This window comes from Triticum aestivum, chromosome 2A, assembly GCF_018294505.1.
Source record: "Triticum aestivum cultivar Chinese Spring chromosome 2A, IWGSC CS RefSeq v2.1, whole genome shotgun sequence".
Classification (NCBI taxonomy): Eukaryota; Viridiplantae; Streptophyta; class Magnoliopsida; order Poales; family Poaceae; genus Triticum; species Triticum aestivum.
Genome location: NC_057797.1, coordinates 739,369,013 through 739,441,101, shown reverse-complemented (window position 1 = coordinate 739,441,101; position 72,089 = coordinate 739,369,013). Strand labels below are relative to the sequence as shown.

The 72,089-nt window shown below is 43.8% G+C and overlaps 2 protein-coding genes, 1 long non-coding RNA gene, 1 other non-coding gene and 1 pseudogene across 13 annotated transcripts in view; 4 read left to right on the top strand and 1 right to left on the bottom strand.

The window, feature by feature from the left end:
• Positions 1 to 27,704: 27,704 nt before the first annotated feature.
• LOC123190754 (peroxidase 2) lies at positions 27,705 to 28,229 on the top strand. The gene has a single exon (XM_044603464.1). The coding sequence runs from the start codon at positions 27,705 to 27,707 to the stop codon at positions 28,227 to 28,229; it is 525 nt and encodes a 174-aa protein (XP_044459399.1).
• Positions 28,230 to 33,394: 5,165 nt separating this feature from the next.
• Positions 33,395 to 33,589, top strand: LOC123038354 (U2 spliceosomal RNA). Its single transcript, XR_006417815.1, has one exon. It is a non-coding gene; the product is annotated as a U2 spliceosomal RNA (small nuclear RNA).
• A 994-nt stretch (positions 33,590 to 34,583) lies between these two features.
• Positions 34,584 to 48,423, bottom strand: LOC123191958 (wall-associated receptor kinase-like 8). Its single transcript, XM_044604482.1, has 3 exons — positions 47,484 to 48,423; positions 36,221 to 36,328; positions 34,584 to 35,785 (listed from the first exon to the last, which is right to left on the bottom strand). The coding sequence occupies exons 1-3, from the start codon at positions 48,421 to 48,423 to the stop codon at positions 34,584 to 34,586; spliced, it is 2,250 nt and encodes a 749-aa protein (XP_044460417.1).
• A 21,389-nt stretch (positions 48,424 to 69,812) lies between these two features.
• LOC123038356 (uncharacterized) lies at positions 69,813 to 69,932 on the top strand (annotated as a pseudogene).
• An 889-nt stretch (positions 69,933 to 70,821) lies between these two features.
• LOC123190753 (uncharacterized) overlaps positions 70,822 to 72,089 on the top strand; it is a 5,126-nt gene continuing 3,858 nt past the window's right edge. For 9 of the 10 annotated variants that reach the window (XR_006496552.1, XR_006496557.1, XR_006496555.1 and 6 more), the window contains exons 1-3: positions 70,822 to 71,251; positions 71,374 to 71,511; positions 72,076 to 72,089. The exon at positions 72,076 to 72,089 is cut by the window's right edge. This is a non-coding gene — a long non-coding RNA (uncharacterized lncRNA). Of the gene's footprint in view, positions 71,252 to 71,330; positions 71,512 to 72,075 lie in introns of all 10 variants that reach the window. The other variant, XR_006496550.1, reaches the window with a different exon arrangement.

Genomic DNA, 72,089 nt, shown 5'->3' with positions numbered 1-72,089 from the left:
ATATTGACATTTTTACGATGGATGGAGCATACTTTTAAAAAAGTTCACATGGACGACATTTTATCTATTTAAATAATTTACAGACGATACGTGAACATTACATATGACATACTTGAACATATTCATAACTATGGAACCTATTTAAAAACAATTGTACACAACACTTTTTAAAAATTCTACCTTTGATACAAGTATTCTTATTCTAAAATCAAATAAAAAACTACACATTGCAATATAACTGATTATTATTGTAAATGTACCTTACAAAATATTATTGTTATTTGCGGGGGACCTTAAAAATATTAGTTAGGCTCATCCAGAGCTTGGGCCAGCCTGTACCTGGTCCACAATGTTTTTGAAAAGGAAACACAAAAAGAAGAGGAAAAGGGCAAAATAGAAGAAATTTAATAAAAATATTGAAACCGGATACAAAACCGGGTCAACAAAAAGACCACACTAGAAAGGATATTGAGAAACTCACACGAAACTAGCAAAAAAAATGTTGTATTCGTCTGGGCCACGTGGGAACGACTGCTGCAGGCAAGCGCTCCTTATCGCTCGAAAAAGGCGAGATATATCCTTTGCGTGCTAGCCGCACCCAAAAAATAAAGTTCAGGCCTTCTTTGGTTCATAGGATAGGAATTTTATAGGAATAGGAAAATTATAGGAAGTGAGATGACATGTATGTCAATTTCTATAGAGAAAGAGATGTCATTTGGTGCATAAGATAAGAATTTTTTCATTGAGTCTAGGCTAATGTTTTTTTTCCTCCAAAACGTGAAGGATTGATTCCTATCCTACATAGGAATAAGAATCCATTCCTACAAATCAAAGGGCTTCAAAGGAATTTTTCCTTTGCAAATCCTATCCTATAGAATTCCTACAAAAATCCTACAAACCAAAGGAGGCCTCAATGGGTAGGTTGAATGTTTGTGTCGAATATTGTGTACAAGGTAGGTTACAGTTGGACTCTGAGTTGTATTGTGTTTAGATAGGATATGGAGTCGTGTCCTAATAGGATACTGTATCCTAGGCCTCTCATATATAGCGGGGTTAGACACACGATGTAACATATGCCAACATAATAGCACAGGCGCACAAGGGGGAGCCGGCGGCGTGTGCTGGCGCCCGGGTGGCCGGTGTGCGGTATTGTGACGGTGTCACAGGGAGGAGCGCCCGTAGTCAAGCCTCGGGGATGTAGCCATATCGGTGAACCTCGTTAACAAATCTCGGTGTCGTGCTCGTGTGATTGCTTGGTCCTCGGATGATCAACGGTATGCCTCGGATTTATTCTAACAAGTGGTATCATGAGCAAGGTTTGAAGAGGCCTTTTATGTTGATATAGAGGAGATGAAGCTGGTTCTCTGTTTATTTCGTCACGGCAGCGAACGGATCAGCGAACGGAAGCCTCCGTTGATAAGCAATCAGAATCATCTGGATGTCGGCGAGATCGAAGTGAATCGGATTCGGCGGCATATGGCGCAAGCAGCGGGATTGTCTATTGACGCGGCGGCTGGAAGCGGCCTGTTAGGTGTGCGTGGCGCAGTGATCATGAAGCCCAGCTGAGCAGCGGCGCGGCTAAGGCCTTGTACAATGGGAGGTGCTTAGGGGAGGTGCTTACAGAAATAAATCAGACTTTTCTTAACCACCGGTGCCTATTTCTACAGGAGAGACCACTAGTAGAAAAAGGGTCAAACGTGAAGCACATTAGTGCCGGTTTGAATTTGAGCCGGCAGTAATGGTACCATTAGTGCCGGTTCAAACGGCTATGCATTAATGACGGTTCATGTTGAACCTTTAGTACCGGTTCATGCCACGAACCGGTACTAAAGGGGTGATGGCAGGCTGGCGTCAGGCCGGGGCCCCACGATCACCTTTAGTACCGGTTCGTGGCACAAACCGGTACTAAAGGGCTAACCTTTAGTACCAGTTTGTGCCACGAACCGGTACTAAAGGGGTCTGACCTATAGTACCGGTTTGTGACACAAACCGGCACTATAGGGCAATTTTCAAACTCTACCCCCCCCCCCCCCCCGGTGTGTCGCCATTTCAGTTCTGAAAAAATCAAAAGAAAATGATAAAAACTTCAAAAAATAAAATCCTTCGAGAGGTATTTATATTACTACATCTACTAGTTAGGAAAATTTGAAAACTTAGATTTGGACATGTTTTGCAAAAAGTGTAGGGAAAATGTAAAACGGCTATAACTTTTGCATATGATGTCGGAAAAAAACGTATAATATATCAAAAAATTCAGCACGAAAATCCGCATCCGATGGAGACCGCCTACGGCTTGTTTGCAATTTTTTAGAATCCTCAAATTCCAAAAGGAAAAAAAGATATGGTCAAATTTAAGTTTTTTAATTTTTTTTTGTTAAATCTGGTCAAACTACTTATTCAAGAAGTATTAATGTTACTACATAATTATTCAAGAATATTAGTGTTACTAAATAATTATTTCAATTTTTTGAATTTTGGTCAAATCTGGTCAAACTATGGTCAAACTGTGGTCAAACTATGGTCAAACTTATTCAAGAAATATTAGTGTTACTAAATAATTACTGTTTTTTAGAATAATAGTTTCAAACTCAAATAGTGAAATGTGTGACTTCATGCTCAAGCTAAACTCCTGAGGGTTAATAGGATTGGCATCTTACTATTGTCAGAAAAACAACAAGTACAGACTTGAAAACGAAGGAGAATAGAACCCGAAAGTTAAGCGTGCTCGGGCTGGAATAGTGAGAGGGATGGGTGACCAGTCGGGAAGTTAGATGATTTGGAATGAGTGATCCACACTTGAGCAGTTAAGAGAGGTGATTAGAGAGGTGATTAGAGACTAAATCACCAAATAATTCAAAAAAATTAAAAATCGAAAAAAATTTAAAAAAATTCAAAAAAAACCCATACCAGGGCGCGAGCTCACGCCACGTGGTGGCACTTTAGCGTCGGTTCATGCCGAACCGGTACTAAAGGGGGGCTTTAGTGCCCACCAATTAGTGCCGGTTATGGAACCGGCACTAAAGGCCCTTACGAACCGGTTTTAAAGCTCCGTTTTCTACTAGTGGACGCTTAGTTAAACGTCTCTCCTGTAGAAATAGGCACCGGTGCTTCAGAAAATCTCGGTTTATTTTTTTAAGCATCCCTTTAAGCATCTCCCATTGTACAAGGCCTAAGGCCCATGTGTGCGCATGCTTGGTAGGCATGGCCGCAAGGTTGCCCGAGCTGGCTTCTGGTGGTGCACGGACAATGGACAAGGCGGAGGTGCTGCGCGGAAGTGTTGCTGTGCAGATTCGATGGAGACTCCAGAGGCAAGGTACATGCACGTGATTTGTTTGGAGAAAAAAATATGACACGACGGCTTAGTCAAATCGTGATGCTTTCATGGAAAAAGAAAAGAAAAAGAAAGGCCAGCTACAGACGTGTGATGAATCAGGAGTTCGAGCTAGCTTAGCTTTGTTGATCTGATTTGGTATGTTCACACAGGAAGGCTGTGGGACTTTGCTTTGGTTTCTTTGTTGGTACGCATTTGTGTATGGATGGCGATTGTCACGATGATGACTTGAGGAGTCTGGAGCGTGTCATGCAGTCGGGCAAGTTCGGCTGGGTCGGACTAGATAGTCTGACGGATCGATGCGAGTCGGTTGGTACAGAAGATGATGGTGGGATCGGCGACGATGACATTAGGAGCGTGATGCTGATGATGACCGACTTCTGGGCGTGGAAACACGTGGCGCAGGCCCCGAGGGCTTGTGTGGCTTCGACAAGACTATGGCGCGAGATTGATTCAAGGTGGTGTATACACGGAGCTTGAAGTCGATGAGGCGCGAGGGTGGATTGATCATCTACCATGGAGTTATGTTGAAGATGGAGCTGGATTGAGGGGCTACGACATAAGTGCACAACGAGTTGAAGCCTATTCAGCGGTGGGAAAAAGCGAGGGGCACGTAGTTCAAACTGGAGCCCAGTGGTCTGATGGAAGCGTGAAATTCGTCATCGGTCGGTGATGATCGGTGGTACTCTGCAATGGGGGTTGAATGGTGTGGTTTCACGACCCTTGAGACTCGACCAGGACAGTGGAGGCTCGGTGTGGTAATAGCGGTGAGGCGTGCGGTATGCACGGTGCATGGAGACGGACCAGGGCTCTGGTGGTCATACATGTGGTGAGACAACTGCGAATTTGACTCGGGATGATTACAAGCAACAGTGAAATTCATTCAAGTTTCAGACAGGCGGTCAAGAAAGGAGCGGTGATGTTGAGTTCAGGTAACTCTTGTGTGTGACACCTAATATGTGAGTTGTTCACTTTCACACAGGTCAGTGATCAGTGTGTGATGGTGTTGGACTGATACTCTGGAAGTTGGGAGCACAAACTAGAGTAACGAGGAACTTAATTTTGCTCGAGCGTTGACTGTGGTCAAGAAAAGAAGGGACTACAAGTTGCAGGTGGAGTCATATGGAGTCTTTGGAGTAGCAGCGGTACTCATGGGATAAACTCAAGTCCAATATACATGAAAGTTTGACGCATTGACGATTCGCCAAGGTGGAGTTTGTTAGAGTTGTGTCGAATATTGTGTACAAGGTAGGTTACAGTTGGACTCTGAGTTGTATTGTGTTTAGATAGGATATGTAGTCGTGTCCTAATAGGACACTTGTATCCTAGGCCTTTCATATATAGCAGGGCTAGACACACGATGTAACCTATGCCAACATAATAGCACAGGCGCGCAAGGGGGAGCCGGCGGCGTGTGCCGACGCACGGGTGGCCGGTGTGCGGTATTGTGACGGTGTCATAGGGAGGAGCGCCCGTAGTCAAGCCCCGGGGATGTAGCCATATCGGTGAACCTCGTTAACAAATTTCGGTGTCGTGCTCGTATGATTGCTTGGTTCTCGGATGATTAACGGTATGCCTCGGATTTATTCTAACAATGCGACTGTCATGTTCCATTTTCTTAGAACAACGACTTACCTTGATTGACTTGGTAGAGAAAATTTATATATTCAAGTGGCCAAAAGAACTACCAGAGTTCCCTAGTATAATCAATCTTTTCATGGGACATGGATTTTTCCTAACCCGTTGTGCGCGCAACTTATATTCTTGCCGTTCATCCAGCATGTTGTCTAATCGATGTGGCCCACCCTGGTGTCAGCCATGCATGTATTCCACGGGGAGATGATATTCTAGTGCATGTATATGAAGTCCTATAGAACTAGATTCCCTTGGCCCACCAAAGCATGTCCAACCGTGCTGCACCTCTTCAAACACAAAATTACACAACAAACAAATATATCACCGTAACTTATAAATAAATTATGCAAATTTAAATTCGTTTATGTATTTGAGTTTCTCATGGCCAGCTCTACAAAACAAGTCCAATATCCATATATTTCAAATTGTGGACTTGGTTATTATTGCAAACCCAAGATAAAACTAAATTGTGAATGGCTAAAAAAAAGTTCCATAAACTCTTTATCAAAGTTCAGACAAGCTTTTTATATAGTTTTTGGGTTCCAAATAGCAAAGTTCTTTACTATTTCTAACAAAGTGCAGATCCACTATTCAGAAAGTTCTTCAACTCCTGATTCTTTTAATTTAATATTTTAGAATAAAAATGAAAAGTTCTTAACTGTTTTTAGCAAAGTTTACCAATTTTCTGAAAGTTCTTTAGAGTTTGAAGTTAAAGTTCAAGTAGGGAAAACATAAAATTCTTCGGTAATTCAACTTCAAAGGCCCCAACTTTATGGTAAAATTCGGATATATCTCGTACATACTAGTTCACCGTGTGTAGAACAAATATATCTCGTACATACAGCCGCACATAGATCTTTTTTATCCATAAAAGAGAGGCCCGCAATACCATATCTTTCAGCACATCTTCCCTCATATATTTACCGAATAAAAAAAAAATCTCTTCTTCAGTCCCTCATATAGATCAAATCTTCACACGGTGAATAAAGGCAAGCAAGAAAAAATGCATCACACTTTCTGCAGCTTAAGAAGCATCGACACATGGCATAAACAATTATCCAGGAAAATGCATCGGAGTGAGGATTCAAAATCAAGATAGAGGAAGAACCCACAACCACAAAATCCACTGCATAAAATCTACAGATTTAATCTACGAATCCATGGAAAGAGCTGCTCTAACCCAATGCATGCGCATGCACAGCCGCAAATGTACTTGTCTCATGTATGCACGCACATCGGAGCTCATCTGGTCTTGTGGCCTTGAAGCTGAGGACGGGGGGCAAAAGAGGCGGCCACGCTGGTGGAGGAGCAGGTCGGAGAAGTAGACCACCGGAGCAGTGAGGGGCGGTGGAGGAGCAGGTCTGAGAAGTAGACCACCGGAGCAGTGAGCGGTGGAGCCGTGCCGGTGGCCTGATCCAGATCTGAACAGTGAGGAGGAGAGAAGAGGCGAGAGGGGGGATTCACGGGGTGGGGACTGTGTAGGTCCGTAGGAGTGGGGGTACTGTATTTGCAAGGTATAGGAGAGGAAAAAGGATTTCCGGCATGGTCCTGCGTGGGCCAGGCGGCGTGGATCCAGAGGAGCGCGTGCGGAGAGGATTGCGGTTGCGCGTACAACGGGTTAGGAATCGCCATATTTGCTTTTCATGTTGTTGTCGCCAAAACTACAGAAGAATCGCCCTCCCGAAAAAGTGAGAATCTCAAATCGTTGGACTCACCATAATCGGAAACACACTTCTTGCAAGGCCGGACGTCGTTAGACTGATACTTTGTAGATGGACTGACAACAAAGAAGACCGAAAGTATGAGAGACAAACACTACGAACCAATAGTTCCATGGAGTGGATCATGATGGGCACACCATGAAGGGGATGATGGGTCCATGTACTTCTATTCCCTATGATGGCGCTTGCCACAATAGGACACAAATCTCACAAAAGAGGGACTTAACTATATGTCACACATTGATATGTGGCTCCCCTCACCTCCCGGAGCCGAAAATGGCTAACGGTGGCTATAGGAATAATCGGTGTAGATTGGAACACTATCGCCTGATTTGAACATGACAGGTCCATTTACACCCTGCCAAAAAGAAATCAAATATATGGGCATGGCCAAACTAGGTCGGCGCAGTGGCCGGATGGGGAGGCATTGTAAAAGAGGGTAATGAATAGCGTCTTCAAATGGTACAATGAGAAGGTGGTCGATAACGGTGCCAATATCATGGAGGAGGAGACAGTACGGTACTAGAGCCGAGAGGAAAGGAGAGCGCATGAGAACAACAGCAAGGGGAGCACGAGAAGGGAAAGTGTTGTTTGTACATTGTGTGATACATGTGCGTGCATGCATGCATGGTGCTCGGGTGTGCATATATATCATGCGTGATAAATTATCACACATTAGTGGTGACATGCATTGCGCGCACTCGACTATTAGAAATAAACTAATAGTTGTATTTTCAAAATTCTAATATATATTCTCTAGGTTCCATGCTATATTGCACACATTTTTTTTCAAAAAGTGAAACTTCCTAAACTCTGATCAAATTTATGGAAAATATCCAAACATCCCTATAAGAAGATGTCTCGTGGTATATATAATGGTATTTATTTACTCTAGTAGTTGAAGTTTCTTTTCTCTTTGTATAAACCTAGTCAGTTTAGGACCGTTTCTGATTTCAAAATTAAGTTTCTTTCTTCTTGAACAATTGTCAAAAGTTAGTGGAAATGCACTGCGGACCTTAACCAAGAAATCTCAAATTGTCATTAGCGTTAGGTGGCTGGCTTGCGTCGTGAGCCCAACGGCGGCTCGCGAGAGATTTCCGCAGGAGGAGGTAGTTTATAATTTCAATAGGCGTAATTTACTTAAGAATACAGTGCGGATGTAAGCTCTTATATATACACGCATACGCTTATCACTATGAACACACACGTAAACCCTACCCCTATGAGCACCTCCGAGAAACCGAAAATGCGAGCACTGAGACTTGAACCCTGATGGGTCGGGGATACCCCTGTCCTCCTAACCATCCAATCACAAGTTAGTTCACATCAGCACAATAATATTAGTAGTACTACGATTTATACTACCTTTTAACCGTCATTATTTTCAAAGATTTCAACTATCGTTTGTAAATATATTCCATTTTTGCGAAAAAACACTCCTATCATTCAAGTTCATTAGAAATACCTTGCATCATAAACATAATAAAAATTACATAGATGTTTCTGAACCAACGAAGGACCACCGCCGCCGTCAGAATGAGTTGTCGATGCACCGATGTCGCCGGTCCTCTATCAGAGCCGGCCTCACCTAGTCGATGGCACTCAGGAAAGCCTTTCATGCAAATGCCCTAAGGACCAACACCCTGGAGAGTCGATGCCATCGAACCCTTGAATTGATTCGAAGCACCTAACAACAAATCTCCCCATCACGCATGCATGATGTGAAACACTAACCTCGCCACCACAAGGAGATGGCAGGAATGTTCGCTAGAACTCCACCGACTCTATTCGAACCAATGAACATGAAGAGGATCAGATGGAAGATCAAGTCGAAGAAGAAGTGTCTCCATCAATCCGAGTGCCGCCGTAGGTACGACAACCATAGGGAAGGCGAATCTATGGGCCTGCCAACAAAGCCTCAAGGAGATGAGTTTCCCTAGTGTCATCCATTTTATATAAAATCTATGGCAGCTCACTATCCTCACTTCATATAAACCTCTTGTTGTTGTAGTGAAAAACATATAAGTAGAGGACGGGTATTCACTGTTGATCGAGTAGACATGTTACGCTGCTAGCAAGCTTCTCTATCAATAATTTTTAAAATGGGAATATGTGTCGGGCGTGCAATAGGTCGATGATGACGACATCCCTATCACTGTTACACCACAACCTCTGCTTCTACACAAATTGGTCCAATTATTGCACCGCTATGTAGAACTGCTAGGTGAGCGATCTTTGGACCGCTATGCTCTCTTATGGTAGCTATAGTATTGGTAATAGCCCCGAGGTTGGGTGTGATGTCTGTTGGGCCGGCGTGGATATTTCTGTATTTGCCATATATTTTCTAGCAAAAATATAAAGAATACTATTAATTCCTAAAATCATGGCCAGTTTAAACCATATTTCCTAAAATCATCCGATGCCAAAATATAAAGAATATTATTAATTCTAAAAAATGTTCATGAATTTAAAACATATATAAAAATATTATAATATTTAATGAATTTTTAGAATGTTCAGAACTTTACGGAAATTTCATGAATTAAACTTTTTCTAGCAAAAAATATTTTCAAGATGCAAAATATTTCCTGAATTTAAGAAAAATCTAAATTTTAAAAAATGTTCATGAGTTCAAAAAATTACTTAAATTTTTAAAACTAATAAAAGGATTTTTTTTGAAAAATGATAGAATACCTGATAAAACGGGTAAAAAGTAAAGAAAGAAAAATAAAATCAAAAGGCAATTCCAAAATCAGCTGGGAAAGAAAAATCAGCATGAGTAGCTGACCCATTAAGCTCAATGGGTCTGCTTTTGGTCGCTAACCCTCGACCTTCGCGTGGACTAGTGATTGTTCTTTGCAGTGTCATAGTACTCCCTATTGACGAATTGGTTAGCAAAAAGTAGATCCCGCTGAAGTTCGTTGGGCTTAGAGTGGGGAAGTTAGAGGCTCAAGACTACTTTTTTGAGAGATAACCAAGACTACATTTTATGCCAATTCCTTCTATTCGGCGCTTAAGGCACCCATTGAAGGCCTGATCATACACAGTGCTCACCCCTTCCCATTCGATAGAATATATATAGGCCAGCCCATCTAAGCCACGAGCTAAGAAGCTCCCTCCCGGGTGTGCAAAGCTTCCGGAAGCTTCTTGGACCGGTTTTGGGAAGCTTCCTGTTGATTATTTTTCATTCATATTTCCTGGACAGGGTTATGTTTGATTTTTTTTTCCTTTTTCGTTTTTCGTGTTTTTTCAAATGCATGAACCTTTTGATATTTAATTATTTTCAAATCCATGAACATTTTTTAAATTTTATTCTTTTCAAACTTGTGACATTTTTTTCAAAATGATGAACTCTTTCCCAAATTTGTGAACCTTTTTTCAAGTTCTTATTTTTTGGGGAATTTATGAAGTTTCTTCAATTTAAAATAATAATTCAAATTGATGAAGTTTTTCAAAATTCATGATTTTTTGTTCACGTCTAGTAAACTTTTGATTTCGGTCGCTCCTTAGCAACCTAGTTTTTTTTGTTCCTTTTTTTGTTGCTGATCTAGTAGGGAAAAACCGCCCAGTTTTTCTATTTCGTACGAAATAAAAATGTGAAATAAAAAAAGATTTACAGATTTTAAGAAAAAGGTTCATCCATTTGAAAAAAGTTCATATATTTAAAAAAGGTTCATCAATTTTTGGAAAAACTTCATCGATTTTGGATTCATTGATTTTTTTTAAAAAGTTCATTGATTTAAAAAAATCATCAAATTTGAAAAAATGCCATCGAATTTGAAAAAAAGTTCATAAGATTTGAAAATAGTTCATTGATTTTGAAAGATGTTCGTCTCTTTTGAAAAAAGTTCATCGATTTGGAAAATAGTTCACATATTTGAAAAATTCATCAATTTTGAAAAACGTTCATCAAAATGGAAAAAAATCATCGAATTTTCAAAAATTTAATTGATTTTGAAAAAAATCCTCAAAATTCAAAAGAGTTCATGGATTTTGGAAAGAAAAGTTCATCGATATGAAAAAAGTTCATCGAAATAAAAAAAGTTTATCATTTTTTTAAAAGTTCTCATATTTGCCGAAAATTCATCGTGCAAGGAAAAAGAAGAAAAACAAAAAACAAAAAAAGGAAAACGAAAAAAGAGAAAAAGTAAAAAAGAAAAGGTAAAAGACAAATACAGGTTAAAAAGGTAGCACTGGTTGGCAGGGTGGTTACACCAGCCAACGTTCAAGGAGGAGGTCGCAGGTTCAAATCCTTCAAGGCGTGCTCCTTTACTCCTTTCTAACAGAAGGAGGAAAGCAAAACTAGTCGCGCATGTTTGTGTTACACCAGCCAACGTTCAAGGAGGAGGTCGCAGGTTCGAATCCTTCAAGGCGTGCTCCTTTACTCCTTTCTAACAGAAGGAGGAGGAAAGCAAAACTAGTCGCGCATGTTTGTGTTACCACTTACTGTGTGGTTTATTGGTCTCCATCATATTTTATGCCATATTGTGACTGTAGATTTGACTAACAAAATATAGTAAGTTGTACCCTCCGTTTAAAAATACTTGTCGAAGAACTATCCATTAATGCGTCAAGTATTTCCGAGGACCTCTGCTTCTCACTACAACAGTGCTGCCGCCGTCGCTCCCCTTCGGTTTCGCCAGAGAGGGACGGGCAAAAGGGACCACGATTGTGAACAAATTAGTGTTCAAGGTTTTTTTTCAAATATGCATGGTTGTTCGTTACTCCTCAGGGCCCTCCTGTCCACGTGGCCACGCTCAAAGCGCCATGCAGGCAGGTCAGCGCAGGACAGACAGATTTAGGATCTCGGATGAACAACTTAAAATGATTTAGGACCTAGATGTGCATTTGAAAGAATTAGGACCGAGTCGACACCTTGGTCAAAGAATTAGGACCGCCCATGCATTTTATTCATCACAAAACTTGTATTGTTGGATTCATATTCAAAAGAGAGGTTCTCAATGATAATTATGGTATATAACTTATTTTTTGGTAGTTAAATCAAACGTCAAAATTTGATTCTACAAAGGGACTATGAGGGGCCAAATTTGATGTTTTGACCCTTTTGCAAAAGTTTAGCTAGATTTGACCTTGGTTTAACTTTTTTCGAAATCTGACCATTTTTCCACCGCCAGAGTCGATGGCAGTAGAGTATAATAGCCTACCGTCGTGGCCCTTGGCGGTAGGCTTTTATATACCCTACTGCCATCGATCGGATCTAGTTAAACTTTTACAAAAGGAACAAAACACACAAATTTACCCACTAGGAGGTACTTCCTCCGTTCCAAATTACTCATCGTGGTTTTAGTTCAAAAGTAGTACAAATGCAATATAATCGAGAAACTTGTGTACTGCACCAAGCCACTCACAACCCAAGTCTCCCACGAGTCCACCACACACTAGTACTCCCTCCGTTCCAAATTACTTGTTGTGGTTTTAGTTCAAATAATTTGAACTAAAACGACGATAACAATAAGTAATTTGGAACGGGGGAGTAGGTACTACGTGCATACTGGAGTGGCCCAGCATGCGGTCACTTGTCGCCGGTCCAGATTTCAAAAGTGCAGGCGTCGCTCCCCTTCGGTTTCGCCAGAGAGGGACGGGCAAAAGGGACCACGACTGTGAACAAATTAGTGTTCAAGGTTTTTTTTTAAATATGCATGGTTGTTCGTTACTCCTCAGGGCCCTCCTGTCCACGTGGCCACGCTCAAAGCGCCATGCAGGCAGGTCAGCGCAGGACAGACAGATTTAGGATCTCGGATGAACAACTTAAAATGATTTAGGACCTAGATGTGCATTTGAAAGAATTAGGACCGAGTCGACACTTTGGTCAAAGAATTACGACCGCCCATGCATTTTATTCATCACAAAACTTGTATTGTTGGATTCATATTCAAAAGAGAGGTTCTCAATGATAATTATGGTATATAACTTATTTTTTGGTAGTTAAATCAAACGTCAAAATTTGATTCTACAAAGGGGCTATGAGGGGCCAAATTTGATGTTTTGACCCTTTTGCAAAAGTTTAGCTAGATTTGACCTTGGTTTAACTTTTTTCGAAATCTGACCATTTTTCCACCGCCAGAGTCGATGGCAGTAGAGTATAATAGCCTACCGTCGTGGCCCTTGGCGGTAGGCTGTTATATACCCTACTGCCATCGATCGGATCTAGTTAAACTTTTACAAAAGGAACAAAACACACAAATTTACCCACTAGGAGGTACTTCCTCCGTTTCAAATTACTCATCGTGGTTTTAGTTCAAAAGTAGTACAAATGCAATATAATCGAGAAACTTGTGTACTGCACCAAGCCACTCACAACCCAAGTCTCCCACGAGTCCACCACACACTAGTACTCCCTCCGTTCCAAATTACTTGTTGTGGTTTTAGTTCAAATAATTTGAACTAAAACGACGATAACAATAAGTAATTTGGAACGGGGGAGTAGGTACTACGTGCATACTGGAGTGGCCCAGCATGCGGTCACTTGTCGCCGGTCCAGATTTCAAAAGTGCAGGCGTCGCTCCCCTTCGGTTTCGCCAGAGAGGGACGGGCAAAAGGGACCACGACTGTGAACAAATTAGTGTTCAAGGTTTTTTTTCAAATATGCATGGTTGTTCGTTACTCCTCAGGGCCCTCCTGTCCACGTGGCCACGCTCAAAGCGCCATGCAGGCAGGTCAGCGCAGGACAGACAAATTTAGGATCTCGGATGAACAACTTAAAATGATTTAGGACCTAGATGTGCATTTGAAAGAATTAGGACCGAGTCGACACTTTGGTCAAAGAATTAGGACCGCCCATGCATTTTATTCATCACAAAACTTGTATTGTTGGATTCATATTCAAAAGAGAGGTTCTCAATGATAATTATGGTATATAACTTATTTTTTGGTAGTTAAATCAAACGTCAAAATTTGATTCTACAAAGGGACTATTTTTTTTTGGAACGAAGACGCTAGAAGCGTCCGGCTTTAAATTAATAAAGCCCGAAAGGCATCCAGGTTTAGCGGTTACACAGTAACAGGTTCAGCATCACACCCCTCAGGGCAGCAAAAGCAAGGTTCATCGCTACATAATCACCATGACGGATCAGCAAGAGCAAATGACCTAAACTACTAAACACCGCAGGAGGTTCCAAAAGCATCATCAACTCGCCATGTTTTGTCTTGCCCTCGTCTGAATTGACTTGATACGCTCCATGGCTTCTGACATGCGCTCAGCATCGCGCTCCTTCCCCAGCGGTGTCCACATCTGCAAAAATAGGTGGCATTTGAAGATCATGTCTGCAGGGTGGTTAGGAAATTTCTTTTCAATCGAAATTTTGTTTCGCGTCGTCCAAAGTGCCCATAGTAACGCCCCTACGCAACGCCAGGCGATTCTGCTAGAGGTCCCTTTAGTGGATTTTAGAACCGATACCAATTGTGTCCCCGAAACGGGGTTCCAGTCTATGTGGAAGGCCTCCCGAACTGCACTCCACATAAACCTGGCCAGGTGGCACCGGAAGAAAACATGATTCGCGTCTTCCCCTTGCCCACAGATCACGCATGTGCCGTCGGTCGGACCGTTCCGTTTGGCTATGTTATCCGAAGTAGGCAGCCTATTCCTGAGCATTTGCCACATAAAGATCTTGATCTTCAGGGGCAGGCCTGCCTTCCACAGACCCTTTGCTATGTCAAGCACTGGCCCTCCAGTTAGCTTATCATATAAGGACTTCACTGTAAATTTCCCGGATGCTGTCAAACTCCACTTGACAGTGTCAGCCCCCGCCCGAAGGCGATGGGCGCCTAATTGCTGGGACAGCCCGTCCCAAGAGATGCGCTCTTCGTTTGTTAGGGCCCTCATAAAGTGGATCGCCGGCGGGTCTACATGTAACACCTCCCCAACTAGGATGTTAGTATCTGTGGCGATCCTGAATAAGGAGGGATGGCTTTGCCAAAGGGGGGAATCGCCCAGCCAGTGATCAAGCCAAAACCTAGTGGATAGTCCGTTGTTGGTATGGAAATTGGCCCCTAAATCGAAAGCAGGCCGCACTGCTTGAATCCCTCTCCAAAACACGGATCCATTGGCCGAGGCTGTGAATGGGTTCCCATTCGGGAAGTACTTGGCTTTAAGCAGCTTTGCCCAGAGCCCCGACTCATCTTGGGTCAACCGCCACCACCATTTGGCTAGAAGGGCAACATTCATAAGTTTGGAATTTAGGATTCCCAATCCCCCAAATTTCTTAGGCCTACAAACCGCCGCCCACTTGACGAGGTGGTACTTCCTTTTGATGCCAGTTCCTTCCCAGAAGAACCTGGATCTAGGCGTGTCTAGCTTGGCATGTACCCCATCGGCAAGCAAAAACATCCCCATAGTGAATAGGGGAAGGGAAGAGAGGCTCGAGTTTGTGAGAATGAGCCTTGCAGCGGAGGACATGAAGCACCCTCGCCACGGGCTTACCCTATTGGCAACTTTCCCGTACAAGGGCTCCCATTCTAGTATCGAAAGTTTGCGGTTGGAGATTGGAAGCCCTAGGTACTTAATTGGAAAGCTCCCTAGCTTGCAATTAAGGAGGTTTCCGGTACGTAAGCTTTGCTGGTCGTCCATCCCCATGGTTATGACCTCGCTCTTTGTAAAGTTGATTTTGAGTCCGGAGAGGAGCTCGAAGGCTAGTAGCAAAAGTTTAATCGAAGCGATACTGTGATCATCTGGCTTAAACAACAACAGGGTGTCGTCTGCGTATTGTAAGTGAGTCACTCCACCCGGGATGAGGTGTGAGACTAACCCCTTGATGTGACCGGCCTCCCTGGCCTTGGTCAACATGGCTGCCATTGCATCTGCCACAAAATTAAAGACAAGTGGGGATATGGGATCGCCCTGTCTAAGCCCTTTCCTGTTACGGAAATATTTCCCCATCTCGCCATTAACAATGACCGAGGTGTTGCCACTCGAGATCAGGCTCATGATCCGGTGAACAAACCCTGCCTCAAAACCCTTTTTGAGGAAGACCTCGCGAATAAACTCCCAATTTACGCGGTCATAAGCTTTTTCGAAATCTAACTTAATGATGACACCCTGCTCCTGTGTTCGTTTTAACTCGTGGACAATCTCCGTAAGAGCAATGGGCCCTTCCAGGATGTTCCTACCCTTCAGGAAAGCAGTTTGGCTCGAACTAATGACTTGTTGGGCGACCGACACTAGCCTAGAAGCATAAGCTTTGGCGCACAATTTAAAGGGAACATTGATGAGCGTAATCGGCCGAAACTGTGTAATAGCTTCTGCCCCTTTGACCTTGGGGATTAGGCAGATGGCCCCGTAATTCAGACGAGACAGGTCAACCGTACCTAGGGCGAAGCCGTTTATGATCGCTTGGAATAAGTCCCTAAGCAGCGGCCAGAAGCGCTTGAAAAACTCCACCAGCCAGCCGTCAGGCCCTGGGGCCGTGTCGTTCTTCATACCCGCAAGCGCGCAATTAATCTCCTGGGCCGAAAAGGACACCATAAGGGCGTCGTTTTCCTGCTGCGAGACTCGTTCGTGCATGCCCCAAAAGTCTGCCCTAAGACTTAGGTTTTTCACCTCAGCTGTTCCCAACAGCTCAACGAAGAAGCTATAGATGTACTTCGCTATATCGTTCTGAGATATCAGCGTCCCACGTTCTGATTGGAGCCTAAGGATAGTGCTCTTCCGTTTGCGACCGTTAGCGTAAGCGTGAAAGTATCCTGTATTTGAATCGCCTTTCGCTACCCACTTGACACCACCCCTACGGCGCCAGTATTCCTCCTCCGCCCTGAGAATAGCCAGGACCTGATGTTCAAGGGAGTATCTAAGCTCCCATTCGTCACCAGAGAAGGTTCTAATATCGGCCTGCGAGTCGAGGAGGGCTATATCTGCCGTAATGCGCTCCCTCTCCCTTTTGGACTCGCTACCATGGTTAGCTCCCCAGCCCCTAAGGAAAGCACGCAAAGCCGCAGCCGCTGAGGACCAGAGCTCAACTGGTCCTCGTTGACGCCCCAACTGGTTGCCGATCTGGGACCAGCGATTTGTGACTAGCTGGCTGAAACCCTCATGTTCGAACCAAGCTGTCTCAAAGAAGAATCTATGGCTACGGCGCACGTTGTCCTCCCCTGAGGACAAAATCAGCGGGACGTGATCGGATCCTATGCGCGTTTCCGCCACTAAAGTACAGAGAGGAAACAGCGCCTCCCAGTCACTAGTGCAAAAGACACGGTCCAGGACACATCTGATTGGCTCACGTTGCTTGTTAGTCCAAGTGTATCTAGCCCCAGTACGCGCGATCTCCCGAAGGGCAGCGTACGCAATGGCATTATTGAACATGGACACCCTAGCCCAGTCAATATTGTTGTTGCTTTTGTCCGCCCCCGAGCGGATCAAGTTGAAATCACCTCCTACCACCACTGGTAGGTTGGACGATTGTTTGGCCCCCACCATAGCTGTGATTTCATCTAAGAAAATAGCGGACCTCACGTGATCCGCCGGCCCATAAACACTCGCGATCACCCAAGAAGCTTGGGAGACCCGGTGGCGGATAGTGGCAGCTATATAGAACGTGCCGCCCTCCCACGATATAACCTCACACACATCCTTGTTGCAACCCATCAGTTGACCCCCAGAGAGGCCGACAGACGGAATCCAGAACCAATCAAAACGCTGGAGCGGATCATACGCCAAAAGGTCTCTAAAGGAGAAATCGGCTTTAATAGTCTCCTGGAGCGCCACAAAGTCAATGAGTTCTTTGGACATGTACTCGCGGAGCTGCGTGCGACGCCCCACGTGCCCGCATCCGCGGATATTCCAGAAGAAATAACGCATTAGATAATCCTGTTACGCAAGCGGACTCCACGGGAGGAGACCGCCTTGGCCACACGCTTCCTAGCCGGCTTTCGACTGGAAGAAGGCAAGACCGAGGCCGCCTCGGCCTCAGCTCCCTCCATGGGCATGTCGACAACATCAGCCCCTACTGATGCTGCGTCCGTGGCTTCGACCGCCTGAGCAGCCGCACACCTGGCAGCTGCTTCTGCGAGGGCAGCCTGAGCCTCTTCGCGCGCACGCAATAAAGAAATCAAATCCCGAGACGAGGAGTCTAGCGCTACGCCACTATCATGCAGAATCTCGGCGAGATGCTCATCAGAGAAAGCATTCAAAATCTTAAAGGAGGGGAGGAGGTTACCTGTCGTGTCCATGTTCTTGTCAGCAGCACGAAGCTTTGCACTTTCCAGAGAGGTCATGTCTCCGAGCTTGGCCTTGGCGCGAGCGCTAGGAGCCCGAGACGACACCGGAGTTGCCCTAGTATGCTTGGCCTTGACTGCCGGCCCTGGCGCCACCAGAGCCGCGCCCAAATCGCCTCCCAGCGCCGAAACCGACCCCGCAACCTCCGAGACCACCGTCTTGCTCCCCGCCTTCCTCCCTGCAGTCTTCTTGGCCTGTCGGCCAGAGCCACTCGACAGGCGCCTGTCAGAGGCCGGAGTTGGGTCCGAGTCCATGAGGACGCATTCCAGCCCCGAGCCCTCCCCCCCCCTTGGGGTGGGGAGCCCGGCATGGCCCCGTACCCCCTTGCCACAAGAGGGAGAGGCGCACATGGAGCTGTCAGGCTGGAGCCCAGGACCTCGAAAGACGGATCCAGAGAGCGGGCGAGGGGGGGAAGGCTGACAGCCGTGTCTTGAGTCGCGATCACACCCAGTTTTTCCCATGTCTCGGTGTCGATAGAAGTGTCTTGGATGCTGTCTTCGGGGTCGTCCGCCATCTCGCCCATCACCACATCTTGGCCCCCCACCTTCGCGCCGAAGCCGGCTGCCTCCTTCTGAGACGCCCCCGTCCCAGGTATGGGCGCCCCAATGGCAGCTGCCTTGGGGGCTTTGCCCGCGGAAGGCCCTTGCTTGCTAGGGTCGCCCTTTCCCTGCTGGCTGTCTGGCAGGGGAGCGGATGGGCCCGCCCCCAAGGCTCCACCGCCCTCACCCAACCTTCTGGGCATCCGTTCTAGCTCCACCTTGATCTGATATCCTTCGTGATTAAACCAGACCTCCACCGTGCCATTCAGCTTTGCCGGCGACTTGCAAGCCAATTTCATCCTCACCGGACCCAACTTAATGAGAGAAAGTTCATCAACCAGAATAGGTCGGCCCAGCATCTTAAAGGCCTCCTTGATGCGCTCAATCTTGCGATGCTTCTCAGGAATCCCATGGAGCCGCACCCAAGCTTCTGGCATCACCATTGGTGGAAGCACCTCATGGACCACATCCCGCACCCTAGCAGTGATGTCGTTAATGGAGAGGAAGAGTTTGCCACTGGTCCGGGCCATGTGAAGAAGGTCCGCGGAGGGAAACACCACCATGAAATCGTCTTCGCCTACTTGCGTGACTTGCCAGTCCCAGTCCCCCGTGACCATGTGTTTGAGCTCCTGAATGAGAACCCGCAGGTTGAGGCTGCCTGGCTCCGCGGAAAGTATTGCCGCGTTTCCAAACGAGGGGAGCCGAGGGCCCTCCAGCTCTTCCTCCTCTTCAAACTGCAGGCAGAAAAAGCCCTCCCCTGAAATTGCACTGCCCATAATCTGTAGGCTAGGCTGCCGACCCCTCGTCGGGCAATGAGCGGAAGCATGTCCCTCCTCCTTACAGAGCACACACAAAGGCTGGAATTTGCATTTGGACTGGAAATGACCAAGCCTCCCGCATTTGAAACATTCCACTTCCATAACCTCCGACTCGTCCTCCACCGGAATGGGCTCGCCCACGGTGCCCTTCGCGCCCGGGGGGAGGGACACAGCCAAGGGATCGGACGATGCCCGGGCCTTCTTGCCCAGCGGATCTCCGTGGCCACCACCATATCTGGGGAGATCCGCGGGCTTTCGTTCCAGCTCCCGACGCCGAGCCATCTCCTTCTTCTTCTTCCTTCTTTCCTGCTGCTGGATCCACCATGGCGGAGGGGGACCCCACTCCCCCTCGCGCCCCTCCGGCTCATAGCTCCTCTCAGATCTGCCACCATTCCTAGCTCGCTGCTCCTTCTTCGCCTTTTCCCGCAGCTCGCGCTCCCGGCGCCGCTCCCCATCTGAGATCGGGGGCTCCATAGGCCTCTTCTCCGCGCGCCGCCCGTTCATCACCACCGCCGCAAAAGAAATGGAAAGAGGGGGGGGGGGTGGGGAAATGAGTTGGATGGATCTGGCACTGCGAGCCCAGCGCCGCACCTCCGATCTAGATGCAGGAAACCCTAGCGAGGGGTCAAGGCAGCCGCGGCGCACCCATATATAGGAGCCGGGTTTGGGCCAAGGCCGAGGCAGGCCCGCCATGGGCTGGACGGAACCCACCGGCCCACTGATCGCTAGGCCTCCCTTCCCCCGGGACTCGCTGTCTCCTTCAGAGCGCGGCCCTGCACCGCCTGCCGAACCTGATTCCTGGGCCGGCCCGCGACCCCGCTGGCCCACCTCGGCCCCGGGCCCGACGCTGCCAACCCTAGGCCTCGGAGACGCCGCGCCACCCTCCGCAGCCTGCGGCGCCACCACCTCCTCCTCCGCCGCCCGTCCGGCCCCCGCCGGCGACGTAAGGCACGGCCACTCCACCTCCGAGTCCACCGGAGCGAGAAGCGTCGCCGCCGTCCTAACACGGATGTCCCTCGCGGCACCCCCAGAGGACGGCGAGCCCCTGCCCGCCGACGTGAAGGGTCGCCAGGCTCTGATCTCGACTGCGCGCGAGCCCCGGCCTCCCGGAGCGAAGTGGCGACGCGCTCTCACGACTCCGGGCCCCGGCGTAAGCGCACAGGCCACAAAGTCGCCGAGTGACGGCCTCGTTGGCGCCAGGAACCCCTCCCTAGTCGCCGGATTCAAGTCCTCCTCGACCTCCGACTCGTCCGCAGCCAGCGCCCAAAACCGACCGCCTACCGGAGCCAGCACCGCGCCACAAAGGGACTATGAGGGGCCAAATTTGATGTTTTGACCCTTCTGCAAAAGTTTAGCTAGATTTGACCTTGGTTTAACTTTTTTCGAAATCTGACCATTTTTCCACCGCCAGAGTCGATGGCAGTAGAGTATAATAGCCTACCGTCGTGGCCCTTGGCGGTAGGCTGTTATATACCCTACTGCCATCGATCGGATCTAGTTAAACTTTTACAAAAGGAACAAAACACACAAATTTACCCACTAGGAGGTACTTCCTCCGTTCCAAATTACTTATCGTGGTTTTAGTTCAAAAGTAGTACAAATGCAATATAATCGAGAAACTTGTGTACTGCACCAAGCCACTCACAACCCAAGTCTCCCACGAGTCCACCACACACTAGTACTCCCTCCGTTCCAAATTACTTGCTGTGGTTTTAGTTCAAATAATTTGAACTAAAATGACGATAACAATAAGTAATTTGGAACGGGGGAGTAGGTACTACGTGCATACTGGAGTGGCCCGGCATGCGGTCACTTGTCGCCGGTCCAGATTTCAAAAGTGCAGGCGCAGAAGTGCATGCACTGCTGACCTGACCACTCCAAACCTGCAGCAACCCACCCAATATTGTGGCAACCGAAAGCTCAGTTCTCTAGCTCATACTATGCCGCAATTGTCCAATTATAGGATATACCGGATACATCTGTGCGCACTGTCATCTTGATTTGCCGGCGCACTTGGGCACGTTTTGTCTACAACAATGGTACTCAACTATTTCGAGGACAAGTATTTCCGGACGGAGGGAGTAGTTATCTAGATCACTAGGTAGTGCACAACTTTGCTTCGGTAAATTCCAGCGTCAACACGAAGCAAACCTGCACCACTGCACTAGTCAATTAGTTCTTGACATTGGTAAGTTCCAGTATATTATTATGCTAGTTTATATATACTCCCGTGGAAGTACTGCACTTTGAACTGCTTTTTACCGCCCATTGATACTCCGCTCGACACCTTGATCGATCTCGTGCCATCCGACAACTAGCTCTGAGCTAGTGAACTGTATACACCGCTAGTTTCTGTACCCAAAGCCACAAAACAGACTGATATATCTTATAGAGTACTCTTATCCAAAGTTTACCATCACTGATCAAGAGACTGGTACATCAAAGAGTCCAGAGTTGTGTGAGTGTGTGACCATGAGAGTTAAAGGGAGAAAATAGCAAGACTAATCCCAAGTGGTTTGACTAATCCGGCAATCTGGCCGGCTCTTTTTGCTACTCATACCATACGATAATCCACCTCTGGAGTACTATATAATAGCATAACATATACCGGAGCTTTTCGTGATCATGCGCGCGCCACTAGCGATGATGGCATGCACGACGACGTCCATAGCTGTGGTGGAGCTAACCCTCGTGCTGTTTAACTCTTGGAGCAGTATACTAAAAGAGCCAAAAAGTTTGGCGAGCAGAGCATGTGTGCCACGGCAGACACCGCCGCTCTAGGTCAAGACTTTTCAACCGCCCAATCCTTCTTTGAAACTGCCCAATCCAATAGTATATTTTTTTTTCAAAAAGGGGTGCCTAAGCCAAAATTTGATCACACAAGCTTTACTATTCAACTTGGTATGATTCCACCGATTGACAATGCAAATAATCAAATCACAAAATGTGGGGTGGAAGTGGAACAAACTAATAATATGGAAAACTAATAATTCCGGCGCATGGTGGAGAAGTGAAGACTGAAGAATCGAATATAAAGAAACAGCATTGACGAATGACGACCAGCAGGCCAGATAAAGCCACGAAGTTTGGGAGATCCGCAACCATATATATGCATCCATTCATGGTTTCCAAAAGCCAAATTAAGTACATGCTTTTCTTTGCTTAGAGCGAAAGTTCCACATCACTACATAGAGTAGTAGTGCTGCTTAAGACACACATGCCGCCGGCCAAAAATTTTGACCTTGGTCAGGCTAGCTGTAGCTGGGTATGAAGAGCTGTGGCGCTATTCACACCTGAAGTCGAGACAAAAGGGAGGTTCAGGTCCCTAAAAATTGTATCATAATCTCCCTGCAATTTTTTTTGTACCATAATCTACCTAGTGGCAAACACAACATGAATGTTGCATAAATAAATGCTAAAAGACAAAATAAAATGTAACAGGGCGAAATCCGTATATACACCTCCTCCCTCTCTTCCTCCGCATTTCAAGTGCAGAATAGTGGATAAAATTGCAACTAAACTGGACACCTGGCTGGTCATAGTGGGAAATAACTTAGACTAGTGACATATGTTACTACCTTCATAATCGATAGTAACATATGTGTGGTAACATGCAAGCCTTCATTTATTTAGATGCAGACTCATTTTGTCACAGGGTGTGTTTTGTTACAGTAACATATTATGTTACCACAAGCATCTCTCTCCTCATTAACTATATGTAACATAAGCAAATTTATCTTGAGATGCATAATGGAACATACAAATACAAACTCATGCACTATAGAACCTTAACTTAAAATAGATATTCAGGGGTACTTAAAATAGTCAAAGGTGGGTGCTATATTTTGCGCTAGGGGGTGTGACTTCAGTTTATGGGGGTTAAAATTCAAATTGATGGGGAAAAATTAAGATATAATGACCTAGCTAGATACTAGTGCACTCTAGGTATTTCACTAAAATATTTATTTGAGGGGTTGAAAAATATATATACAACAGAAAATAATCATGTCATAATTATACATTGCTTACATAGAATGGGAAACTGGTAATACTCTTTCAATAGATCAATGTGAGCCTCCCCACTAAACTTGCCATAAATATAGGCATGCGAGGTCATGGTGTTGTCTCATTGAGATTTTTCTTTATACTTTGATTTCCACCTAACATAAGAAAAAATACAAAAAAGTGTGAAAATATACACTACAAAATTGGTAATTCAAACTCTGAACCCTACAATATGTTGATAATATTCAGTAGTACTACAATTCGGTAACAAATACATTTTTTTTAGTTTTAAGATTTTCAACCGAGTGGCTTAAGAATTAAGCTGCTCGATCTCAAACTTACTAAATTAAGATTGGTCGTTTGGTAGTTCAAAGACATCAGCGAGAGGGGGGATCTACATATGTAGCTTGCTACTTGGACCTTGTGCATCGTCCTAGCGTTGCACTACTGCTAGGGCCTGATGCACCCCAACCAAACAAAAGCTAAATTGTAGATATTTACTGAAACATCAAACATATTTTTATAAATAAACATAATCAAATTTATCACAAATTATAAATTAATCTTACATTTCCAATCTTGAGTAATTTAGTTTTCTATAATGACTAATGATAATAACCATTTTAAATTAATTTTATACTAAAATATACTACTAATTTATTCAAGAGTTTTATAATAAAAAACATGGACCTATTGAGGTCTTGACTCATAGTTATTGGGTTAGGGTCATGTGATATATTCTTATCTCCTTGTAACGCATGGACTCTTTTGCTAGTTTTTAGTAAAATATACTAATTTATGCAAGAGTTTTCACGTTGCTCAACATCCTAACCGGCATCTCGCAGCCGACTCCAAGAACGATCGGTGCTGCAGGAGGGGTGGGCGCAGCAATGCCAGTGTTGCAGGTTGCCTACAGTCAGTGCTGCAACTACAGGTATCTCGTCAGGTTCTTTTAGCATACGGTCGGTGCTGCGCCACAAAATCTCGTTGGCGGCTGTAACCTGTGGCGGATGGGTGTTGCAAAAACGATCACTTCGCTGGACACGCTGCAATATTGCTCGGTGAAATTGCTGGACACGCTGCACTGAAGTGCCCTAGCATTGCACGTACTAGTCGCCGGTCCGGATGTCAAAAGTGCATTGCCTGCGCAGAAAATGGATGGATGCAGTGCCGACCTGGCCACTCTAAACCCACACCAACCAACCTAATATTGCTCAATCGATCAAAAGCTCAGTTCTCTAGCTCATATTATGCCACAATTGTCTAACTAGGATACCGGATCACTGGTAGTGCGCAACTTTGCCTCAGTAAGTTCAGCCTCAAGACGAAGCAACATTAGTGCTTAGTTCTTCGTTGTTCTCTCTAATGTTGAACTGATTTTTTACCGCCTTTTATACTCCGCTTGGCATCTTGATCCGGCGCCATCCGATAGCTAGCTATGAGCTAGTGAGCCGATGTGCTTCTCCCTAAAGTGAGTCTATATGACATATTGATATGTTAATCTTCTAGACCCTTGTCGAAAGTTTACCATCACTGATCAAGAAACTTCTACACTAGAGAGTCCAAAGCCATGACGTTGTGTGGATGAGTGTTGAACGGAGACGATTCATTAGCTAATTTCCAAGTGGTTTGACTACTCCGGCAAACTGGCTTGCTCTTTACAATCATTCACCACTGGAGTATAAACTAGTAGAGCTTCTCATGATCATGCGCGAGCCACTGGCGATGGCATGCGCGACAACCTTCCCTTGTGTTGTTTAACTCTTGGAGCAGTCGCGAAAACAACACTAAGTGATCTAAATGCTCTTATATTAATTTATAGAGGTAGTACAATAGAGGCATAAGTTTGGCAAGCACTGTGGGTGTGCCACGCCAGACACCGCCGTGGTCAGTGCTAGGACAGCTCTAAGTCAAGACTTTTCACCCGCCTAATCCTTTCTTGGAACTGCCTAATCCAATATTTAATCACACAAGCTTTAGCATTAGTACTGGTTTTATTTCACATATGGACGATGCAAGTTGTTAAATCACAAAAGGTAAGGAAGTTGAACAAATTAATATGAAAAACATACCCTTTTTCTTCCAAGGAACAAGATGGAAATTATTCCGCATCGCAGAGAGGTGAAGAGCGAAGACAAAGAAGCAGCATTGACGATGATGCTGAAAAAAGCCACAAAGTTTGGGAGATCCCCATCCATGCATGGATTCCAAAATCCAAATTAAATATATACCCTTTTCTTTGCTTATACAGTTAAAGTTCACTATCACTAACAAAGTATAGTAGTACTGCTTAAGGCAAACATGCCACCGGCCTAATTTGTTAACCTAGGTCAGGCCAGCTGCGGCGCTATTCACACCTGGGCTTAGACTACCCACAGTGGGGATAACATAGGTGGTAACATCACACTTATATAGACAAAATAGATGATGTAGCATGTAATTAATGAAGAAAGTGAGACATGTGGTAACATAGCTAGTTACTGTAACATCACACATATCAAGAAAAGATGAGTCTACGACCTAATAAATGAAGCTTGCCATCTTATGATTTTTAATGTTGTCGCTAAGTCCAATGTTAACCTCCATAGTGCGAACCTGACCCACATGGCCACATGTTGATTGTGGCTTTTGAAATCATGTCCCCAGTTGGAATGCCAATACATATGTTTTTCTTTTCAGCATAATTTTCTCGATCTGGAAAAAGTGAAATTAGTACTATATGAGTGAAATGAGTATATGTATTGTAGACACCGGACAAAGGAATGGTTTATCCAAACTTCAAGTGGCTGGTTCTCTATTGATTTTGATCTGGGACACCAATTAAGCCACCGAGTTATTAGGTTGCTCCCAATGTTCAATGGTGGTGTCGTCTCTTAGTTCCTCGAATCAGATTGTTATCTACCCCCGATGTTCAATGTTGGAGTATGTAGCAGATAATGAATGAAGAGAGATGATGAAACTGTCCCTTATCATAGATAAGGTCTCTATGTAATCATTCAATCAAACTTAAGCAATCTTAATAAAAGTGGACACAGACATACAAGTGTCACCATTCCTATTTTTTTTACCAAGGAAATAGGAATGGTGGTACCGAGAGTGGGTTTTCTATCATGCACATGATAGCTGTCGTCTGATGTTGTTTAAGGTTCATATTACGTTTCTGTTTTTTTGACAATGGTTGTCTCGTGTATAAAATCATGTTTTTGTTACTTTTTTTAAATGTATCATAGCGATTTGTTGGGTACCAGCAAATCCACACTGAAACAAGTTCACTCTTATTCGTTGGTACGCAACGAAACATTATGATGCATTTTAAATAAAGCAAGAAAAGGTCATTGAAAAAAATAGCGCTATAGTGTTCCGAGCAATATCTCGCTAAATAAAATCAGTGTAAAATCGTTCACTATAGCGTGATATAGCTTCGCTAAATTGAATTTTAAGGACCGCACTATTTTTTCATACCATGCTATTTTTTTTCCTTAGAAAAACTAATGAAACATTAATTATGCAATACCGTAAAACAAACAAACATTGCAAAATTCCAGAAAACATAGTATGAATCCCAAAGCAACGAACCGCGAATGCATGCACGGTATGGTAGAACATCATTTGGCTGGCGGTGCCACCTCTGTTAATTTGTTTGGAAAAAGAAAAGGGTACAGCGAGTCAGCGACATAACCGGAAATATCCCCTATAAATACCTCGGTGCACGTAGCTAATTAGCTCTCGTAGCCGGCACACACTACACACTACACTTCATACTCAAGTCAGAAAATTCTCTTTGTGGGTAGATCTAGGCAAGTAGGCATTACCAATGACATCATCCAAGCATGCCTTCGGTTCCTACGGCATCATGGCCTTGCTCTTCTTCTCCGCGGCTATTGTTTCAGCCGAGCTTTCGGCTGAATTCTACGACGAAAGCTGCCCGGACGCTCTGGACATCATCGAGGACGCCGTGAGAGCCGCCGTCTCCAAAGAATCCCGCATGGGCGCGTCGCTGCTCCGCCTCCATTTCCACGACTGCTTCGTCAATGCAAGTGTCTTCGTACGCTCGTCACCTTCATACGATTTCTCTTTTCGGCAGGACTAACCATTGACCCGTGGACTTGTGCAGGGCTGTGACGGTTCGGTGCTGCTCGATGGCGCCACCGGCGAGAAGAATGCGGTGCCAAACAAGAACTCCCTTCGCGGCTTTGAGCTGGTCGACGACATCAAGGCGCAGCTCGAGAAAGCCTGCGCCAAGGTGGTGTCCTGCGCCGACATCCTCGCCGTCGCCGCCCGTGACTCCGTTGTCGCGGTAAGCAGCACCATACAAGCTTCAGAATTCAGATCAAAAATCAAAACTACTTGCTTAATTCTGTTATGAACTCCGATCAACTGCAGTTGGGCGGGCCTACCTGGGACGTGGAGCTAGGCCGGAGGGACGGGATGACGACGAGCCAGGACGCCGCGAACAGCGACCTCCCGGCGCCGACCTCCGACCTCGGCGCCCTGACCAAGGCATTCTCGATCAAGGGCCTCACCCAGAAGGACATGGTGGCGCTCTCCGGCGCGCACACCATCGGCCAGGCCCGGTGCGTCAACTTCCGCGGCCGCCTCTACAACGAGACCGCACCCAGCCTGGACGCGACGCTCGCCACGTCGCTGAAGCCGAGGTGCCCGTCCACGGACGGCACCGGCGACGACAACACCTCGCCGCTGGACCCCTCCACGTCCTACGTGTTCGACAACTTCTACTACAAGAACCTCCTGCGGAACAAGGGCCTGCTGCACTCGGACCAGCAGCTGTTCAGCGGTGGCGGCTCGGCTGACGCGCAGACCACCGCGTACGCGTCCGGCATGGGCGCCGGCTTCTTCGACGACTTCCGCGACGCCATGGTGAAGATGGGCGGCATCGGCGTGCTCACTGGATCCAGCGGGCAGGTCAGGGTGAACTGCAGGAAGGCCAACTGAAATCGAGTCAACTGTGCCAGGATTCTCACTATGGTGATCATGTCAATTGTCATGTTGTGTGTGTGATGATGAGTTCTGCTTCCAACGGTTGCAGTACTACAACCACAATGATATCAAACAGGAATAATAAGATCACATGAAGCTGCTTGAGTGTGGATGCATGTTACTCGATTTTGTGCACCATATAAGTTTGATGATCTGATCTTTTAATTTTCTTCGAGACAAATCAGATCTTGCAATTTGTGTGCTGAAAGTTCGAAGAATTTGCAAACGAGCTGGGCCTAATTTGTGCCGTGCTACACGTTACGCAATTGGGCGGTCTGACAAAAACTCAAAACTCAAAGTGGAAGCACGGCCCTGTCGACTTGCCTAGCACATAGGGATACGGCCAGCTCCTGGTAGTTTCTAAAATACTAGATGACCCGGTGCGCCAAATGGCGCAGAGACCCATTTGAAACCATGTTCGTGTTGAGAAATATTTGCCTCTTTTAGTAACTTTATGTTTGATCAAGGATAGAGACCATGTCAAACCCGAAATGTTCTGAACGTGTATTTGGACAACGTGCCATTTGGCTCTATGTTACCCAAGTAAGGTGCAAGGTCCAAATTAAAGCATCAAGGGTAATGATTCTAAACCTTTTGTAACAGAAACCTTTGCATTTGTTAGTAACTTCGAGTTTTAGCAAGCACCGAGGGTAATAATTCTAAACCTTCTATATGAAAAGTTAAGGAATACCTATGTTCAAACTATATGCTTTAGCATGTAAAACTAATTCAAACTGTGCAAGTTGAAATATTTAGAGACCGGTCATAAAATTGCCGGCTCCACTCTACTGCGACGCGAGGGCCGGCTTGCTGCACCTTCCCCACATAATTGGCCAGAAGGTATTTTAAAATTTTCAATTTTCTACATTAGTATTTCTTAGACACCATATAGGAGATGAGAGAACAGTAAAAGCATTGTTAAATGAAAACTATGTACCTTAGCTATCTAAGGCTTGTGAAAACTGCAATCTTGAAAGAGGAAAACAACATTAGAAATCTTAATGTTCCTGGTCCTGAATAGTGTATTCGTCTAAATATGTAGTTGATCACCCGGTGCAAAGTAAAAAACATTCTCATGATATACCGCTGGGAACCTAAAAGCAAGTGATCACACATACAAACATTCCAAGGGAAAATGTGTAAACTCACAACTCAAACAAACTACTAACAGGACCATGTATGATTTTGCAGCTTAGAATCTACATAAAACAGAACAGTGCAGGTAACCTCTACCTAAATCTCACTACTAACTTTATTCGAACATTTATTCTTAGATCATCCGTACTCCTTTTATGTACAAATCATGCAATATCTCTGTCTAAATCAATGCCAATGCATGCACATGCACAAGTCTGAACTAAACAACATATATGATATAGCATAATTATATGATCTAAAATAGATGCATGATCAGGGGAGGAAGATGGTGAAGCCAAAGATGAGCAACTGAGATTGGGGAACGACGACCGGCGAGCAGCAGTCCATAGTGATGGCCGGCTCCATTAGACCATGACGTGAGCAACGCTGGAGCTCCGGCATGGCTGCTCCTTCCCCATGCCCGTCCTACTCATCCTCCCCTGCTTCTCCACACCAAGCATGAAGACCACACCAGCCAGGCTCTCTTATGGCGACGACCTGCGCCCGATCCAGAATCCTTGCTGCACAAGGAAATAGATGACCCGAAGCAGTCCAATAATTAGTAGCATCAGAGATCTCATACATAGCACATTCAGGAATATAACGGTTTACATTCTGGTCAATGGCAGCATGAAGTCCAAAAGCATCAAGTGAGGCAAGAAGAAAGGTTTAAAGATAGTTCAAGGTAAAGAAAATCCTTAGGGTTATTTACAACAATTTATTTAGGTTGCTTTCATAAAGCATAGTGTGACACCATCCAGTTAACAATATGAAGTGGATGGCCGTCTCAATTCCTTGCTTCATGTTGGGAGACCGGCTCATGAACAACCCATGAACAGAAAGCATTCCAGCGACAATACGTGTTGGGAGAACAGCTGATGAACAGAAAGCATTCCAGCGAGGATGCACATACTTAATATGGTTTGGCTCATAACATAGTTGAAATTCGTTGTCTCAATAGTGCTTCACATTAATTTTGGTAGAAACATATTTCACATTAATTTTAATTAAGAGGAGCAGGGGCATTTCCTCAATGAGATGGCAGATGCAAGCAATTGTGATCAGCAGAAAAGGCTAAATCATCAGGGTGCCGACGACATAGATCAATGGAATAAATTCTCACAAATGAAATGACAGTGAAGGGGCTATGAATCTTGACTCTGGGTTGAACAAAGTAAATGGGATAAGCTTACCTTGCCGCAGAGACGACTGACACCCAACTTCAAGAAAAAAGGCAAGTACGCCAAGCAAAATCTGCAAGGGAAATCTTAATTCAGACATGGTACCACCTGGACATAGCAAGACATCATCCGGATGTCTAAAATGCACCTCACCTACTGGAATCACCCTCGCCTCAATGAAAGAAATATAGCCCAGTTTGACCCTGAATATGAAGCAAAAAGACATAATGAGACATGCCAAACCTGCAATGAATGAATGAATTGTCTGAACCTACACTGGATAGCTCATGTCTTGACTGTCGCTCACGCTCTTGTGATCTTGTCCAGCTTGATACACCGTGCGCAGTGCTCACTGGCGCTCGCCATCTCCCAGCCGGCGAGCCTTCTTACTAATGCATCAATAACATGTATGAATTTTTCTCCAATTCTACAGATACGAAGAAGGCATTGCAGTGATACAATTTTCCAAACTCATAGCATGATTCGAGACAATATAGAAATGGGGGGAAAATACAGTAGTGTGCATCAATTTTACTTACTTGTGCGAAAGCTATCAGTCATGCGCATCAATGATTTCTCACATGTTCTGCATAAAGAAAACATACAAATATAAGTATATAAGATTATCGCCATTTTTGGATGAGTAATTATTTGCATTAAGGTTCAGAGAACGTCCTCTATTGCCTTACAGTCCAACTGGTAAATATAAGTACATAAGAAAAGCATACTGTTTTGAAATGCAAGCCAGCAAGTAAAATAAAGCAACATGAGTTAGCTCCAAAGGATATAATCTGATAAGAGGTCTCACATTCCTCAAGTAATTCATGTATATGGTTTATAAAATTGTAGTGTAATAGAATGAAAGCAAATGTCCCCTTGGGATTTTCAAGCAAGCAAACAAAATCAGATCACACGGAGAAAGAAACACCTCTAATTTCTTGTTCATGTACTTCAAGCTCCACACAAATTCTGAACAAAATCAGATCTCACACATTCTGTTTTTGAAATATCGCATGGAGAAAGAAGCATCTCTAATTTTCCCTAAAGCAACATGAGTTAGCTCCAAAGGATATAATCTGATAAGAGGGCTCACATTCCTCAAGTAATTCATTTATATGGTTTATAAAATTGTAGTGTAATAGAATAAAAGCAAAAGTCTCCTTGGGATTTTCAAGCAAGCAAACAAAATCAGATCACACAGAGAAAGAAGCACCTCTAATTTCTTGTTCATGTACTTCAAGCTCCACACAAATTCTGAACAAAATCAGATCTCACACATTCTGTTTTTGAAATATCCCATGGAGAAAGAAGCATCTCTACTTTTCCCCCGATGTGCTTCTCCACACAAAATCTGAACCAAATCAGATCTCACACAATTGAGAAATAAAAGAGAGGGCAGTATTTTCACCTTGGGCTTGAATCATTAATCTGGTCATGGTGACGCCACCCATGTAAAGCACGCTGCCCAGGTCTCTTCTTCCTAATGTGCAACACAAACTGAAGGCATGCCATTACAATAAATTCAGAAATAGACAAACTCAAATGGATTTATTCAGTTCAGTTTAGAAAGTGGAGTTAAAATAGACTGCCCCTAATGAAGCTGCTAATACTAATCACAGAAAATGATACATATTCAAAGCACCCAGCCAATCAGGTACTTCCAAAAATCAGGAGAGAAAAACATAGTTGAGGAGCGGCAACAGTGCATGAGAGGAAGAGAGGGGATGGAGGAAATTTCCTTGTCACGAGGAGTCACAGGTTGTCCTCGCCTTCAACGACCATGCACAGAGCAACACAGGACAAGGACAAGGGCAAGGACAAGGGCGTCCTCCTCCCCAACCACCACTTTTCCTCAGCAGCCCTGCTCCTCCGCAAGCACCATGAAGACATGCCTGCCCTGATTTGCCACGAATCAAGGGATGAGCTCAGGTTACAATGCAAAGATGAGTAAACGATGAAGAAAAAGCTCACCTGTGCAAAACTGACCTGCGGTTCGTAGATGCGGGAGAGACGCGATGGTTCCCCTTCGGCCAGCCGCCCACACGCGCCCTCTTCATCTCTCCTCCCCGTCAAGCCCGCGGCGCGGCATCTCCCCCGTCGTTCCACTTGCTGGCCACGCACGCGGCTCCCTCTGCCCCGATGTGGGTGGTCGAAGCTCGCCAACGGGCGTCTCCGGACCAGGCGGAGAGGGCTAGGAGACAGAGACAAGGGTGAGGGTTTGGCGAGGAGGAAGAGAGGAGATGGATCTGACCACTTCCAACCTGAGCTTGCCGGCAAGCCATCCTCTGCTACCCAAACTTGCGCACCTCCAGCTCATGAGCAGATCCCCCACCATACCTCTCCTTCTCTCTTCCTCTATCATTGCGCGCCGTCGTCGAAGCTTGGGCCGTGCGGGTCCTGCGGCGCGTCGCCGAGGGGATGGGAGGCGGTGACAGCAGGAGGAGGGCTCGCAGCGGAGGCGGCCGGAGGCGAGCGCGCGTGGACGAGGAGGGAGGGAGCTCGGGGAGGCGGCTGCGGGTGCGGGGGAGGAAGGTTTGGGGGCAAGGATTCTACAGGCGGAGCGGCTGACTTTTATACACCTGCACGTGAAAGTACGATAATGCCCTTGGCGGGGCACGAAATCTACAGGCGGTGGCACAAGCGATTTAAAGGCGACGTGGAGGGAGCGGTTCTGCCTAGCAGTCTAGGAGGGTTTATATGTTCAATAGTGTCTTCAGTTCTGATTAGTACCACATTGCCTGGCTACGAAAGAAGAGTCGGTGGGGAAGGATACAAAAGGAGGAGCAAGCCTTACTTCAAGTCATAACTTTCTTGACCTTTCGACTAAGATCAAGTGTAGTATCTGTTCTTATCAGTTTAATATCTGATACGTGGATTTACATGTCAATATGATATTAAATTATTATTTTTGTGAAGGAGGATCCACATGTAGCTTGCTACATGGATCCTTGAGTATCACCCTAGTGTTGCACTACTGCTACGGCTCGTGCACCCCAACAAGATAAAACTCGAATTGTTCTTCTCTATAAAAGTTAAATTGTTCTTGAAATTATAATATTCATTTAGAGATATTTATTAAATCATCAATATTTTTTATGAACATAATTATCATAAATTTTTAAATTAACTTTTACACATCCAAACTTGAGATTACAGAAGATTCATTTAGACACTTATTAAACCAGGGACAACATGGTGGATGAAGGCTCAGAGAACAGTAATTAACCGGCTCAATTGGTGAGATTTTAGTGCCCGCTGGTTGGCTAAATTTTCTCTTTCAAATTTTTCACACCCAGATGGAGTGGTGTTGTTGTCCATTTTTAAATACTTTTAGAATTCGATGTACTAATTTACACCCTATGCAATCTCCAACTATTTTTTTTGCAGGAAATCTCCAACTATTTTTACCTGTACGCATTTGTAACCAAAATTGATGCCCTTTAAAAAATAAATCTAAAATTAGTATATATTAAATACAAATGGCATTCTCTCTTTATGATTTACATGTTTTTTGTTAGGGTTGTCAATCAAAATGCATGATATTATCTCAATGAGGCTGGTCACGTTTGATGTTGACCATGTATATTGTGTGTGCCTGGTGGATTTCTAGCCAAGTTATAATACAAGTATTTCGACAAAGCGTCAACGTAAATTTTTGCAACAAAGCATTGTCTTTTCATTTTCAGTGGTATCAGGTTAACATGCATGTTGCTAATTTGGTGCTTGAACGGGAGCTATTTACAGTGTGTACATTCATGGACCTGTCAACATATTTTTATTGCAAACTTCTAATATTCAGTGAGACAAACTACACGCCAGGTATAAATTTTAGCTGAATTAACTTTATTTACTTTCACATATTTGGTTCTACATCACCTACTAGCATTGGAAATACACATATGGTTATAGGCTTATAGCACATAACATACATTCCACATTATGGTACCAGAACTCTTAATAATAATTACAACAATTTGCCTTGCAAGTAAACTCATATTGGAATTTCCAATGAATGGATGAACTCCTTTTCCAAGCTATATACTCTACTTCCTTCGCCACCATTGTTCCCCTTCCATGGCTGGTCTTTTAGAGGACTCTGGCCCACTCTTATTGTTTGAGAATTGTGATGGATATTTGAGCTTTGGACATCTTCAAGTATTGTCTCAACTTCCCTCATTGTAGGTCTTTCTTCCCCTTTTAAGCTTAAGCATGCATGTGCAAGTCTTGCAACCACCTCAACATCTTCAACTCCTCCTTCAAGAACAATTTGTGTATCTAGAATAGCTAACAGACAATTGTCTCTCATTAGTGATACAAAGTGTGATGCTAGGCTTGTGGCTTCCGATGAATGAGAAGAAAAAACTGGTGTAACCCCCGTTAGTAGCTCTGCTAGGATCACACCAAAGCTGTAAACATCACTCTTCTCTGTCAGTCGACTAGTGTAGTAGTATTCAGGATCAAGGTAACCATAGGTTCCTTGCACGACTGTAAGTATTCCTGTTTCGTCTATTGCAATTGACCTCGAAGCTCCAAAATCTGATACTTTTGCTGTTAAAGCGTCGGTAAGTAGTATATTGGCGCATTTGATGTCTCTATGGTATACTGATATGGAAGCAGCTGAGTGTAGATATGCAATAGCCTTGGCAGTTTCCAATGCAATCCTCAATCGATCTTTCCATGACAAATGGTTCTCAAGTTGGCCATGGAGATAAGACGAGAGAGTTCCATTTGAAATGAACTCATAAACTAGCAGAGGAACTTCTGTCTCGAGGCAGCAACCAAAGAGCTTCACCACATTCCTATGGTTTGTCTGTGAAAGTATAACAACCTCATTTATAAACTCGTCAATTTCCCTCTGCACAACATTTTTGGCCTTCTTGATGGCCACAACACGTTGATCAGATAAGATGCCTTTATACACCGTGCCATGCCCACCGTCACCAAGGATACGGTTATGGTCAAATTTGTTGGTTGCTTGCTCTAGCTCTTTTAAGCTGAAAATCTTCATCTTTTCGGCTATATCTTTGTTTGAAGAGATCAACTGTTGCAGAAGAAATCCATGGTTTTTCCTAAACAACTTTTGTCTAAACTTCTTGGCTCTTCGTTTCTTGAGTTTTTTTGTGACTTGGGCAACACCCAGGAGTGAAAATAGTAGGCCAAAACCAACAACAATTGCTGTTATGGTAAATGGACCTGCAGAAAACAAACGTAAGATTTGAGAACAATATTTGTTGTGTTCACTTCAAGAAATCAAGTTGCTACATTAAATCTATTTCGGACTTCTCAACTATGCCATGAAAAAGTTTTCTTGTAATAAGAATATCTACTAGACCATTGATATTGGAAGTACTTTACATTCGTTCTTTTTATTTCCTTTATTATCCATGTCTGAATGATCTACAATACTACTAATGCTTTGAGTTAGCATTAGAGATAACTGTAAACTGAAGGATCAAGTAGCTAGGTCCTAGCAGTAGTAGTATTAAAAAATGTAACTTTCTAGTAACACTTATCTGTATTTTATTTCAGGGAGAAAATCTAAACTCACAATAATTGATGAACAAAACATGAAATTTTCCTTTTGCACTTATCACCAATGAAGCCTTGTATTGAGTGTGTTTTCTGTACCTGCTAAGTTAATGATGTTTTTCTTTGCTGAGCAACGGTATGTCCCTTGCATATTGACACAGGTACCATTGCAGGGATAAACTTCTGGTTGTAGGCACTCGTCGATATCTGAAGGAAAAAATACATTGTTGGAACGCAGGAGGCTTTATATATCAAATGGAAAAATAAACAAAGATAGGACACACATGTTCTCTTGTAATGATATAACTACTGCAAATATGTAAGAAACTACCTACTAACATATAACTTGGCACCCATCAGTGATGTATGCGTTGCCATCGTATCCTAGAGAACAGCTACACCATCCTTTTTCATATAGTCTCCGAAAAAGTAATAGCTATCATTGTTCAAGCTTAAACATCCAAATTTAGAAAATTTGGATCCGACAGACGATGTCAACATGTCCTCTTTGCCAATCAATCCAACCACTCTAACATTGCTGGTACACTCAGCCTGGCGAGGGAAAACATCCAAATTTAGAAGATTCAACGCAGCCGCCAAAATTTGTCTATTCCATTTAATGAAACTTGACGAGGCATGCACCATTATTTTCGCCTGTTCTAGCTCAGATGACACAAGCATTTAATTTTGTTTTCGGCAAGTGACTAGGCAAATTTCCTGTATTTTCCCTCCCAACTCCGGCGAGGCTGCACAGCAAATTTTCTCTATTTCTACCCGACCAGGCAATGAATCTTTGATTGTATGGCGCCTTTGCGCCACTGGTGTTCCGAACAAAATCCTTGAAGAACTTTAGTTAATAAGGATTTCCGCCGCTGCTGCTGAGTTCTATAGCGAGGCGTTTGGCTTGGAAACGCCGTCTAATACGGGGAGGGCGTTCAGCAAAATGCCATGAAAAAGGTCTAATTCACGGTGTTTATGCTAATTCGCCTATGTATGTAGAACTAAACTATGCGGCATTTTGAAATTTCGCCGCCGATGCACCTGGGTTTCGAGGCGAATCCTCAAAACACCCAAATGCTCTGCCCTTGTGAGGCGATCCTCCAAAATGCCTCGAAACAACAAGTAATAAGGCATTTTAGAAAATGCCCCTACCATAACGCCTCGGATCAACTGACGTGTTGTAGTGGATCGACGGAAAGAAGTGACCGACCTCTGGTCTTGACGAGGACTCCCTTGAGCATTTTGTCAACAACTCATCTTCACATCAAGTCTTTAACCATTTGCTCGTGGTTCACCATTGGTTAAGCCCCCGGGAAGAAGTTAAAACAAGTGAGCTTCCCTCCGGTGCACGAGCCTCTACAGAGGTGCGCCGCCTACCGGACATTTGAGTGCCCACACCCTACCGCACCACCAGTCCCCACTCCTGAGGCGCCTTGCCGCCGACAAGGCCCTAAGCGGTAAGCTGCTGGACCCGTGGTGTTTTCTGGTCGTATTACATGAGCCATCACACCTCTGCCTTTTTTAGCACACACATATACTTAGGGCATTATAATGGTGCTACCCACATAGGATAAATACTGAGATGGAGAAGAGAGAATCCATAAGAAATGGCTCGTCTTTTCTTATGTCTCACCATGTTTTTAGACATGTTTTATTGTTATCTCTAAATTACATACAAGGTTTAAGATAAGACTTCTTATCAACCATTATACATGATCTTACCATTTCGGTTTGGTTAAGAGGCCACAACCCATTTACTTAATCGAGAATAGAATTCCAGATGACTCAAAAGCCTAGCCCACTTAAGTTAAAATGTTTTTAAAAAATATTAGAAATTTCTACAAAGAGGCGCGATCACCAGCGTAATCACTAATTAAGAAGTACTTATCGCAAAGGTCACTCCCACATCCCCAAGTTGCGACAAGTAGCGCACTGCATATGCACCATTTGTCATAGCTTGGAGTTTTTCCTTTTTCATAGATTCATTTATTCAAAATGTTTTATCTTAAACTACATGTCCAAATCCCGAACCATTTTCATCGTTGGATTCCTCGCATCGAGATCTTCAAAACTAGATCTCATGTTGATAGGTTACAATGAACTTTTTCACGAAAAAATGGACGAAAAAATGTTTATTTTTTTACTTTCCAAAGAGGCACAACTATGTCTCTTATGGAAGCAAATCTGTGCCTCCACGAGAAGAAAATCTGGGCCTCTTGCAGAAGGAAAAAAATAAATATACATTTTTTATTTTGCGAGATGCACGACGAAGCAAATTCGTGCCTCCACGAAAAGTAAATCTACGCCTCTCATAGAAGAAAAAAATAAAATGCATTTTTTCGCGCAAAAGTTTGACTTTTTCCTAAACCTAAAAAACCCGGAGGGAAACCAAAAAGCTGAAAAAACATCTAAAAGTCGAAACCACGTATAGAAAAAAATCTGAAGAAAGCACACAAAGCACGACACGTGGCGGCGACTGAGAACACGCCAATTGATGCGTTCCCAACCCACTAAAAGTGACCCTTGCGGAGGCTCCCGAAGGAGAGCATTTGCTGATTAGTTGCTCCCGGTCACCAGGGACCTCCTATTGCATCAAATAGGAGGGCTTCTGCACAGCGAGACCTCAATTGGGCCGACACATTTGATAGTAGCGACAAAGCTACCGTACAACAATTTTTTCCCTATTTGTTTTGTTTTCTAGCGTTGTTTTCCTAATTGGTTGTTTTTTAATCAATTTTCTAATTCTAATCTTTAAAAACATTGATGTTTTTCAATATTTTTAAAAGTAAAGATATTTCTAAAAAACACAAAAAAATCAAAACATTTTTGAACATGTTTTGTAGAACATGAACATTTTTAATATTTTCGTACATTTTATGATTTTTTTAATGTGAGCAGTTTTTAGCACAAATTTATAAAAATGTAATTTTTTTGAAAGCATGAATTTTGTGAAAACATGATTTTTTTAATTGGGAAGCATTTTGTAAAATTCCAAACATCTTTTGAAATGTTTTGAACAACTTTTAAAAAAATGATTTTTTTGTTCTTTATGACATTCTTATAGAAGGAAGTTTTTAAAATGAATTCTAGAAAAGGAAGAAACCTTAAAAGAAAACAACAAAAATAGAAAAGGGAAAAACGGACCGCAAAATTCTATAAAGTTGTGTACAGTAGCTACTGCTAAATGGGTCAGACCAGTCTGCTCATTCGCTTGATTTCCCGTATGCATATTGCTCAATACAATGTTGGAGAGAGCGACAGATAGAATGCGCTATGGCCCTTCTAAAAAAAGGATACACGAGGGTGGGCGCGGGTGCAGTTTTGGGAACAAGTGCAAATTATAGTAACCTTCGGATCAATGGTTTTCAACCTGGCAAAAATACTACCATAAAAATATATTATGCCTTTCTTTTGATCAAATATAAAGTCTGATATTATGTTCAGCCCCAACACTTGTGATACTGTCACAAATTCTGTCATGAGTACGTTGGGAATACTTAGTGAAAATTGGAAGGAGAAATACCTGGGCCAGCCTATCCATGTGGGTCGCTCTAAAAGGACGGCTTTCAACTATATCAAACGCAACATGTGTTGCCGTGTGTATGGTTGGCAGGAGAAACTTCTTGGTAAGGAGAGTAAGGAGGTTTTGGTGAAAGCTGTGGGATAAGTCATTCCCACATTTGCTATGTCATGCTTCGACCTAACAAAAACATTTTGTGCGGAACTGAACACTCTCCTTGGTAAGTTTTTGTGGAGCCAACAAGACAAGCAAAATGCAATGCATTGGATTAGCTGGGAGAAGTTGTGGCAACACAAGGAGATGGGTGGATTGGGCTTTCGGGATATGCATATGTTTAACTTGGACATGTTGTCGAGGCAAGGATGGAGGCTCCTTCAAAATCCAACCAGCCTGTGTGCAAGAGTTCCGAAGGCTCGATACTTTCCTAACTATAGTGCTTTTGAGGCTGAAGCTCGCGATGGAATTTCGTACTCATGGCGAAGCATTCTGAATGGGCTGGATCTTGTGAAGCAAGGTTACATATGGAGAATTGGCGATGGCACAAGAGTGAAAATTTGGTTGGACCCATGGATGCCAAGACCCTGGTCAAGACATGTCATGAAACCAAAAGGAACCAGTTTGCTAACTCATGTTTCTGAACTGATATGCCCAATTACAGGCGGCTGGGATGAAGGTCTTGTCAAGGATACTTTATGTGCAAAAGATGCTCGCCATGTACTAAGCATCTCGCCGAGGGAGGGGGTGGATGACTTCATAGCGTGGCATTCTGATAGCAAGGGTAACCACTCGGTGAAGAGTGCATACATACTTTAGGTCGAGTTAACTAAACATGAATAGAATGGAGCACTGGTTTCAAGCTCTTCGCGAGCCGGCCAACTAGAAAGAACTAAAGATCAGACTTAGAAGCGCATATGGAAGCTACCATGCCCGCCGAAATTCCAGATGTTTGTATGGAGAATCTGGCATGAGTCCCTGGTCCTATGTGCTAACCTAGTGAGAAGGGGTATACCACAGGAGAAATCAAGTTGTTTCCTAGGCGGCAGAGGAGAGGAGGATGGCGGGCACCACTTTATAAAATGCAAGTGGGTTAAAGAAGTGTGGCGACGGCTGGGCTTGGAGCTGGAACGTAGCCAAATCGAATGCATCAAGGGCGTGCATGCAATGCTGGACACTTTGTGGGGATTAGATGAGAAGAAATGGGTGCTCATTATTACCCTCTGGTGGCAGTGGTGGAACCCGAGAAAAAAAGTATGTGAAGGTGAGCTGCCAGTGCAAGTGGCAGAACTAGTCAGATGCATCTGATGCAATGCACTGGAGTACAAGGAAGACTTTAGAGGAATCTACCCTCTAGGGCATGGAAGCCGCCCGACATAGAGATGCTCAAGTTCAGCCTCGATCGACGGAGCTTTCGTCCCTGGCAGTTCGATTGGTGGATGGGGTGTGATAGCTCGTGATAACACTGGACAAGTAATAGTTGCTCGAGATGGACGCTAGGATCACAGCCAGGATGTCTTCGGTGTGGAGATCAATGTGATGGCAGCAACAGTGACAACAGCGGCTGAGCTTGGAGCCACCCGGGTTGCTTTTGAAACAAATTCACAGTTGCTTGCGGATGCTATGAATATCCGCACAGTTGACTCCTCACCATACGCAGCGATTATTGAAGACCTCAAATATCAGCTCAAGATGTGATTTTCAAAACATAGTGTGAGCGCAGCACATGAACGAGGACAAGATAGGTCTAGTCGAATGTGTACATTGTATGGAGTGGAACTCTAGTGTACCGCCCACTGTGGTTGTTTTGTGTCTCGGGCGGGTGATATGCCCGAGTACCGTTAATAACTTCAAATTCAAATATCCAAGGCATTATGTTATGATGATACGTCTCCAACGTATCTATAATTTTTTATTGTTCCATGCTACATTATATCCTGTTTTGGACATTATTGGGCTTTATTATACACTTTTATATTATTTCTGGGACTAACCTATTAACCGGAGACCCAGCCCAGAATTAATCTTTTATGCCTATTTCAGAGTTTCGCAGAAAAAGAATATCAAACGGAGTCCAAACGGAATGAAACCTTCGGGAACGTGATTTTCGGAACGAACATGATCCACAGGATTTGGACCCTACGTCAAGCAATCAACCAGGAAGGCACGAGGTAGGGGGAGCGCCTACCCCCCAGGCGCGCCCTCCACCCTTGTGGGGCCCATGTTGCTCCACCGACATACTCCTTCCTCCTATATATACCTATGTACCCCCAAACTACCAGATACGGAGCCAAAACCCTAATTCCACCGCTGTAACTTTCTGTATCCACAAGATCCCATCTTGGGGCCTTTTCCGGAGCTTCGCCGGAGGGGGTATCAATCATGGAGGGCTTCTACATCAACACCATAGCCTCTCTGATGAAGTGTGAGTAGTTTGCTTCAGACCTACGGATCCATAGTTATTAGCTAGATGGATTATTCTCTCTTTTTGGATCTCAATACAAAGTTCTCCCCCTCTCTTGTGGAGATCTATTCGATGTAATCTTCTTTTGCGGTGTGTGTTTTGAGATCGATGAATTGTGGGTTTATGATCAAGTCTATCTATGAACAATATTTGAATCTTCTCCGAATTCTTTTATGTATGATTGGTTATCTTTGCAAGTCTCTTCGAATTATCAGTTTGATTTGGCATACTAGATTGATCTTTCTTGCAATGGGAGAAGTGCTTAGCTTTGGGTTCAATCTTGCGGTGTCCTTTCCCAGTGACGGTAGGGGCAGCAAGGCACGTATTGTATTGTTGCCATCGAGGATAACAAGATGGAGTTTATATCATATTGCATCAGTTTATCCCTCTACATCATGTCATCTTGCTTAAAGTGTTACTATGTTCTCTTGAACTTAATACTCTAGACGCATGCTGGATAGTGGTCGATGTGTGAAGTAATAGTAGTAGATGCATGCAGGAGTCGGTCTACTTGTCTTGGACGTGATGCCTATATACATGATCATACCTAGATATTCTCATAACTATGCTCAATTCTGTCAATTGCTCAACAATAATTTGTTCACCCACCGTAATACTTATGCTCTCGAGAGAAGCCTCTAGTGAAACCTATGGCCCCCGGGTCTATTTTCCATCATATTAATCTTCCAATACTTAGTTATTTCCTTTGCCATTTATTTTACTTGCATCTTTATTTTTCTTTATCATAAAAATACCAAAAATATTATCTTATCATATCTATCAGATCTCACTCTCATAGGTGATCGTGAAGGGATTGAAAACCCCTTTATCGTGTTGGTTGCGAGGAGTTTATTTGTTTGTGTAGGTGCGAGGGACTCGTGCATCGCCTCCTACTGGATTGATACCTTGGTTCTCAAAAACTGAGGGAAATACTTACGCTGCTCTGCTGCATCACCCTTTCCTCTTCAAGTGAAAACAAACGCAGTGCTCAAGAGGTAGCATATGACCATGATTCAGTTAAGCAACACCCCTTAACCATAATTACATGATATCATATGATGGTTTCATGTGCCTAGCGTCTAAAGAAATCGTAGCCATTCGAGGACAACTTGGGAGGTCAGGAAACCACTGGTCAACATTGGAGTATAGTTATATTTCTTCCATGTTAGATTTCTGTGTGGTTCGCGGGAATATGTCAGCAATGGAGGTGAAGTCTTCCCTGGAAAAAATTGAGAGTGAACTTCATTTTTACCCCCTAATTTCCTGTTTGTGACAGATTTTACCCCATCTAGCAGAAATTCTTAAGTTTTACTCATTTTAAGCGAACTTGCACAAATTCTTGCCCCTCTTAATTATTTTTATGATCAGATCAATTGGACCTACATTTCAACGTTGTCCATCAAGGTTCATGTGCGGGGAGGAGGACCAAACTTCTTTGAGTTCCACCGAGCTTTGTGAAGTTCCTTGCGTGAATCCTTGAAGGGATTGATCTCGATCCATGTTCCTGTCTCCCATTCTCATTGCTTCTCGCTTTCATTTTTCCTTGCATGTGAGATATGGCAGCTCTCTCTATGAATGGCTCCTTCTCGGTGACGGACGGCACGTCATCAGCCGGTATGATCCTTAGATGGCATGACAAAAGAGTTAACTATATTGCCTACAGGTACTAGTTTCACCGCAATGATGTATCCGAAACGGAAATCCATGCGATGATGCAAGGTATGGCTTTGGTTATACAACATCCAGAAGTTCCAGTATTGGTGCAATCAAATTCGTCAATGGCGTTATCAATCTTTCTAGACATTCGTTGGATTAATCTGCATATGGTCAGCTAGCTTGGAAGAATAAGGCCTTGATGGGTGAGTGGGACTTTAAAACACATAAGCTTCATTCTGAACAAAAAAAAGAGTAGGAGATTGTTTAGCAAGTTATAGCCATACCGAATGTTGCACTACAGTGTTTGACTACAAAGAGGGCCCCAGTGTATCGATGATCTCTTGCCTCTTGATTGTAAGTCCATAATTATGGGGGGAAAATCCTTTTACCCCCGCAAACAAAAAAATAGGGATCAATCTTGATCTGTGTTGTTCTGTATCCAATTGATTTTCTTTTCTTTTTCTACCATGTCGAACAGCAGGAGAATCAAGCCTCTTGATTGGAAATGTGCTCTCGTTTGTATTAGGAATGATTATGTGTTATGCATATTGTGAACATTTACAAGGTATAGAGGAAGTGCCCTCGATCTTCCCTCGAAATGGAAGCTCCTAAGAGGGAGGAGAGGAAGAGGCCGGTGAGGCCGAGCTAGTGGAGCACATCCGACGGGCTGCTATTTGGTGCGGTTTGTGCTACAAAAAAGTAAACTAAGCGGGAAACACCGAAGTAATTAACCCTTTTACGCGGCAAGCCAAATTGGCGCTAAAACATGGGGATGACTTGTCAAATCAAGAAAAATAGATGGGGTAAAAAATTGCACAAGTTTGCTTAGATTGAGTAAAAATTAAGAATTTAGGTTGCATGGGGTAAAAGTTGTCACAAACGTGAAACTAGGGAGTAAAAATGGAATTAACAGAAAATTTAAGATGAAATCATGTAGAATAAAAGTCTAGTGTGTTTATTCTTACTACTGCCTCTGTTCCTAAATATAAGAAGACATTTTACTGTACATCAGATCTATTTGGGCCGTCCATTTATGTGGTTGAAGGGTCCAGATGAGCCAATACTACAACAGATTTTCGGTAGTATATATTGTTAGTTAGGGGCATTATAGGCAGTTCACTGTTTATCTATCTGTTTATATCAATCTCGTGGATAGGTTCAGGCATGCAGGTCTGCTTCCCGCCATCGTCAAGCACCCATCTCATCCAAGTGCCCTCCCGTAACGAGCAATAGTATTACTCCCCGTGAATCTTACCGGGAGGAACTAAACACCGCTGCTTGCCGCGTTCTTGTATGGTGTGGCCTGAGGTGAGCCGTAGTCGAAGTCGATTCGAGCGTATCGCCGTGACACCGCGGACTCCTGGTTTAAGGCCACACACTAGCATGGCATCGATCTCCAGCTTGACTCGCCCTGTCGTCTACTCGTCCATCAGCTCGATGAGGCCCAACGCCTTCATATAAAACGATTCCTCCTCGTTACCGTCGTCCATGTCCGGCCGGCCAAGAAGCGTCTCCATGTCAACAGAGAACACCATGAGTCATCCGGGCTGAAGCTTAGTACGTTGCCGGGGAAGAACTGAGTGTTAGCGCAGGCCCCGGCTCACATCACAGGTCTCGTTGAGGAAATTTATGTCTGCCAAAGAACGCACGAACGAAGCGCGACACGAATACACAAGGACAAGCCGGTTGATTGAGATCTTCGAGAAACTAGCACACATGCACATAGAAAGCTAACCTCTCCAGCGAGCTGGCTGCTGGATGGATTCTTTCAAAGGACAAGCAGGTAAACACTACACGTACGAATCGATTCCGCCGGCCGGAGATGCAAGAGAAACGTACGCGAACCCGCTGATCTGATCTGAACATACGCACACAGCGTCGGGTCTGATGGGATTAATTTAGTTAATTAGATTATCATCATTAAAAAACAAATCTCCCTCTAATAAGTAATTATCAATATATCCTAAAGAAAAAATTTAACCGATCAATACTGACCATTGGATCCACTAAATACTACCCACAATTTTGGGTAGTATGATGCACCGTAAAAAATCTTAATATAAGACCTTTTAGAGATTCCACTATGGATACATACGGAGTAAAATGAGTAAATCTATATACAGAGTAAAATGAGTGAATCTACACTCTAAAATATGTCTATATACATTTTGTATGTAATCCATAGTGGAATCTCTAAAATGTCTTATATTTAGGAACGGAGAGAGTAGTATAAATACGTACGTGCAATACTTGTTGATATTACAAAAATAGGAAGGACATTAATTACTGATTGATATTAGGCAGAATATCAACTATAAATAATTATATGATTAGTACAACCATTGATAATTGGTATGATATTAATTGCACGCTAAACATGTTGAGCGCTCACCATTGAAGCAATATAAATCGTCGGATTAACATGGCTTGATGGCTGAGATCAATAGGATCTGGCTCTTTGGGTCTTTTTAAATCCGTAGGGTATAGATATAGATTCTATTGTGGTCATCATGGGTGATCATAGATGGAGTCGGGAGTCTATGGTGTTTTGGTCTCCTGGGATTGTCGGTTCTTCATACGGCAAATTGCCGCCCCGTGTTCTAGATTTTCTTGCCAACGGTTGTGTCTAAGGGCCTCTTTGGTTTGAAAGATTTTTTTATAAATTTTGGATGATTTGTATCCTAAGAACCTGTTCCTATGGAAGCCCTTTGGACCATTGGATTGGGGCCTCCAAATTCCCATGTAATCCACTCATATGCCTCTCATTTCCTGGGAATTTAATTTCAACCATTGGGTGTCCAATGAACCGCAATGAACGGTTTGATTGTCTGCTTCATTTAACAAGATCTTAGTTCACATATAGGGATGGCTAGATTATGTGGAATTAAAGAAAGTAGAGTTAGCCCAGCTTGTGCACATTTGGCTGATAGCTTAAAAATATACATTTTTCCTATAATAGAGTGTGCATTTGTTTTTGCAAAAGTTTAAATTTCCTAAACTTTGATTAAGTTTATAGATAAGACGATATATATATATATATATATATATATATATATATATATATATATATATTGATAACTTTTAAACCGTTAAAAATTTAGTGACTCTTAACTAGTTCTGTGGCAAGCTATGATAGATACAGTGTATTTTGATATTATATAGGTAAAATATATGTCATGATGAATCTAACGGTGTTGTTATGGTATTCTGGATGTTAATAAGTTCTCCACAAATTTGGTCAAAGTTCAGAAGGTTTGATTTGAAAATCTAATACGCACTATATTTCAGACATATATGGAGTATTCAATTATACAAGAACCTTGTTCTTTTCCTGAATCTATCAAAGAGTGGCGGACCTAGGCTTGACCAAGGGGGTGCCAACCTCATCTCTCACAATAGAAATGCCATGCATATAACCCTAAAACATTGTCAGTGCCATTCTAACCCTATAATACACACGTGATTAGACTAACTACTACGAGATAAAAAAAATAGTGTTGCATTTTTTGAGAGGGCACGGCACACTGGATTCACCCATAATGTTGGCATAAATTTTAGTTTTATAACCGACCATTATTGTTTCAGTTTTTTTATCCGATGTTAATTTCTAACTAGTCAATTAAGTATGATATTTTTGTCTTCACTTTTTTATTTATGGGGAAAAGGTACCATGATTTTTTTCTTCAATTTTTAGCATTTATTGTAATATTGGTAGAAAAACAGGGTACCTTGGCATCCATCGGCGATGTAGGGGTTCCCCTCGTAACCTCTTGAGCAGTTGCACCGTGCTCTGTCGAAAACATTTCCATTGACGGCATCAACAATGACGCTGTTAACGCTGATGCATCTCTTCCACTGGGAGACACCGGGATCATACAGGAACATATCCTGATCGGCGTCCACGTGGAGCGACCATTCCAACACCGTCAGAACCACCGTCGAATCGACCAGCTTCCGCGGATCGTCGAGGAACTTCTTCTTCAGCGCGTCCTGCTGGCCCCTGAACCACCTCTGGTCAGCGATGAACGCTGCCGCGTGCACTAGTAGTGGAGAGGCAGCGGCAGCGGCAGGTCGCTGGGCTAGGTCGTTGAGCTGGATGGTGTAGGACGAGAGGCCCCGCGCGACGGGCGTCTGGCAGCAGCCGACGCCGGAGCAGGAGGCGGAGGAGGCGTCCCTCGGCGGCAGCAGCGCGGAGCGGGACACGCAGAGCGCCGCGCAGACGCCGATGCGGTCGCTGGCGGAGTATAACGTGTCGTGCGCCACGAGGTTGGCGAGGAGGTTGCATCCCATGGCGACGAAGCGGTTGTGCCTGGCCGACAGCGCCAGGGGCCCGCCGGGCCGCAGGCCGGCGGACCATGTGCCGTTGAGCTGCTGGAGGGAGCTCGTGTCGAGAATCCTGGTGCGGATCCGCACCGTGCCGTCCGGCAAAGAGATGCCGACCACCTCCGCGCCATGGTCACCGCCCAGGGACAGCTTTGGTGGATGGCGCGTCCCGTCGCAGGTGAGGTCGAAGCCCTGGCGGAAGCAGCCCTTGCGGGTGCCGAATGGGTAGGGCACGGTGACGTCGCCGCAGGTCTCCGGGCAGCCAGGCAAGGCGATCGGAGCGGCCAGTGCTGTCACTAGGAGCTGAAGAAACATGAGCGACACGATCACGACAGTGGTGTCCATTGGATTGGTGGCCAGGTACAAGCCAGGGCTAGGCGCATAGCAACTCATCTGAGACCTTGTGAGCATATATACAAGCTGTCCATTTTATGCAATGATTGTAAGCAATCATGGACGAGGTTAATTACGAGGTGACATTTGGAATCTCGTGGAAGTCATGAGTTGACGTCGTGTTTAGATTAGACTCGCAGCTCATTTGGATGCCTTTTTTGTTTTCTTTGGAGATGGATGGATGGCACGATCGACGAGATGCTCTTCATAGGATACATTAGCTTGTTTCGAGAGGATATATACACTAATTAATCGTGTCAACCGTCGAATATGTGAACGAAATAAATTGCTCTGCAAAGGGTTGACTTGATGTGGTATTGCCACGTACTAGCATTGTATTTACAAACTAGGGAGATATTGCGAATTGAGCGTAACTCAATTGGTTAGTTTTTTTTGTTCGAACCAATCCATTAGAATTCAAGTTCTAGACTTGACACAGGTGCTTACATTTTTGTTCAAAACAAAAAATCAAAGAGATATTATTATAGTTTATTGAGAAAAGTTTATTTTTGATCCCTCAGCTATTCAACCTCCCTAACAAGACATCTTGCAGCCTCAACCATTCACACAAGACATCTTTCTTCCCTCGACGAATATGACGTGGTTCCGCATGGGTAAGCATGGTTTTGACTAGTCGTTGCTCTCCCTCCCTCCCTCTCTCTCTCTCTCTCTCTCTCTCTCTCTCTCTCTCTCTCTTTGTGTGTGTGTGTAGCCGCTCGAGGGAACATGGTTTCCCCACCGTCGCCACCACAGCTCTACCCGCCTCCCCTCGCCGTCATTGTTGACGCCTGACTCGTGGTTCCAAGGCACTCCTTGCTCTTCCTTCCTCCAACTTTCCTTGTTCATCCGGCTCCTCTTCCCGCGCCTTTACATATTTGTTCAAAACAAAGAACCAAAGAGATATTATTATAGCTTGTTGAGAAGAGTTTATTTTTGATCCCTTGGCTATTCGAGCTCCCTAACAAGACATCTTGCAGCCTCAACCATTCACACAAGACATCTTTCTTCCCTCGACGAATATGACGTGGTTCCGCATGGGTAAGCATGGTTTTGACTAGTCGTTGCTCTCCCTCCCTCCCTCCCTCTCTCTCTCTCTCTCTCTCTCTCTCTCTCTCTCTCTCTCTCTCTCTCTCTCTCTCTTTGTGTGTGTGTGTAGCCGCTCGAGGGAACATGGTTTCCCCACCGTCGCCACCACAGCTCTACCCGCCTCCCCTCGCCGTCATTGTTGACGCCTGACTCGTGGTTCCAAGGCACTCCTTGCTCTTCCTTCCTCCAACTTTCCTCGTTCATCCGGCTCCTCTTCCCGCGCCTTTACATATTTGTTCAAAACAAAGAACCAAAGAGATATTATTATAGCTTGTTGAGAAGAGTTTATTTTTGATCCCTTGGCTATTCGAGCTCCCTAACAAGACATCTTGCAGCCTCAACCATTCACACAAGACATCTTTCTTCCCTCGACGAATATGACGTGGTTCTGCATGGCTAAGCACGGGTTTGACCAGTCGTTGCTCTCTCTCTCTCTCTCTCTCTCTCTCTCTCTCTCTCTCTCTCTCCGTGTGTGTGTGTGTAGCCGCTCGAGGGAACATGGTTTCCCCACCGCCGCCACCACAGCTCTACCCGCCTCCCCTCACCGTCATTGTCGACGCCTGACTCGTGGTTGCAAGGCACTCCTTCCTCCATCTTTCCTCGTTCATCCGCTCCTCTTCCCGCGCCTTTACATAAGTGCAAGATGTTGCTGCGGTCGGTCTGACTCTGAGGGCTGCCATGGAGGGCTGACTCGGTGTGGGGGTGACATACTGCATGTCAGCAGTACACCTTCCGGTAGGAAGCAGGTAAGGGTGGTTTCGAACGTCAGGTTGGCGGCCCTGGACATCAGGTTGCATGACCGGCTCTCCTGCGAGCATCGTGGCGGCGGATGTGGCTATTTTCCTTAGTTGTGCAGGTGGCGGGGGTAGTGGCGGCGAGTGGTCCTGTCCAGGTCACTGCTGACGATAGTGGTGTAGCTAAGAACTGGATTTGGAGGTCTTGACTTTGCCATTGCAGGCCTTCCCTCGGGGTGGACTCGGTGGCCTAGGTGCCTCGTTGTGGTGCGTGCGAGTTAGCGAGAGAAAGCTCCGCGCTTTGATGTCGATCATGGTGATTCTCGCAGGTGTCGCGTCCCTCTTTGAGGTCCTCCTCCTCGTCCTAGGGCTTTGAGATACTGTTGTAAGCAAGCTCAACCTATGTTGGGCCAACCAGGGGCCTAGGCCCCAGTGAATTTCTACATTTCTAGCTTAATAGCGCAATGTTTTACTAGATAGGTCCTAGTTAGCCCGACAATTGTGCCCCCACTTACTTTTTTAGCTGAGTTTTCCCCTATGCAAGAGCCTTATATTCTACCCCTATACTAGATCTTTGATAGTGTTGCATGTTTCCTAGCACTCTAGGATATTAAGTTAGCTTCAAAATAAAAGAAAAATGATTTTTTTTGAAGTGGAACGCAGCGGCCGCACACGCAGTTGGTCGGTCGTTCATTTCCCTCACGATTCGAAAAGGTGGCTAGTCTCCTACATGTGTGTTTTAGGCATTGATTACTTTCACGGTGGGGGCGGGGGGCATATTGCATGCTTTTGCTACAATTTGCATGCTCAGCCACCCCAGCTACTATGCTTTTTTCCTCTGGCTTCGATTTTAGATCTAGTATATTTTTTGAACTGAAAGTTTAATATTATGTTTCGTTTGCATATTCGTGTTTGTTGCTACGACCATTCTTGTGGCAGTGTTCTTCTACTTTTAAAAAACTGTTTGGCTAGTTTTAAAAGTGTTCACACCTGTTCATGTAATTTTCAAAAGAATTCACCTATTTAACGAAATTTGACAATTAAAAAGTGCTCACCTACTTAAAATAAAGTTCACTTTTTTAAAAATGTTTGGCCTAGCTTAAAAAGTGTTCACTCCTTTAAAAAACCAAGCAATTTCAAAAAAAAATTTGTTCTCGCATTGTAAAAAATGTCATGTAATTTTAAAACGTGTTCATGTCTTTTAAAAATGGTCATGTAGTTTTTTAATATTTTCATGCATTTTTATAAATGTTCACGAGTTTATGCAGAAATGTTTTAACATGAAAATTGGAGAAAAGGGAAAAAATGAAACCGAAAAAAGCTGAATGGCAAAAAGTTGGCAAATTATAAAGTAGAAAACGAAAAAAGAAATAAAAGAAAAAAGGAAAAAATAGAAGCTTGAACATGAACATGAAAGGGAAAGGCAATTGGGACCAGCCCATATGGAGTGCTGATGACCAATTAATCGGCTATATCTCCCAATAACCCGATTATGGTATTTTAGTAGGATCACCGAACGGGCCCTTAGTCTCTTTAAACAATGTACTTGTATATAAAATCATGTGCTCCCTCCGTTTCTAAATATAATACCTTTTAGAGATTTCAATATGAACTACATATAAAGCAAAATTAATGAATAGACACTTTAAAATACGTCTATATAGATCAGTATGTTGAAAACTCTAAAAATTCTTTTAGCATGGTCTGCCGGCTCCTGACTGGTCCTAGGGGAAGCAACAACAGGCAACCCCACGGCGCGGCGACTATATCTCACTACACGCGAGTGTTTGTTCGGGCTTGCTGAAGGATTCCCTCCCATATGTAGCTATTGGTCCAGCTCATATGCAATGTTTTTCCTGTTCGCTAGATTTCGTTGTGTTCCTTCCCTGGGATTGTCTTCCCAATACTTTTTTCTTCCTTTCTTTTTTCTTTTCTTTTGTTTCCTTTACAGCTTTCTTTGGTTCTCTGTTTTTCTTTGGTTTTCATCGTTTTTTTACATTTTCATGGTTCTTGCCGATTCTCTTTGTTTCATCACAGTTTTTCTTTGGGTTACTTTTTGTTTATTTTTTGGTTTTCTTCGCTTTTCTTAGTTTTTCTTCTTTCTTTCCTTTTTCCTTTGTTTTAATTTGGTTTTGTTTCTTTCTTTCTTGGTTTTATTAGTTTTTTTGTTTTCTCTCATCTTTCACTGTTTTTATACACATTTTTGGTATATATATCTAGTATATTTTTCTAACAAATATTAACACTTTTTAAATACATGATCAACATTTTCTGAATACATGGCCAAAAAAATTGTATACACATTTAACATTCTCTAAATGCTTGATTACATTTTTTGGACGCTGATACGCATCGGTCGGCAGATCTTTATAAAAGATACGCCGCCTTGCAAGCCATCGGATCTGGTTGATGGAGCCGCCGATCGGCACCTTCTATCATTGCAACATAGGGCGTGTTGCAAGTAGACTCCACAACAGAAGTCATGTTGCAGAAAATTTTACAAGAGAGGTCAAGTTGTAGATTTTTTTTCAACAGAGGTCTTGTTATAATTTTTTTGCAACAGAGGTCTTATTACAATTTTTTTTGCAACAGATGTATTGTTGCAATCTATTATTATTTTTACAATAGAGATCTGGTTGCAATTTATTTGTAACAAAGGTCTTATTACACCTCTTTTTGCAACAAAGACATTCCTGCAGAAACTCGCTATAGCGGATCGGTGACACGCGTCACATGGAAGAGACGTCGGATGCTTGCATACGATTCACCGGTTGAAGCCAAGCATTTTCCTGGGAATTGATTACAACCTGCCGTCCGATCACGCCTTGAGTTCCGCTGCACGCGCAACCGCCAGATACGAATTTGATCTGACAATACATAACCTCTAATCAGCTGGCCAAGATTGCCACTTGGACAATTTTCCTGCAACATCATCCGTGTTACAAAAGCCTTGCTACAACAATATCCATGTTGCAAAAAAAAGCTAAGATGAAAAAATTTCTGCAACATCATCTGTGTTGCAGAAGTCCTTACGCAAGAACACTCATGTTCCAAAAAAGTTAAGACGAAAAGCTTTGCAGTAAAACCTCTGTTGCAATGTTTCTGGAACAAAAGGTCAGTTGTAAAGTGTTCCACAACATTGCCTTTGTTGCATTAGTGGGGAAAAGGGACGCAACAATGTCTACACACCGGTCGGCAGATCCTTTTTAAAGATACATCGCCTTGACAGTGGTTAGATCTAGTGTCCAACACTGTCCTCGTCATTGCAACAATGATTGTGTTGCATAATTCTTTGCAACAAAGCTTATGTTGCAAAAGCCTTTTACAACATAGGTGACGTTGCCGATTTTTTTCACTATTTTTGCAACATGGGTATTGTTGTGAAAAAAGTTGCAACATAAATGATTGAAAGATCGTGGATGTCGCCTAGAGGGGGGGGTGAATAGGCGTTTTAAAATAATTATGATTTAGGCTTGAACAAATGCGGAATAAACCTAGCGGTTAATTTGTCAAGCACAAAACCTAAACCAACTAGGCTCACCTATGTGCACCAACAACTTATGCTAAGCAAGATAAGCAACTATGTGATAGCAAGATATATGACAAGAAACAATATGGCTATCACAAAGTAAAGTGCATAAGTAAAGAGCTCGGGTAAGAGATAATCGAGGCACGCGGAGACGATGATGTATCCCGAAGTTCACACCCTTGCGGATGCTAATCTCCGTTTGGAGCGGTGTGGAGGCACAATGCTCCCCAAGAAGCCACTACGGCCACCGTAATCTCCTCACGCCCTCGCACAATGCAAGATGTCGTGATTCCACTAAGGGACCCTTGAGGGCGGTCACCGAACCCGTACAAATGGCAACCCTTGGGGGCGGTCACCGAACCCGTACACTTTGGCAACCCTTGGGGGCGGTCACCGGTACCCGTCAAATTGCTCGGGGCGATCTCCACAACCTAATTGGAGACCCCAACGCTTGCCCGGAGCTTTACACCACAATGATTGAGCTCCGAACAACACCAACCGTCTAGGGCGCCAAGGCACCCAAGAGGAACAAGCTCTAGGGTGCCCAAACACCCAAGAGTAATAAGCTTCTCAAACTTCACTTCCACGTATCACCGTGGAGAACTCAAACCGATGCACCAAATGCAATGGCAAGGGCACACGGAGTGCCCAAGTCCTTCTCTCTCAAATCCCACCGGAGCAACTAATGCTAGGGAGGAAAATGAGAGGAAGAACAAGAAGGAGAACACCAAGAACTCCAAGATCTAGATCCAAGGGGTTCCCCTCACATAAAGGAGAAAGTGATTGGTGGAAATGTGGATCTAGATCTCCTCTCTCTTTTTCCTCAAAAACTAGTAAGAATCAATGGAGGGATTGAGAGTTAGCAAGCTCAAAGAAGGTCAACAATGGGGGCAAAAACGAGCTAAAGAGATGGGGAACCATTGGGGAAGAAGACCCCCTTAAATAGGTCCCCACGAATCTGCCCGTTATGTACAGAAAAACATAGAAGCGATACAACCTCTATGAGCACCGGTATAACCGGTAACAGGCAATAAGCGATACAACCGGCCCACAACCGCCCAACAACCGCACCACAACAGAGACCAGTCCGGTGGTAGAGCGGTACATGACCGGTACAACCTCCGGACCAATTCTGGAGCGGTACAACCGCTCCAAACACCGGTTGTACCGGTCAAGCGGTACAACCTCTTCCATGGGGCGGTACAACCCTCTGTGTAAAACAGGCAATATCAAAACAGCCACAACTTTCGCATACGAGCTCTGAATTCAATGAAACCAAGTTTGTCGGAAAGCTAATGACAAGGGCTAACACAATCTTGAGAGAAATATCAATAATAAGCAAATGAGAAAAGTACCATAATAAAATGGTGAGAACCCTTCCTCGGATAAGACCGGTAAAACCTCCAACACCGAAAACATCATAGAAGATGCATGCGAACTCCGTTTTCAATGAACTCAAGCTTGTCATCAAGATGACCATAAGCTCTAAGACTCACAAATGGAACCAAACAAGAACCAAGAAAGATGATGCAAGGATGCAATGGTTTGAGCTCTCGACTAATGCTACGATCAAGCTACTCCCTAGAGAGCCCCCCTTGATAGTACGGCAATCGATCCTACAACCCGGTCTCCCAACTACCACTATGAGACCGGTAAAATAGAAAACCTATCAAGGGCAAACCTTTGCCTTGCACATAGTCCACTTGAGCTAGATGATGACGATCTTGACTTCCTCAAGTTGGACCACCTTTCTTGATTGTGTTGGCTCGATGAAGACTAGTTGATTGCTCCCCCATACTCCACTATGGGTGAGCCACTCTTTGGCACATCTTCAAAATTCCATTGACACCACAATGGACGGCAAGCTTCAAGCTTGATTGCTCCCCCATACTCCATTATGGGTGAGCCACTCTTCGAGTTGCTCCACTTGAACTTGCACACTGCAAACTTGATGACGATCACCACTTGATGTCATCCTCCATGGGTTGTATGAGATCTTCCTCTTGACGCAAGACCATGGAAACATACCTAACCCCACAAAGAACTCTCACGTAGACCATGGGTTAGTACACAAAGCGTAATGGACAATGCTTACCATACCATGGGATCACTTGATCCCTCTCGGTACTTCTTCTACGCTTTGTGAGTTGATCAACTTGATTCACTCTTGACTTAGTCTTGATCAACATTGAATCTTTCCAACTCTCTTCATTTGGATGATGTCTTGAAGGTAAACATGAATGATCACACAATCTTCTTCTTCAAGACATGCTTGCAATAAGCTCAACTCACACATGACCAATCTTTGGATAATTCCTTGAAAAGCACTTTGGCCATCTCAACTCACACATGACCAATCTTTGGATAATTCCTTGAAAAGCACTTTGGCCATCTCAACTCACACATGGCCAATCTTTGGATAATTCCTTGAAAAGCACTTTGGCCATCTCATAAACTCCTTGAAACCAACACATGGACTTCAAGACAATCCTATGGACAAATGCTTCAAATATAACTCAAGGCAACCGTTAGTCCATAGAGATTGTCATCAATTACCAAAACCACACATGGGGGCACCGCATGTCCTTTCAATCTCCCCCATTTTGGTAATTGATGACAATCACTTTCAAGAGAGTTTATATAAGGAATTATTTATCACCATGCAACGCAACAACCAACAATGCATGTGTATGAGATGCAAATGCTTAGGTACAAAACCAAAGCAAGAAGAAAAAAACTCTCTAAACTTATCCACAAAACTCTCTGAAACTTCTCCCCCATTGGCATCGATTGCCAAAATGGGCGAAAAGCTTAGAAGGCCAATATAAATTATGTTCCTCCATAAGTTGTGTATTTCTCAACAAGAGAGTGGAATGCAATACACATATCCAACGGTAATACTTGGAGGAAGACCAACTATATTGAGGCACCAAGATTGCTAAAGGAATGATATGCCACAAGGACATAACAAAGAGAGACACAAGCAATCAAGCAATCAAAAGGTACCAATTGAAGCAAGCAATCAACGGGTATCAATTGAACCAACTAGACCAAAGATCCTACGAGCTACATGAATAAAGGATATTATGATATGAGCAAAGGAGTGTTCTAAAAAAACTAGAGAAGCTCCCCATGATTTGTGCACACATAAGAATTTTTGTATTTGGATACAAAGTGCACAAAATAGGATCACAGCTCCCCCAAAATCAACAGAAACTTACAACAAGTGCAAGTGATCATATAGGAAACAAAACCTAGTACTTGCAACAAACACATGGTTGAGCAACAAGTAAAAGAGGCAACTTAAGAAAGGGCTCAACAAAAATTATGTGTGTGAGTCAAGGCAAAACACTTGAGAAGACTAAAGTACGGATGAGCATTAAGCATCAATAAAGTCTTGAAAGAATGAGGCACACGGTGCAAGGCCTATCATTCCCACACACAACTACAAATGGGTTCACAAGCTTACTAATAAGGATATAAAGAACATATGCTTGTGACAACCCATCGTGAAGATAGAAGATGAAAGCCTCATCAAGACGAGGGATACCAATTAAGATGGCAAAAGCCTCGTAAAGATAAGCATGAGGAAAATAATCTTCACCACACAAGAGTGCATCAAGATGCAACGATAGAAGACACACACTCAAGGCAAAAGCTTTCACGGAGCCACCAAAGAAATAACATAAGAAAGACAAGGTGGACGTGAAAGAAAGGATATCAACTAGATATGCAACTTATCTCAAGTGTATAAGATTCTAGGTAGACGAAATCATGATGATATATATCTACAAAGAAGGATGTACACCCGAAATAGTTACAACACAAGGAACAGGATATCCAAAGGGAGGTCATACATATACCAATAAGATATTTGCTTGGAAGCATAGCACATGGCTAGATATGGTCTTGTTGTATATAAATGAATTCCTACCACACACCCATCAGACATCACAACTAGCAACAAGAGATCATTGTTGGGATGCTTTGAGAAAGGGAACACGTATCACAAGAATGAATGAATAACATGTCATGATAAAACCTACACAAGGTTGATGCAAGAAATGTGTGCATGAAGAATATGAAGATACTTGTTACCGAGTTAACATTGGAAGTATGTAGTAGATACCAATTGAAGGTAGATAGTAGTTCATTGATCATCCTAGCTCGACTCCAATAAGCACATGATGACAACACCTTCCTTGTGAGTGAGCCGAGCATCCAATGTATCTCCAATTGTTCCTAGAACAACAACACAAACAAAATGGTACCCAAACTCATTGGGACCAAAGATTTAGAAACACCAACAATACATAGGACAAACTCCACATAAATATGTGCATATAGAAAAGGAAATGAAATTCATGCACATCTCATCCAATTTGAGACTTGGTGGAGTTTCCCCTATATATTGGGTCGAAGAAAGAAAGCATGCCAAAGATACTACATGAAGTTAATATGCACGCTCAAGACTTTCAAGAACCGATACCAAATGACAAAGAAAAACCAAGTGAAGAAAAGATACCAAATGAATAAAACATCACTTGGAGGATATCCATAAAAGATACATCAAGGAATGAGATATCCATTGATACACTCAAAAAAAGGTATCAAACTCCCAAAAGAGAGGATGGTTCCAAACAAACCAAGCTCTCTACAAAGTTTCATGATGGCACAAAGTACCAAAATGAAAACGGCTTGCCTTCCACCAACACACACTTGATAAGGATCGCAAGACGAGTGTTTTATAGAAAATAGGATAGCTCCCCCAAGACTAGTGCATTGAGAGAATTTGCATTTGAATACAAAATGCACAAGGTGGGATCACCACTTTCACTATATCTAGAAAACACTAAACAAGATCCACAAGTGGTATGGAAGACAAAGGGAGATGATACAATCCTTGGCAAGAGAAATGGCAAATAAAAACAAAAGCCAATGTAAAGATGATCAATAAATTCTACCACAAAAGTGAGTACCAATTGTCAAAAGACAAGAAGTAAATGGAAATAATTCCCGGTGGTAGATAGCAAGGATATCCGACATCATCTTCACACCATACAAAAAGCAAATTGCAACTTGTAGAGCTAACATGCCACCTAGGAACAAGATAATTTACAATATCAACTCTAGATGACAATATCTCAAATGTACACATTTTCTAGGCTAGTAATATACACATAGCATATTACTCCCCCATAATGTGATACCAATTAAAGATAGACAAGAGGCAATTAAAGGATCCAACAAGAGATAATTAATGGACTATTTAGAATTTGAATTTCTCATGAGAAGACATACCACATAGTGACTAGATAAGCTTGCAATATCAATACTAAGTGGTATTCCCCATGTACCCACCTTTATAGGATTGTGAAGTGCACAAAGCACATCACTCCCCCATAATGGGATATTCCATTAATCTCTCACAAGAGCCAACTAAGAAATAAACAAGATGCAAAAGGCTCAACGCATGACACACACGTACATGATGTGCAAACCAACACACACATACTTGATTGCTCAAGATAATCAAGTTGGAAGCACAACATATACAAACACATGCAAGGAACAAAACCAAAACATGCAAGGGGGCAAGTAACTTTCAATGTAAGCAATTGAGGTACAAGTTACCGCAAGGAGGCACATTGGATATAAGATATAATCTTGATGATTCAATTGACTTGGCTTGAGACAATAAGAATGATGAAGTACCCTTAATTCTTCATAATGTAGCCAAGTCTCCAATGACCTCCAACATCACCTATTGATCAAGTTTGAGCTTGTTGGTCCCCAACCAAGTTGGGTCCTAAGAGGTTAGTCACAATAGGCTTGGCTACCCAAATGGTTCTTTGCTTCAAACCACTTTGAGTACCAACAAACTTGGCAACCACATTGCCAACCTTATCCTTCCCAAGAGAATAGATATCATCAATAATAATTGGGTTGGATAAGTTACCACTAGTGCATGAAGAAGCGAGGTGACCTTTCTCGCGACATAGGTAGCAACGTCCACTCTTCACTTTCTTCTCACTTGATTTCTCAACTTGAGAAGCATAAGCTTGAGTCTTCTTGGGAAGAGGCTTTCCTTCAACTTGAGGTTGAGAATGAGAGTGTACTTGTGGCCGCTTCCCTTGTTGCTTGTCACTAATGGGCTTCTTCTTCAATGGGCAAGATCTAACATGATGCCCTTCTACTTTGCACTTGAAGCAAACAATCTTGGCCGAATTCTTGACTTGTTCTTGGCCCTTCCTTTTGTTCACCTTGGACTTCTTATTCTTGTTGGAGTTGAATCCAAGTCCATCTTTGTCATTGGGGGATTTTTGCACACTCAAGATATTGTTGAGTGTGGATTTCCCTTCATGACTCTTTTCCAAGTCTTTCTTCAAAGAAGTGACTTGGGCCTTGAGCTCTTTGATTTCCTCTACATGGTTAGTCTCAACACAAGTACTAGAGGAAGTATAAGCTTCATCGTTAGAGCAACAAGGCAAGGAAATCAATTCATCACAAGATGTACCAACATTGTGAGTAGATGAATTACAAGGACTAGCACATGGCAATATAGCATTTTGACTAGAATTAGTGCTAGTATCGACATGAGGCTCACTAGATGTTACCTTAGAAATCATGGCCTCATGAGATATCTTTAGCTCATTATGGGATACTAGAAGATCATCATGAGAGCTTGAGAGCTTTTCATGGTTTTCTTCCAATTTCCCATAATTGCTAGATAGCAACTCAAGTTGAGCCCGAAGCTCAACATTCTCCTTCAATATGGATGCTTCACAAGAGATAGAGTTAGTAGCACAAGCATCATCATTAGCAACAAGAGGAGAAGACACCTTGGCAAGCTCTTTTGAATAAGAAGCTTTAAGTTGAGCATGAGACTCGGTGAGTTTGATGAGCTCATCCTTAATGATCCTTGAGCCATTTTCGAGGTGCTCAAAGTCCTCAAGGAGTTTAGCATGCGCAACTTCAAGCTCCTCATTTTTAGTTTCAAAATCATTGGCCACCTCAAGAGCTCTATCATGAGATTCCCTCACTCTAGATAATTCTAGAGCAAAAGTCTCCTCAAGAGATTCCTTGGTGGTTTGTTCAAGTTCAAGAGCTTGAGAGAGGTCCGCAATCTCATTAGTGTAATCACGCTCATGACCTTCCATTTGATCAATGGTGACCTCAGCTCCTCAAGACGAGATTCCAACTCATCAATATATTTCTTGCCCTCAATAGCAATAGACATGATTTCCATGAAGTTGGAACGAGCAATTTTATTCTTAAGAAGAGCTTTAAAAATCATTTCCCCCTTAATTTTTAAGGAGGCAACATCATCATTCTCTTCATCATAATCAACATCATCATCACTCTTGCCATCATCAATATCATCACAAGATATATTGGGATTCAAAGTGGGAGATACCTTTGAAGCCTTGGCCATAAGGCAAAATGCAATAGATGATGATGTAGGATCCGTTGAAGGACCATTCAAGACCACATCTTGTTCCATGGGGTGTTGGATTTCCTCTACATTGTTAGCACAACAATTTGAGGAAATATATGCATTTTTATCATGGCAACAAGACATAGTAAACATATCATCATGAGATTTAGTCAAGCAATTTCTACATGATATGAAAGGACTATCAACACAAGAATATGAACCATTTCAAGTGCTCGAAGTGTTAAAGCCCAAAGAAGGAGCATTGCAATAAGATAGTGATGAAGGATCATCCACAATAAGCATACTATCATCATTGCAATGACCAACACTACTCACCATATCATTACCTTGTGGCAAACCACATGTAGGTGAAGTAGAAGAAGTTGAGAAGACTATACAACCGGAGGTGGAGGGAGAACAATCATCCCCACAAATCTTGGACACACCATATTTTTCTTGAAGCTTCGTCCACAACTCATGAGCATCCCGGAACGGCATGAGTTGTAATATAACTACATTGCTCAAAGCATCGAAAAGCACATTAGAAGCTTGAGCATTGAGATAAGAGTTTTTATCATCCTCTAAAGATGATCTTTGGGGATCCTTTGGAGGAGAAAAACCCATATCTACAATTCGCTCTAAATTTGGATCCATGACCCTAAAGAGATTAAGCATGTGAATTACCCAAACATCAAAATTTGTGCCATCGAAACTAAGAGTGTCAGAGAATCCTAATCCCCTAGTCGACATCTTTACTCTCTAGGCGGTAAAGCCTAATAAAGAGAGACGAGGCTCTGATACCAAATGAAAGATCGTGGATGTCGCCTAGAGGGGGGGTGAATAGGCGTTTTAAAATAATTATGATTTAGGCTTGAACAAATGCGGAATAAACCTAGCGGTTAATTTGTCAAGCACAAAACCTAAAACAACTAGGCTCATCTATGTGCACCAACAACTTATGCTAAGCAAGATAAGCAACTATGTGATAGTAAGATATATGACAAGAAACAATATGGCTATCACAAAGTAAAGTGCATAAGTAAAGAGTTCGGGTAAGAGATAACCGAGGCACGCGGAGACGATGATGTATCCCGAAGTTCACACCCTTGCGGATGCTAATCTCCGTTTGAAGCGGTGTGGAGGCACAATGCTCCCCAAGAAGCCACTAGGGCCACCGTAATCTCCTCACGCCCTCGCACAATGCAAGATGCCGTGATTCCACTAAGGGACCCTTGAGGGCGGTCACCGAACCCGTACAAATGGCAACCCTTGGGGGCGGTAACCGAACCCGTACACTTTGGAAACCCTTGGGGGCGGTCACCGAATCCGTACACTTTGGCAACCCTTGGGGGCGGTCACCGGTACCCGTCAAATTGCTCGGGGCGATCTCCACAACCTAATTGGAGACCCCGACGCTTGCCCGGAGCTTTACACCACAATGATTGAGCTCCGAACAACACCAACCGTCTAGGGCGCCAAGGCACCCAAGAGGAACAAGCTCTAGGGTGCCCAAACACCCAAGAGTAATAAGCTTATCAAACTTCACTTCCACGTATCACCGTGGAGAACTCAAACCGATGCACCAAATTCAATGGCAAGGGCAGACGGAGTGCCCAAGTCCTTCTCTCTCAAATCCCACCGGAGCAACTAATGCTAGGGAGGAAAATGAGAGGAAGAACAAGAAGGAGAACACCAAAAACTCCAAGATCTAGATCCAAGGGGTTCCCTCACATAGAGGAGAAAGTGATTGGTGGAAATGTGGATCTAGATCTCCTCTCTCTTTTCTCTCAAAAACTAGTAAGAATCCATGGAGGGATTGAGAGTTAGCAAGCTCAAAGAAGGTCAACAATGGGGGCAAAAACGAGCTCAAGAGATGGGGAACCATTGGGGAAGAAGACCCCCTTAAATAGGTCCCCACGAATCTGCCCGTTATGTACAGAAAAAGATAGGAGCGATACAACCTCTATGGGCACCGGTATAACCGGTAACAGACAATAAGCGGTACAACCGGCCCACAACCGCCCAACAACCGCACCACAACAGAGACCAGTTCGGTGGTAGAGCGGTACATGACCGGTACAACCTCTGGACCAATTCTGGAGTGGTACAACCGCTCCAAACACCGGTTGTACCGGTCAAGCGGTACAACCTCTTCATGGGGCGGTACAACCCCTCTGTGTAAAACAGGCAATATCAAAACAGCCACAACTTTCGCATACGAGCTCCGAATTCAATGAAACCAAGTTTGTCGGAAAGCTAATGACAAGGGCTAACACAATCTTGAGAGAAATATCAATAAGAAGCAAATGAGAAAAGGACCATAATAAAATGGTGAGAACCCTTCCTCGGATAAGACCGGTAAAACCTCCAACACCGAAAACATCATAGAAGATGCATGCGAACTCCGTTTTCAATGAACTCAAGCTTGTCATCAAGATGACCATAAGCTCTAAGACTCACAAATGGAACCAAACAAGAACCAAGAAAGATGATGCAAGGATGCAATGGTTTGAGCTCTCGACTAATGCTACGATCAAGCTACTCCCTAGAGAGCCCCCCTTGATAGTACGACAATCAATCCTACAACCCGGTCTCCCAACTACCACTATGAGACCGATAAAATAGAAAACCTATCAAGGGCAAACCTTTGCCTTGCACATAGTCCACTTGAGTTAGATGATGACGATCTTGACTTCCTCAAGTTGGACCACCTTTCTTGATTGTGTTGGCTCGATGAAGACTAGTTGATTGCTCCCCCATACTCCATTATGGGTGAGCCACTCTTTGGCACATCTTCAAAATTCCATTGACACCACAATGGACGGCAAGTTTCAAGCTTGATTGCTCCCCCATACTCCATTATGGGTGAGCCACTCTTCGAGTTGCTCCACTTGAACTTGCACACTGCAAACTTGATGACGATCACCACTTGATGTCATCGTCCATGGGTTGTATTAGATCTTCCTCTTGACGCAAGACCATGGAAACATACCTAACCCCACAAAGAACTCTCACGTAGACCATGGGTTAGTACACAAAGCGTAATGGACAATGCTTACCATACCATGGGATCACTTGACCCCTCTCGGTACTTCTTCTACGCTTTGTGAGTTGATCAACTTGATTCACTCTTGACTTAGTCTTGATCAACATTGAATCTTTCCAACTCTCTTCATTTGGATGATGTCTTGAAGGTAAACATGAATGATCACACAATCTTCTTCTTCAAGACATGCTTGCAATAAGCTCAACTCACACATGACCAATCTTTGGATAATTCCTTGAAAAGCACTTTGGCCATCTCAACTCACACATGACCAATCTTTGGATAATTCCTTGAAAAGCACTTTGGCCATCTCAACTCACACATGGCCAATCTTTGGATAATTCCTTGAAAAGCACTTTGGCCATCTCATAAACTCCTTGAAACCAACACATGGACTTCAAGACAATCCTATGGACAAATGCTTCAAATATAACTCAAGGCAACCGTTAGTCCATAGAGATTGTCATCAATTACCAAAACCACACATGGGGGCACCGCATGTCCTTTCAATGATGTTGTAGAAAATATTTACAATTTTTCCCGTCTTCAGTTTTTTGCAACATGGGTGTTGTTGCGAAAAACAATTTGCAGCACACATGATGTTGTAGGAAAAAATACAAAAGAGGAAACACAAAGGACACGCGTCATACAGAGGAGGCGGCGGATCGCTCGCGTTTGATCCACCGGCTGAAGGTATGCTTTTCCCCATTTTTTTCAATTACATGTTTAACATTTTTTGAATACATGGTCAACATTTTTATATAAATACATTTAACATTTCTCAAATGCTGGATTAACATTTTTCAGGTACAAGTTTAACATTTTTTGAATGCATGGTCAACAATTTTTCTATATACATTTAACATTTTTCAAATACTTTTTTTTGATTTTTTTGGATCGCTTACCACATGTGTCATGTGGTAATTTTTCAAATACTGGATTAATGCTTTTTAAAGTACTTGATTAAGATATTTTTCAATATGGTCCTTTTGATTCGCACAACCCTCGGAATGAGCGGTACCTACGCAACTTTTTTCACACATAATGTATATTTTTTGTATACATCGGAAGTATTTTCTATATACATTTAACATGTAAAGTGTTTTTTTGTAATATATTTATGTATAACATTTGAAAGTATAACAAAAGTAAAAAAGGGACGAAAACAAAAAAACATGAAAAAAGAGAGGTTGTGGCCTCCTGCGCCTCACCAATCACCCGGGACTGACTAGTATAGAATCTGAGCTTCCAGTGCAAAAATAGAAATACCTGCAGCAGTGGTGTAATGCTTAAAAAGTATTTATAATACAAATTTCTAGGCTTGAACAACAGTTCATGTCCTAATCATGTGTGTGTTCCACAATTAAGAATGGATGCTAAGTTCTTTTGCTAACTCGTAGATGAGGAAAAAGTAGCATCTCACCATAAATGATAGGAGCCTGGTTAGGGTGCTGCATCACAAAAACGTACGGCAAACTAGTGAAGAGAAAAGCACAAGAATACCATATGGCAAAATATATTCGCAGCTCATACATCGCAATAAGACTAATTGTTTGTCAGAATTAGAACATCCACGACAATTTTCACCAGAGTAATAACATTAATTGTACTTGACCAAGATCAAGACTTGACTAATAAAAGTGGATGAGTATCTATTATGTGAAGTATTGGTAGTTGATACATATTAGCTTTCTGCATAGAAAATCAAGAGTTTGAGAATTACTTAAGATGGTTATGATGGTCAATTTTGCTTTGTGTAATCTTCAGACCGGTGTGTTTTTTGATACAATATCACAGCTTCTTTTTGAAGAAAAAGAGAGCTCCCCTCTCTGATTTCCTTTGTATGAAACCAATGTCTTGCTACGGAGAAGGGAAAAAACACCAAAAGAACTCTATAAGTGTTTCAGTTTATTTAGCCCCTAGACTGGGCAAGTTCGCCAAGCTTGTCATCAACCAGTAGCAATATACATTACCACAACTAAGTCATGCACTAATCAACGTGCTATTGCTGGATCCGGAGCGTATAGATCAAGCATAGACACCCAGATAGCAAGTTAACAATTAAAACTCCAAAAATGTTGATAAAATAGGAATCCAACGAACATAAGCTTCGTCTCATAACGAATCTCTCACCGTCGGGGTTGAGGAAGAAGACCTGGCACGTGCGGCCGTCGAGCTGTCGAGCTGAGTCATCTCGAACACGTCCGTGCTGCGGGTCTCCGCCCAGTCACCAACCCGCCGTAGTCCAGCACGGTGAAGGTCGGGTAGTGCTCCAGTGGAGGACTAGGAGACCATGGCGAAGGTGGCTAGGCCCTGGACGATGATGTGGAGCGTGACGTCGGGTGCCTAGGATGTGGATCCAGATGGCTAGGTGCGGAGTAGTTGGGGGAGGGGCCACGCACGTCGGCGGCCTCCCGCCGGATCTGGATCACCGCCGCAGTCGGCAAATAGAAGGGAGATGTGCGAGAGGGTTCATATGTTTGCACAGAATTAATCAGAAACGGGGGACCTTTTTGAACAAAATTTTGTGACCGTGAGTACAGATCCCACACCCAGAATATGTGCCATCGATTTCTGATCCGACGGCCCATGTTACTTTTTTCTATTTTTGCAATGGAAGCTCAGATTCTATACTAGTCTCTCCCGGTTTAGGTAGACATCTTGGAGAAGGGGGCTGGGTATCCGTGATCAGAGCACCAAACTGAACCTGGAGTACCCTAGCAAGGGCCAACCTGAGCCTTCCTCTTTCTCCTTCGACTTGCTCCGATAACCAGGTCCATATCCTATGTCACAATTATCTTTTCTTTAGGAGTATGTCACAATTATCTAATCTAAACTAGAATACCAGACATATCTGTCATTGTCATGTGGACTCTTTTTTATCTATATATTACATCGCTGGGCCTCTACATTCTGAGCACTAGTCAGTCTAGTGCGCGATGAAATGGTAAGCACTTCACACAACGCAGCCTGCAGTGCAATGCAGCGCAGCAATGCTTACGTTCCCTCCGTGTTTTTTTTCCTACGGCTTTTTTCTTCTTCTGAGAAGTCCTACGGCCTTTAATTCTTTGAAATTACTAATTGAAGAGTACTTATTGCAAAGATCACTCCAACCTTCTCAGGTTGCGACAAGTGGCGCGCTGGAAGTTTTCCGTTTTTTCGTACATCTGTTTATTCAAAACGTTTTATCTCTTTAACCGTGCGTCCAAATTTCGAACCGCTTTCACCGTTGTATTCCCCGCGCTGTGTTCTTTAAAACTAGATCCTATGTTGATAGATTTTGACGAACTTTTTTCACGAAAAAATCAGACGAAAAAACTGAATCGGGAGCACGGATTTTTTCCCTTTTTGAAAGAGGCACGTCTGTGCCTCTCACGAAATCACAACCGTGCCTCTCGCTGAAGCAAAACCGTGACTCTCGTGAAAGCACAACCGTGCCTCTCGCGGAAGCAAACCCGTGACTCATGAAAAAAAAAAGAAAACGTGTGTTTTTCCGTTTCCGAGAGGCACGGCCATGACTCCCGCGAAAGCACAACCATGCCTCTCGCAAAAGGAAAAAACAGAAAACACATTCTTTTTCTGTTTCCAAAAGGCACGGCCGTGACTCCCGCGAATGCAAAACCGTGCCTCTCACGGAAGCAAAACCGTGACTCTTGCGAAAGAAAAAAAGAACAGAAAACGTGTTTTCTTTTTCATTTCCGAGAGACACGGCCGTGACTCTCGCGAAAGCAAAACTGTGCCCTCGCGAAAGCAAAGCCGTGACTCTCGCGAAAGAAATGGGAAAGAAAATGCGTTTCATCATGCAAAAAAAATCAAATATTTTTTTATCCAAAAGCTAAGGAAGACCGCTGGAAAACCGAAATGTCAAAGAACCTGGAAAAAACTGTTTAAAAAGTTGAAAACGCGTGCGAAAAAAAAAGATCCAGAAGGAACGTCCAGAGCGCGACACGTGATGAACGGCTGAGAGCACGCCAAATGACGTTGATCGTTGTGAGGCTCCCGAAGGAGCGCTCGTCAACTAGTTGCTCTCCTGATTCTCCGTTAATTAAGTTGGGCCGTGCTGAGAGCTGGTCGAACAACAAGCCCATTAAGTTGGGCCGTGCTGAGAGCTTGCCGAGTGCGTAACGTCCCTTCTAAACTGAAGAACTTTTTGTGAAGATTAGCGCAGCATTCTATACCGATGACGGCCCTCCTTAATCGGCGTAATATGTCCACGACCAGCTCATGCTGCTTGTGTGGGGCTGAAGATACTTGGAGACATGCGCTTCTGAGCTGTTCTATGTCAAGGAGTACATGGGCTCTATCTTTTGAGGAAGTTTTAGATCAGCTGAGCCTAAATGTCAATGACAATGCAAAGTCATGGCTTTTTTCTATGCACAAGTCTCTGCCACAAGAGGAATTTACCAGGTTTGTGGTCACCCTATGGGCTCTGTGGGGGGCACGAAAGAAAGGCTATCCATGAACAGATTTTTTTTTAAAAGGAAAAGGGCTCGAAGCCCCGGCTCCATTTGTATTGAACAAACGAAACCACACAGGTCCACCATCAAGTTACAAGTACGCGAGGGGATATACAGCACACACGCTGCCCCAGCAAAGAACAGCCTGAGCCTCAAATGAAACTACGGCAGCTACTTTAAAGAGAAATAAACTAGACCCGAAGATACTACAGCCAGCAAAGAAGAGATCGGAGATGAAGTGAGGATACATCATGTATAGCTCAAGATGGACATCTGATCTCAATCAGTGCCACCTTTCGCCATTTCACCAAGTGAACAGATTTACGAGAGCCCTTTCGCCATTCATGTTTTTGTTCAGTCCTACATACGAGACCTCAATGCTATCCGACCACAAACATCCCATTGGGCGAGTTCACCTGCTATCCGGCCTACGCACTGGATTGCGCCTCCACCAGGTACAGCGAAGATTAATGTTGACGCTGCGGCCGGAAGAGGAGGAAACTACGGAGCTGTGGGAGCTATTTGCCGAGATCGAGCAGGCCTTTTTCTTGGAGCCGCGGTGGTTGTTTATCAAAAGGTTTCTGATCCAACGACACTTGAGTGTATGGCGATCAGAGAAGCATTAGCACTTGCTGATGACCTTTATGAGAGGAAGATACAAATCTCTTCTGTGATGGTCCAGGACATCCAAGACAGAAGTGCCACAACATATGGAGCAATAATACATAAAATCACGGACCATAGGTCTGCTTTTCAGTCTTGTAATATTAGTCACGAGTTTAGAAGCTTGAATGTCGAAGCTCACAAGCTCGCGAATCATGCTTTATCCCTACCAGCTGACCGAAATGTATGGCTAGGCCAGCCGGATGGATTTTCTTTCGTTTGTGTAAACACTGTGACGACACAATAAAAAGCTTCGGAGTTTGTCTAAAAAAACCCACACGATTACCATTTAGTATCCGGTCCGTATTATTAGTACCACATTGCCTGACGACGGCATACGAACCGGTAGACGAGGATACAAAAGGAGGGGCAGGCTTCAAAATAAATCATATTTTTCTTGACCTTTTGGCTAAAATCAAGTGTAGTATCTATTCTTATCAGTGTAATATTTTTTTTTGAACAAGTACAGAACCAAACGCTCATACATACGCGCATACACTCACCCCTATCCCTATGAACGCACACACTTACACCTTACCTCTATGAGCAGAGAGACTCAGCCGGCATATTATCTTGAGATTTACGAAGTCGCAGTAGGCGCCTCATCATCGACGAAAATCAGTTTAATATTTGATATGTGAATTCTCATGTCCACACAATGTTGAATTATTTTTTGTGGGGGAGGACTGCACATGTAGCTTTCTACATGGCTCCTCGTGTATCGCCCTAGCGTTGCCCTAGGGCCTGGTGCACCCCAACCAATTCAAAACGAATATTTGTTGAATAATCATGAATAAAAAATATTGTGCACATTTTTCATATCATTAAAAATATGTTCAGAACTTGATCAAATTTATCACTAAAATACTTCATTTTTTAAAATACAACTTGTAAGACTTTTTGAAAATCAAACTGTGTAACAGTACCATGTATATATTCATTTCATATTATACAATAAGTATGATATTTTCCTTCGGGACTTGCACATATTGTGTGAAGGCCCTCATGCAAACTTTACAAATAAATGTGCTTAATCTGGTGCAAAGTAATGGAAAACTCGTGCGAAAATTTATACACAATGTTTTTACAATTCGTCGTTGCTTCTATCCATATAGTTGTGATGGCCGGTGGCCGTACCAACTACGACCATAAACATCGGCGAACGAATTGCGTAAGATACATACTGGGAGCACCCCAGCCTCCTCAGCGATTTGGAGCTCCTGGCCGTTGGATCTCTTGCTTGATTGGATTTCGGCCGTCGGATCTCGCTTCGGGATGACAGCGGCCGTTGGTTAAAAGCGCGACATTGTGGATCGAAACAGTGTCCAAACCGCGCTGCCACCGCCTGTAAAATCGGGGGGCCGCTCTTGTGGAGAGGAGACCTAGCCGTGGCTCCTCCCGCACAGCCGCACTCGCGCCGCCCCCTTCCTCTTCCTCCCGCCTCACCTCTCTCTCTCCTTCCAAACCCTAGGCCCGAGCCCGCTCCCGCTGCTTCCTCCTTCCCTGTTGGCGCCCGGCCTCCTCCCCTCACGTCCTCCTCCTTCTGCCCCCCTCCGACCTGGTGCCCCCCCCCCCCCCCCCCCCCCCCCGCCCCGTCCCCGGCTCACGCGGGAGGGAAGCAGGAATGGCGAGGCGAGGCAAAGGCGACGGCGTATGGGACGCGGCGCGGGCGGCGTGGCCCAGGGGGTCGGCGCGGCCGCGGCTTCTCGTCGTCTCCGCCGTCGCCTGGGCGCTGGTCCTCCTCGCCTTCCACCTCTGGTCCTGCGACGCGTGGTTGCTCGATGCCACCATGGCGGTGTTCTTCGGCAGTCGGGGTCAACAGAGTAGGTATAAAATCGCCCTCTCTTGCACTACCAAATTCCCCTCTCCATCATTCCTTGATTTTTTCTGTTGGACAATTAACCAGGGTCGTTTTCTTGGCTTTCTCGGCTGCACACTGTGGTGGCTAGGGTTTCATGCCAGGGTCATTTCTTGGTACGTGGATGTTGTTCCTCGGATGTGGAAAAAGAATGGAGCAGGAGGAAAAGAGGAAGGAGAAGCTCTGCCACCTCCATGCCCGTGCACTGCTTCTTGTTCGCCTGCAGTAGGTATGAATCAAGTTCCTAATTAATTCTACAAGCCATGGGGCAAGTAGCAGCTTGATGTTATTGTTTTTGGTAAAAAAATCCCCTATTGTTTCACTGCTGGCCTATGTTGAAGTTTGTTATAGCTTGTTGTTGATTTGATCCATGTGCTGAAAGCAGTTGATCTTATCTTTCATATGTAGATGCAATATTTCTTTTCGTGTATGGGAAAAAGCAATAACTAGAACTGACATATCTCTCTCATGAGGTGTGCTTGTGTTATGTCCAAGCAGCATCATCCCCTTTTAGATGTTCAGTTTACTGTACGAGTCAATATGGCTTTGATTTTTAAATCAGCTTCAAAGGTTGCTTTCACAATCCTTTGATGTTCAGTTTACTGCACGAGTCACTGAGGGATTGCTGTTAATTTGCCCCACGGTTCTGTTGCTAGGTACAGTTCAATTTTCTTGAATTTTGCTGTCATGTATGTGTTACTTGGAAATTTAGCCCTAGAGCATGTGCTTGGGCATTGTTCAGCATTGCAGAATAATTGTTTGATGTATGTGACGTTCTCTATTTTGTGGACAGAAGGGAAGAGTAAT

What these genes read in the sequence shown, in the direction of transcription:
- LOC123190754 (XM_044603464.1), top strand. Translation starts at nt 27,705, where the DNA reads ATGACGACGAGCCAGGACGCCGCGAACAGCGACCTCCCGGCGCCGACC.
- LOC123191958 (XM_044604482.1), bottom strand. Translation starts at nt 48,423, where the DNA reads ATGGACACCACTGTCGTGATCGTGTCGCTCATGTTTCTTCAGCTCCTA. An exon ending in CATCGCCGATGGATGCCAAG is followed by an intron (nt 36,329 to 47,483) that starts GTACCCTGTTTT and finishes TTTTTCCTTCAG; the next exon opens with ATATCGACGAGTGCCTACAA. An exon ending in AAACATCATTAACTTAGCAG is followed by an intron (nt 35,786 to 36,220) that starts GTACAGAAAACA and finishes TGTTTTCTGCAG; the next exon opens with GTCCATTTACCATAACAGCA.